The 60,948-nt window shown below is 37.2% G+C and overlaps 4 protein-coding genes and 1 long non-coding RNA gene across 5 annotated transcripts in view; all 5 read left to right on the top strand.

Moving 5' to 3' along the window:
• Positions 1–793: 793 nt before the first annotated feature.
• Positions 794–10,872, top strand: LOC142614722 (uncharacterized). The gene is made up of 3 exons (XR_012840528.1): positions 794–983; positions 2,073–2,238; positions 10,558–10,872. It is a non-coding gene; the product is annotated as an uncharacterized LOC142614722 (long non-coding RNA).
• A 3,090-nt stretch (positions 10,873–13,962) lies between these two features.
• LOC142616967 (uncharacterized) lies at positions 13,963–14,587 on the top strand. The gene is made up of 2 exons (XM_075789693.1): positions 13,963–14,298; positions 14,531–14,587. The coding sequence occupies exons 1-2, from the start codon at positions 13,963–13,965 to the stop codon at positions 14,585–14,587; spliced, it is 393 nt and encodes a 130-aa protein (XP_075645808.1).
• A 13,233-nt stretch (positions 14,588–27,820) lies between these two features.
• On the top strand, positions 27,821–41,252 carry LOC142617321 (putative disease resistance protein RGA1). The gene is made up of 5 exons (XM_075790112.1): positions 27,821–31,803; positions 34,337–34,466; positions 36,451–36,582; positions 37,398–37,451; positions 40,691–41,252. The coding sequence occupies exon 1, from the start codon at positions 28,228–28,230 to the stop codon at positions 31,687–31,689; it is 3,462 nt and encodes a 1,153-aa protein (XP_075646227.1). The 5' UTR covers positions 27,821–28,227; the 3' UTR covers positions 31,690–31,803; positions 34,337–34,466; positions 36,451–36,582; positions 37,398–37,451; positions 40,691–41,252.
• LOC142616966 (uncharacterized) lies at positions 38,070–40,021 on the top strand. The gene is made up of 4 exons (XM_075789692.1): positions 38,070–38,787; positions 39,304–39,449; positions 39,549–39,780; positions 39,867–40,021. The coding sequence occupies exons 1-4, from the start codon at positions 38,070–38,072 to the stop codon at positions 40,019–40,021; spliced, it is 1,251 nt and encodes a 416-aa protein (XP_075645807.1).
• An 18,491-nt stretch (positions 41,253–59,743) lies between the features above and the next one.
• Positions 59,744–60,948, top strand: part of LOC142617319 (putative disease resistance protein RGA1) — a 3,874-nt gene continuing 2,669 nt past the window's right edge. The window contains exon 1 of the mRNA XM_075790111.1: positions 59,744–60,948. This exon is cut by the window's right edge and continues 2,669 nt beyond it. Within this exon, the coding sequence (XP_075646226.1) occupies positions 60,170–60,948 (779 nt within the window). The 5' untranslated portion in view covers positions 59,744–60,169.

The following is a 60,948-nucleotide window of genomic DNA, read 5'->3' as shown; positions in this document are numbered from 1 at the left end:
TGATAAGACATTAATTCCGGGACTGGCTGTTGCAACTTCACTTGCTAGACCTTTGGCAGGTATATATTCCTTTTTGCATCTTCACCTCTCATAAAATTCTTAGTGATTTTATATCATGATCATGTTATTTGGTTTGTTTTACGCTTTACCAATATGTTTTTTCACATCTTTTTGAAACTACCTCTGAAAACAGCACACATTGTTTAGCATGGCAGCTATAATCTGCATTCGGGATAGTCTTAAGAAATTTGATTCCTGCATGTAATTTTTATATACAAAGTCCAAGTCATAGGAAATGCATGGTATCGAAGTTCCTAATACTTGACTGTTAAGGTCTGGCATATCTTGCCACGGTAGGTAGCAATTATGCACAGCCTCAAATTAGTAGTGCTCAATGAGACCTGCTAGATTAATCATTGCAACAACCAAAAAGTTAAAAGTATTTCATTCTGGGTTTGAAGTGTAATCTGATTAATTTAGGTCCCTAATCAATATATATCTATATCTATATATATATAATAGACGAAGCTGAGAGAAAGTTGATTCCTACATTTAAGGACGTGTTGACAAATAGGATAATTGCCTATTTAAAATTTAGACACATATACAGCTTTTAAAAAATACAGCCGCACGTTATAACGCTTGGCCTTTTAAACCCTGCCACGTGTGCAATTAAAAAGCGATACAGTGTATTGTTTAGCAAAGCTATAACACCGTTTAAAAACCTTTTGTATAAAAGGAAAACTAACCGGTTAAAATACAAATGAAAGGGCTTACAATCCTCCCCAAAAAAATTTGCGATGCTGAGAACGGAGAAGGAGAGAGAGATTGGGAGATCAAAAACTGAAACCCAAATCAGACACCAATCAAGATGAAGAAGATCCGTACAGTCTCTTCCAATATCCCCAAACTCTCTCTCTCTCTTCTCACGAACCCTAATCTTTTTCTTCAAGAATATTCAATCCCTTCAATCCAGGCTACAGGTTTGTTCTTTAATTCAATCTTTTTCCAATTCAAGATTCACGTATTTGTTTCTTGCTCTCTATATTATTGTGTTCCTCAAATTTTTAAAGTTTTTTGAAAAATCAGATTTGAATCGATCTTTGGTTTTTCTTTTCTTTCTTTTTACTTTTTTTTCTTGGTCTGCAACCATTTTATGGCAGTTTTTGTTGAAAGGTAGAACCGCGATTCTTTGTTAAAAGCGTTTCGGTATCAAACAGGAAAAATTTGGGGCTTTTAGAATAATGACTTAGAGATTTGAGATTTTAAAGTAGAGAGAAAAATCAGAGTCTTCACACACAGTCAGATTGCCGAAATAGTTACCTGTAAAGTTCTGTTTTTAATTTTAAAATCTTTGAAATACTTTGGTTTGATAGGAGCACATTGCATTAGAAGAAATTTTTGAAGAACGAAGTGGATTTTTAACAGAAAATGCTGAAGCCCAACTGGAGATTTTTGGCAAAAACAAGTTTGAAGACAAGCCAGGAAGCACCACAATTTTGAAATTTTCTAATTTGAATTTTTTTATAGAATAATGTTCATAAGTTCATGATTTTTTTTTTAAGCAATTTGAAGATTTAATTGCGCTAACTAGCTTGGCTCTTGATTAAAATTTATCTTTATACTATTATAAGCAACAACATGTACTAATTAAATAGCAAGTGTTGGGTGTTTTGTTATTTGATGAATTGCCTTGAATGTGTTTGATTATGGTTGTCAATCGGCCTTAAATGCATTAAAAATTATTTAAAACATTGTCTTATACTATTATAGATTAGAGAAATTACTAAAAAAGATTCACCCTAAAGTGTTCAAAATAGAAAATCTTAAAGATATCTTTTGGATCAAATAAGCTTTCTTTCAAAATTTTATTTTAGTTTTTCTTTTTGGTTATGTTATACATCTTTAATTATTGGTTTTTTTGTTTCTGTAATGGACTGTGTTGAGGTTTCTGTACAAAGTGTTGCATTCTCTTAATTAATTTGGAATCTGTTGTGGTTTTCTTAATTAATTTCGATCGTGTTGGGGTTTTCTTAAAATTGTATATTTCTCACAAAAGCCACTGTTTTCAGTGATATCCAGTTTCCATGAAGAAGAAGGAGATAGAAGTGGTGAAAGTAGAGTTAGTGTTGCCAACCCACCTTCATTTCAAGCAAATCCAAAGGTAGGCACTAGAAACATCTAAAGCAAATCTTTCAGGCCGAGAATTAGAAGAATTTCCCTCCTTAAGAACCACCTGTAAGTTCTTGGAATGAAAGAAAATGAGGGGAATCTTTTTTTTCATTGGCTTTCCTTCATTTTCGAAAAAACATATATATTAATTATTAGAAGGAATGATGAGAATGCACTATGGTAAACTTTTTATTACTCATGGTAGAAAGTGGTATTTGCTAAACGAACTGACTATGGCTTTATATATTATATTAAATAGCTCAGGATTTATATTTAAATTATATTATTTTACTGTGGAAGTTGTCTACTGATTCAAGTACTCAAATTCTCTATTTTACCAATGTCAATTAGAGAAAACAGAACAGCCTCTCAAATGTAGACCACTCTTAGTGCTGCAAACAGGATTTTCAAGCGAGGCCCGGCTACCTCAAATTAGTCAGAAATTTTGTTTCCGTTTAATGTTTCTTGTCTAGTTTGGATTGATATGGGTGGATTTCGCAGTTTTTTTATTGAATCGAAGTTGTTTCAGTTGGTGGTTGAGGAAGGGGGGAAATTCTTCTCCCTTAAGATTTTTGAAAGAGGGAAGTATTTCATGCACTCAGTTTTTATGGGTAGGAACGCAGCACGTTGGTTAATGCAGAGCTTGGAACAAACGGTGATTGGGGTTAACCCCAAACACTTTTTCACGCTCAGGGATGGTGACACCGCCTACACAGTGCAACGGGGTTCTAACCTGTTTGGACAATTTATTCTAGTAACAGAATTAAAAGTTGGCGGGATGAGAAGATCGATCATTATTCCTGCAGGCAAGGCACAACAAGGTTGGAGGGCTTTTGGAATTGAATTACGGAGAATGTTGGAACCTTCTCATTATGCGTTGGGTTCAAAAGCTTTACCGTACAAGGCTAAGTCGGGTTCAATGAGTCACCCTTCTCGGTTCTTTGCTGAAACGGTAAAAGCGTCTGTGCAAGTAAGGAAGCATTTGCATCAGCCCCCCATTAGGGAGATAGGGAAGTTTCATGTAGTGGAGAACACAATGCAGCCTCCGAGAGACGATGTTGGGAGTCAGGTGGTGGTTGTTGAAGTTCCGGCGGATAATGGTTTACCGATTGCCGTGGGTGGTGTGGAGGGGAGTCTCCGTGGTAGTAATGGTGATGCTAGGTCCAAGGAGAAAATCCTGGAACATAATAAATTCAGATTGCATAATTTGAATTTGAATGAGGTTGTTTTTGGTAAGGAGCGTCAAAGTAGGAGGGCTGGCTGGTTAGGGAAAGGTTTGACTGTGGAAATAAATGAATTTGGTAAGAGGCGGGTGTCTTGGCAACGTTACAGGGGTGATAAGCAAGCTGTAAAGTGGGTGGCACGTAAGGATCACTCTGCCCAGGCTGTGAATAAAGGAATGGAAAATGGGCCTTCTGAAGCCCATGCAGCTAAGAGTTATTCTGGCCCATTATTGAATAGCCCATTTGTTTTTGAGGCAGGGGCTTGCTCCAAGCAGCCTGAAAACAATTCCAGCCCAGGTATTACGGGCCCATTTGTTGGGGATGGTAAGTTAGAGTCCAGCGCTTCAGGCCAGAGTTCATTCGCGATGGGTGCGAGTGCTAAGGTGCTCCTAGCAAGTCCGGCGATTGACTCTTTACCACAAAGTAGGCCGACGGTGGCTCCGATGGTCAATATGGGCTCGAATTCTTCCTCATCGGCACCGGAAAGTACTGGCGGAAGTGGGTCGAGCATGCCGGTGAGCTCGAGCTGGCTTACCCAGTGCCCCGCCGTGCCGTTATTGACAGCGGAAGGGGTCCATGTTGACGGTGAAGTGGTTTCAGCACCACTAGCTACGAATTGTCCTTCGGTGGAGCTGCCGGAGACGGAGGTGTTGTCTGCAGGGGACCTGTTAGAAAAGATGGTGGAGAGGTCGTCATCTCCGGCGACGACGAAGGATGTGGATGATGAATTATTTGGTCAGGAGGTAAGAGTGACGGAGCAGGAGGCTTCTGATGGTAAGGTGGTACTTCATCCTTCTCCCACTATTAGGGATTGGGTCAGTGAGTTGGACAAATCATGGGGTAATTCCAAAGAGTGGATGCTCCAGTTGCGGGATGGTCGACAAGTAGTGATTCCGTTATCTCTATATCTTTCTCCAGAAAGTGTGTCGGAGTGCTCATTCACTGATGTAGAGACTGTAACAAGCGATGATTCTTTTATCAATGATGGTCAGATGGTTAGTTGGGCAGAGGACTGTGATGGGTTAGTTGATACTTGGTCTATTGTTAAGGAGGCAGAGGAGGAGATGGGGGATTTTAATGAGAGGCCGATGAATCGGGAGTGTAGTGGCAAGCCTCTAGTTGTGGTACCTCTGGCCACAGAAGTTCCTTTGGAATTTGAGTGTAGTTCTGAGCCGGGGGGTAGGTGTATGGAGTCGATTGATGGTGATAATTTATCACAATGGGTAACAAATCGGATTAAGGCTTTTAGAAAATCAGTGGGCACTTCGTTGGAAGGTTTTGAGGAGCAAATTACGGGTTTATTGCTGGCTATAGAGGCCAGGAAAAAGGATAAAAAGCTTAAGGCAGTAAATGATCAAATGAAACATGGCAGGTCAGGGCAGAAAGGTCAGAGGGAGTTGAAGAATTTATTGACATCTATGAATGTCGAGGTTGGTTCATCGAAACAGAGGAATGTAAGTAAGGAGAGGGCTGTGGTGGTTCACCAATGAATTTGAAGATTATTTCTTGGAATGTTAGAGGGTTGAATGATCGGGATAAAAGGCTTCGGGTTCGTAATTTGGTCAGGAGATGGAAGCCGGATGTTATTTGCCTTCAAGAAACTAAAATGGAGTTGATAACTAGAGCTGTGACTCATAGTTTGTGGAGGGGTCAACATGTTGATTGGTCCTATCTAGGCTCTCGTGGAGCTTCTGGGGGGGTGTTACTGATGTGGGATACACGGGTTGTGAATAAAGAGGAGGAAGCTGTGGGGCGTTTTTCAGTTTCTTGTAGATTTACAAGTGTGTCAGATCAATTTGTTTGGGCTTTTTCTGGCATTTATGGTCCTAATTCTGTGAGAGAAAGAAGATTCTTGTGGGAAGAATTATGTGGTTTGAATAGTTGGTGGAATGTCCCATGGTGTGTGGGTGGTGACTTTAATGTGGTAAGGTTTCCTTCTGAGCGTTCTGGTGTAACCTCTTTTACTGCGGCTATGCGGGAGTTTTCCCAGTTTATTTCTGAGCAAGGCCTCATAGATACCCCGCTTCAAGGGGGATCTTTCACTTGGTCTAATGCTCGTGAGGTTGCTTCGAAGGCTAGGCTGGACAGGTTTTTGTTTTCTGCAGATTGGGAGGATAAGTTTCCATCTGTCTCTCAACAACGCTTGCCTAGGTTGTTATCTGATCATTTCCCGATTGTGCTTGAGGGTGGTTCTTTTCAGAGAGGTAGGAGGCCGTTTCGATTTGAGAATATGTGGCTTAATGAGGAGGGTTTCGTGGAGAGGGTGCGCGCTTGGTGGGAATCTTATAATGTCCAAGGAGCGCCGAGTTTTGTGTTGGCCACTAAATTGAAGCTTTTGAAAAATGACTTGAATAAATGGAATGTGGAGGAGTTTGGAAATGTTGAGGATCGGGTGAGAAAATTGTGGCAAGAGCTTAATGACTTAGAGATGATTGAGGATAGTCGAGATTTAGTTGTGGAGGAAAGGCTGGAGTTGGAGAGAGTTCGAGGTGAATTAGAAAAAGTTACTTTGATGGAGGAAATCTGTTGGAGGCAGAAGTCTAGAGTCCTTTGTATTAGAGAAGGAGACAGGAATACCAGATTATTTCATCGTATAGCTAACTCTCACAGAAGAGTTAATTCCATTGATAGGCTTATGGTGGATGGAGAATTGTCCTCAGATTAGGAGGCTATAGTAGGTGGTATTTCTCATTTTTATAGGCAGCAATATGCTGAAACTGTGGCTCATAGACCTTTATTAGATGATGTGGAGTTCTCTTGTATCTCGGAGGAGGATGCAAGTTGGCTAGATAGGCCATTTGATGAGGAAGAGGTGTTTGGGGTGATTAGTGACTTTAAGGGTGATAAGGCTCCTGGCCCGGATGGTTTTTCTATGGCGTTCTTTCAGTCTTGTTGGTGTATTTTGAAAACTGAAATTATGGCAGTGTTCCAAAATTTTTATACTCAGACTGTGTTTGAGAAGAGCCTTAATGCTTCTTTCCTTGTTCTTATTCCTAAAAAGGTGGATGCTGTGGAGATCAAGGATTTTTGGCCTATTAACTTAGTTGGTAGGATTTATAAGATTATTTCTAAAGTGTTGGCCAATCGGCTCAGAAGGGTGGCACATGGGCTTATCTCAAATTCTCAAAATGCATTTGTGAAAGGTAGACAGATTTTGGACTCCTTTTTTATTGCTTCAGAATGTATTGATAGTAGATTGAAGTCAGGTGTTCCAGGAGTGTTGTGTAAGTTGGATGTGGAGAAGGCATATGACCATGTGAGTTGGGGTTTCTTAATGTATATGCTTCAGCGATGTGGGTTTTCAGAGAAATGGAGAAAATGGATAATGTGTTGCATTTCTACTGTTAAATTCTCCATCCTGCTCAATGGTAGTCTTTCTGATTTTTTTGGTAGTACTAGGGGGATTCGGCAAGGGGACCCCTTGTCTCCGTTGCTATTTGATATTGTTATGGAGGGTTTGAGTCGTATGTTGGAAGTGGCTATTATGACTGGTCAGTTTTCAAGCTTCTCTGTAGGTAATACAACTGGTAACTCGGTGATGGTGTCTCATCTTTTGTTTGCTGATGACACTCTTATTTTTTGTGATGCTGATCCCTTGCATATAGCGTGTTTGAGAGCAATCCTGGCTAGATTTGAGGAGGTCTCAGGTTTAAGGATTAATTTGGGGAAATCTGAGTTGGTCCCTATAGGGGTGGTTTACAATATGGATGTTTTGGTGGGGATGTTGGGTTGTAGGCAATCCTCTCTTCCATTGAGGTACTTGGGGCTACCATTAGGAGCTAAGTTTAAGGAGTTGTCAATTTGGAACCCTATTCTAGAGAAGATGGAAAGGAGATTAGCAGGGTGGAAGAGGTTGTATCTATCTAAGGGGGGTAAGGTAACTCTTATTAAAAGTACTCTCTCCTCCTTACCTACATATTTCCTTTCCCTTCTGCCTTTACCTGGGAAGGTGGCAAATCGTATGGAGAAGCTACAACGAGATTTTTTGTGGAGTGGTATTAATGGTGAATCTAAATTACACTTCGTCAGTTGGGCTCAGCTTTGTAAACCGATGCAGGTTGGAGGGTTGGGTATTCGATGTTTGAGGAGTTTTAATGCTGCCTTGTTAGGGAAATGGTTATGGAGGTATGGTTTGGAGACCGATGCTCTTTGGAGGAGGGTTATAGAAGTGAAATATGGGAATGATTGGGGTGGTTGGTGCACAAAAAAGGTGATCAGTGCTTATGGCGTTAGTTTGTGGAGACATATTAGGAGTGGTTGGATGAGTTTTTCTAAACTAATTCGGTATGATGTAGGGGATGGTACTCGAGTGAAGTTTTGGAAGCATGTATGGTGCGGAGATCGTACTCTCCAAGAGGCTTTTCCGGAGCTATATTGTATTTGTCGAACAAAGGATTCTTCAGTAGCGGAGATTATGTGTTGGTCTGGTGGGAGGATTCATTGGGATGCTAAATTTCATCGTCCTCCACAAGATTGGGAACAAGAATCTTTTGATTGTTTCATGGATATGGTTTACTCTTCGACGGTAAGGGGATTGGGTCCGGATCGGTTGTGTTGAAAGCCAGCAAGGAGTAGAGGTTTTGAGGTTCGTGGATTCTATCTTTCTTTATACCCTTATAGCATCTTATCATTCCCTTGGAAGTTGATTTGGAAATCGAAGGTTCCTCCAAGGGTAGCTTTCTTTTCGTGGGCTGCTTCTTTAGGTAAGATTTTAACAACAGATAATCTTCGTAAACGCCGCGTGATTGTTCTTAATTGGTGCTACATGTGTAAGAATTGTGGGGAGTCGGTGGATCATCTTCTTCTTCATTGACCCATTGCTTGTGAGTTGTGGTCGTTGGTGTTTTGCTTGTTTGGAATTCATTGGGTTATGCCTCTGAAGGTTATTGAGTTGTTTGAGTCGTGGCAAGGTAAGTTTGGAAGACATAGAAATATAGAGTTGTGGAGAATTGTGCCTCATTGCGTGTTATGGTGTATTTGGCGCGAAAGGAATGCGAGATGCTTTGAGGGCTGTGAACGCTCTATTTTAGAGATTAAGTCTTCTTTCTTACACACTCTACTAGATTGGAGTGTGGTTTTTTGTCATTTTTCTTGTTCTTCCATTCCTGTTTTACTTGATCGTTGTAATCTTGGTTTTTGATTTATGCCCCCCATAGTACATTCCCAATGTACTCGGGTTGGCTATTCTTCATTTTTTAATAAAATTTTGTCGTTACTTATCAAAAAAAAATTAGAGAAAACAGAATTGATGGAAACCGTCTTCTTCTTTTACTTCAAGTTAGCAGTTAGGACTTCTAACGCTACAATGTTGTTTTGATTTTTTTAATATGTTTTTAGTATGTAATGAACAATTGAAGTTTTATCATCATGGGTTTTATTTGGATGCCACAGTATTGATTGTAAATTTGTGACTATTAAGACTTGATTTTACACAAATCTTTGAGTTTTTCCTGTTGGGTGATTCCATAAATGTTAGAATTGAAAAGAGTTGAAAAATAAGGATATAGAAAATTTGGATTTGGGAGAAACCTGAAACAAGAATGACAGGCCTAAAAGGAAGCAACTGAAGCACATATCGTGATTTCATTAACAATTAATTGATGATGTAAATTATTGCCTTAGAAATTTTATCCTTTTCCATATTTACCAATAATAGTTGTTTTCCTAATTTTTCAGTTAAGAGTACTCTTGCAACAGTGGTTGGAATCTACAAACAAACACTTACACTTCTTAAAAATGTAACAACCAAAAGTCTTGATTGATTCTGCAGTTATAAGTGTCAAGAACCTGGATGATAGCAACTAATATGGTCCCATTAAGTACTTGGAAGATTCATTAGTATCACATGTTCCCTCTCTCTTTTTCTCTCTAAAAAAATTGGTTAATTCAGTTTAAATTCATATAATTTCCTACTAATATAGATTGTGCTTTAAAATTGCAGAATTTGTAGCAATGTATAGATCTTCTAAAGTAAGATATGCGACTATTATGTACCTCTCTACAAGGCAATATATTTACTTCATTAAAATTTTACATGATTAATGATGTTTTTTTAATGGATTGTGGCAACATGGTTGAGATATCTATGCGAACTATAGATGAAGTAAATGCTAAAAGAAAGTTAGAGATAATGGATGCAACCAAAGTATTTGATTTTGTGTTTGTAAAATAGAGAAAAAAGAAAGTTTATTAATGGCATAGTATGTGGAGGTTGCCAAGCATTAGAAACCTCAGTGCAAGTATATATAATTTGTTGGTGTTACTTATTCATTTGTGCATCTAGGTTTGTTTCTATTTCAGTTTCTAGAAATCAGGTTGTTATTTGGTGGATTATTTTTGTGTTTTGGGGGAGTGATGGTGTGAATATGTAGCTGATGATTTTTGTCTGAAATGCGTTTGTGGATTTGGTTGTGTGTGAATTTAAGGTAATGGGTTGTTGTTGGTAGTGATGGTGGTTGTGGCCTTACCCTTCATGAATGTGTTTTTCTATTTATTGTGTTTCTGTTATTTTGTGTTTCCATCTACGTTTCACTGTTTTTTTTTTGGGCAGATAAGCTTTGGCTTTGGGAAAATTTTTGTCTATTAATTTAGTTATCCAACCTGGTAAATGCTATGCTTATGTCTTTTGGAGATTAATATATGCTTTTTGGGGATATTAGATTTGCTTAAGAATTCTAAATCATGGGAACTATTTGCCTATGTCATAACATGCATGCCACCAATTAATTAATTCACAAATTTAGAAGAATAATACTTTATTCACAGTGATGTGATCTTTTGCCCTTATTTGTTAAAGAAGTGATTGTGTTCTAATTCTTAACCAAATTATTTGACCCATCAAAATTAAGGCTATTTTAGTTCTGTGTGTTTCAGATCTGCATGAAGCTACAAGAAAGTTGATTTGAAAGGCATTATATGACTAGGAATTGCATCGACTACGTTTATAGATTTGGTCTTTTTCATATTTCAATTTTCTTTGATTGATATGGATTAAAATTCAAATTGAAATTGGTTTAAATTAAACAGAGCCTCAAAGTTCAGTTTTTATTTTATTGTTTCATTGTTTGTTCTGTTTTGAATTGAGTTCATTTTTGTTTCATATGTGATTTTCTTAGAATTGGGATTTTAAACTCAGATATTACCTCTCTCCAATTTTATATAGTATTTGGAGAATGCGGAATGGATTGAATAGCCGTAGCTGATAACCAAGATCATTGTTGTGGCAGAGATTATTTGGACGGCAAGATCTGTGCATCCTAAAACCATGCTCAAAAAATTAATCTTGCATAGTTAGCTTGCTTTGCACTTATGGTAGTGTGTATATATATTGCGTTTTTAGCTTCCTTGGCAGTGCATATATATTGCACATTTTTATACCAAATTGTTGCTTTGTAAAAGGCTCTGAATCAAAAATTGTGTCACTTCCTATTTTGGTGAGCCTCTATTGAAAAAAATAAGAATTTTATTAAATGCAAAAGGTACCTATGAGCGTATCTTTAAGTACTTCAACGCTAATGGCAATGAAAAAAGTCTCATTAGCATCATTACCAGACCGCACCCAAAAGCCACAAACCGTGGTTGTGATAGAAAATAGGAGAGAACGGTCGCCGGCGGCAGATATCAGAAGGGAGAGGCCTGTGGTACCAACAACTAGAGATCGGTTGGCTGTTTGCCCATTGAAACCAGCGGTCACCAGCGGGATTTTCGACGAAACAAAGCACAGAGAGACACCAAAGGAGACTGATGTGACAGCAGCAGTAAAGCAAGTGGGACTGTCAGATATGGCAGCGACTGAAAACGTGGGGCTGTTTCCTCGGAACACGCAGATGGTAGATTTTGAGGAAAGATTACTGGAAATCAACCAGGAATTGGCTGAGGAGAAAAAAGCTAGTGTAATACTTACCCTTGAAAAGCTGGTTTCCTCAAGCCCAAGGGCAGAGTTGGCTGAGGAATCGAAAGGAGATAAGCTTAAATTGATGGGAGACACCAGTCAACAGGAAAAGAAGAACAATAGTGGGCCAAACGTGGGAGGCTTTACTAGTGGGCTTGACGTTAAGGAAAATAAAGTGTTGGGCCTGGACCTAACAAACAAAATGGAAAATAAGTTTTTTTTCCATTGGGCCTCCCCCTCCACAAATAAAGGGTAAAGGGGCCAGCCCAAAGGCCCGAGTAAGTTCAGTGAAGAAAATTAAGCAGGGACGTAGGCCATGCAACAAGGAGAACGTGGTTTGCATGGAAACTGAAGGGGTATGCTCAGCAAAGATTGAGAACAATATGGAGGTGGTGGTGGATTCTGTGGACGTTGGGGAGAAATGAAAGGAGCGTAATCCGTTGGGAGAGATAACTATGGTTGGAAAGGAAAATAAAAAAGCAAAGCATGAAGTAGAGGTAATGGCACTGGGGAAGGTAATGAAGCAACAATTGGGATCGGCGGCGACTGTTTGGCAGTCCCGCCAGGAGCAATGAGTGCCTTAGCTTGGAAATGTCGGGGGCTTGGGAACCCCTGTATAGTTACCCAACTCCAGAAAGTTGTGCTGGAGGAAGATCCCAGCTTAGTTTTCTTAATGGAAACTAAGTTCGACGTGGAGGAAATGGCTCGTATAAAAAGAAAGTTGGAAAGGCAACAGGGTTTGGTTGTACCGTGTGTCAACCGAGGGGATGGCCTAGCCCTGTTGTGGAAATCGTCCCTGAAGGTAGATATGCAAACTTACTCTCCCCGTCATGTTGATGCTATTATCACCGATGCTGAGGGTCCACTGCAATGGAGATTCACTGGGTTTTATAGGGAGCCGGTGACAGGAAAGAGAGGGGAATCTTGGAGACTACTAGAACATTTGAGTGGCTGCCTAAATTTGCCATGGGTGGTAATGGGAGATTTTAACGAGATTATGTTTGTTGGAGAGAATCTGGGAGGTAACCCGAGACCAGAGTGGCAAATGCACCAGTTCCGTGAGGTGCTGAACAAGTGCCACCTCCGTGACCTTGGTTATATTGGCTCTGACTTTACATGGAATAGAAGATGGGGGTCACAGGGTTGGATTAGAGACTGTCTCGACAAAGCTTTCGTCTCAACCAGTTGGGTTTCAGTTTTTCCCCAACTGAGGCTTCACCATGTTGCTGCCTTTACATCAGACCATTGCATGCTTCTTCTCAAATGCCCTCAAACCAGCTGGAGGAGGAAATGCAAACCGAAGCTATTCAGGTTTGAATCTATGTGGTTGAGAGATAATCAATGTGATGACCTAGTCATTGAGTCGTGGGAACATGGGGAGTGCATGGGGGGGCCATACCCTCTTGATACATGCCTGAGTAAGTGTAGGGCTGCACTCACTCACTGGAATAAATCGACTTTTGGCCATGTGGGGTGGAAGATCTCCACTCTAAGGAAAAATCTACAAGTATTAGAGAATATTGGTGGCCTTGGGGTAGACATGGAGGAAGTTCATGAGACAAAGTTGGAGCTGAACAAAATGCTGTTGATCGAGGAGGAAATGTGGAATCAACAGTCCAGGAACTGCTGGTTGAAGGCGGGTGATAAGAATACTTCCTTTTTTCACACAAAGGCTTCTAACAGGCACCAACGCAACACAATCCAGAAAGTTATGTCCAGGGAGGGTGTTTGGCAGGAGGATGAGGAGCTCATTGGCAGAACTTTTGTTGAATACTATGAGAATTTGTTCACTTCCTCAAGGCCCGTGGTGAGTGGGGAGCTGCTTGACGCCATCCACACCAAGGTGACGGACAGAATGAATGATATCCTACTACAGGATTTTCGTGCACCCAAGGTGGAGAGAGCTCTGAAACAAATGCACCCGTCAAAAGCTCCGGGGCCAGATGGTATGCCTCCTTTGTTTTATCAGCACTTTTGGCCTAATGTTAGTCCTGTTGTTATTCAAACTGTCTTAGAATTTCTTAACAATGGTGTAGCTCCGCCAAAATTCCATGAAACTCATATAGTGTTAATTCCGAAAAGAAGGAGCCCTGAGACAGTTTCAGACTATAGACCAATCAGCTTATGTAATGTTGCTTATAAACTTGCTTCAAAAACAATTGCCAACCACCTAAAGGGGGTGCTCAGAGAGGTAGTTGGGGAAACCCAAAGTGCTTTTGTCTCGGAAAGGCTTATCACTGACAATGTCTTAGTGGCTCATGAGCTTATGAATCATATCCACAGAAAAAAGAAAGGAAAGTATGGGGAGATGGCACTGAAGCTGGATATGAGCAAAGCATACGACCGAGTGGAATGGGAATGCCTCCAACTTATCATGTGGAAACTTGGCTTTCATGAGCGGTGGATTCAGCTTGTCATGAGGTGTGTGTCGCCGGTCACCTTTGCTATTCGGGTTAATGGGGTTCCCTGTGGTGCGATTAGGCCGACTAGGGGCTGCGTCAAGGCGACCCTTTGTCACCTTATCTTTTCATCCTGGTGGCAGAAGAATTGTTAGCTTTAATCCATAGGGCAATCCAAAACAGAACCTTAAAGGGGCTGGCGGCATCAGCAAGGGGCCTAAAAGTGTCACACTTGTTTTTCGCAGACGACAGCTTGATTTTCAGCTGGGCCACCACTATGGAATGTCAGGAAATTCAAAGAATCTTGCACGTCTATGAAGCCTCATCGGGTCAGCAATTAAACCGTAGCAAAACCTCCATGTTCTTCAGCCGGAACACTGATAGCGCCACAAAAGAGTCAATCAAAACAATGTTTGGAGCCCAACTCATTAAGCCACACGAGTCCTACTTGGGTTTTCCGTCCTTGGCAAACAAGCTGGCTGGGTGGAAGGAGAAGCTGCTCTCTAATGCCGGAAAGGAGATTTTAATTAAAGCAGTAGCGCAAGCAGTATTGTCATATACTATGAGTTGCTTTTTGCTACCAAAGGCTCTGTGTAAGGAGCTTACAGGGATGGTGAGACAATTTTGGTGGGGTTAGAAGAAAGATGAAAGGAGAATGGCATGGGTGAGTTGGGAGAGGATGTGCCTCCCGAAAGACCAAAGAGGCATGAGATTTAAGGACCTTGAGAAATTTAACCTGGCGTTGTTAGCAAAGCAGGGGTGGCGACTACAGACCAATTCTTCTTCTCTTTTCTATAGAGTCTACAAGGCAAAGTATTTTCCGGGGTGTGACTTTATGGATGCAGAAATGGGCAAAAATCCATCTTACGGGTGGAGAAGCATTATGGTTGCGCAAAACTTGATAAAAAAGGGAGTGAGGTGGCAGGTGGGAGATGGAGAGAAAATAAATATCTGGCGTGACAAGTGGCTACCCAGGCCATGCACATACACGGCCATCTCCCCAATGGGTGCTTTTCCATGTGGGTCGAGAGTGTTTGCACTAATTAATAGTGCAACCAAAGAGTGGAAGGTGGACCTTATAAAATAGTGGTTTATACGACAAGACGTGGAAGCCATTCTTAGCATCCCTCTGAGTGCACACGAAGCACGGGATAGGCTTATCTAGACAGGTTCAAGGAATGGCAAGTTCTCGGTTCGTAGTGCTTACCGCCTAGCTCAAACAATGCAGAAAGGAGGTGGCCAAGCGACTAGCTCAGATCAGTCTATGGTGCGAAAAATTTGGAGAGGTATTTGGAGCTTGAAGGTCCCTAACAAGGTGAAGCACTTCACGTGGAAGGCATGTCGAAACATCCTAGCCACAAAGGAAAATTTATGGAGAAAGAAGGTCACCCAAGATGGACTGTGTGAGGAGTGTGGAGATACGATGGAATCGGCACTCCATATCTTGTGGTTTTGCAAACAAGCGCAGGCTGTATGGACTCATAGTAAGCTTGTCCTTCCTTTCACCATTTCACAGTCATGGGAGTTTATTGATTTGGAGGACCAACTGTTGCAGTGGAAGGATGCTTACCTAGATATTATGGAAAGAGCCATGATGATATGCTGGGGGATTTGGAGGAACAGAAATGAAGTGAAGCATGGAGGGAAAAGAAAAACTGGTGAGGCGGTGGTAAAGTGTTCGTGCTACCTACTCGAGGAGTTCCAAACGGCGAATGAGGTCTAGAGCAAGCGAAAGACTCAGACTCGAGAGGTGGTACGATGGACAGCCCCGAAGCAAGGCTAATATAAGGTGAATTGCGATGCGGCAGTGTTTGCCAAGAGCAGGGAGGTGGGCTTTGGCGTAATCATCCGAGACTGTGCTGGCTTGGTCGTTGCTTCTTTGAGTAAGAAAGGTCTTGGTCTTACCGGAGTGGTGGAAGTGGAGGCAAAGGCGATGGAAGTGGCTGTCCAGTTTGCGAAGGATGTGGGGATAAGGGAAGCGACCTTCGAAGGTGACTCTCTAATCGTGAGCAGAGCGATCCAAGGCGCTGGTGACATTCCTGCCTCAATCCAAAACATTATCTGCGACATTACACAGGAATTTCAATGCTTTAGAACTGCAGAAGTGTCACATGTTAAAAGGTAGGGGAATGCCCCTGCCCATTTACTTGCCTAACATGCTGTGCATGTGGTGGACTTTTTCACATGGCTAGAGGAATGCCCTAGCTTTATCGAGCATGCGTGTGCCCACGATGTAATCCGAATTTCTTCTGTTTAATTGAAGTGCAATTTTCCTATCCAAAAAAAAAAGAAAGGCAGAGCAGGAGATGGTGATAATGTTATGATAACTTATATAACAAGTTCGAGGCGAAGGAGAGAGAGAATCATATTTATAAACTAGAAAAGATAAGGGAAATAAAAACAAGAGATTTGAATGGTGTTCAGTGCATTAAAGATGAAGATCAAAGAGGTGATGAAAGCCTCATGGCTTAGTGGTTGGTGTGACAATAATGACATTGGTCGATATGCCAGAATGCCAAGGCTTGTTTACTAAAATCATCATAGATTATTAATGCTGCCAAAAATTGCAAAGGAAGTGTTAGGAAAATAAGAGGAAATTAAAGAGAATTGGAAAAGTTATTTTGATAAAATTTGTTATGGAAACAACATAAAAGATTAAAGCCATTTAGGTAGCCCATTAGCTCAATGGAGGATAGAAACCATAGATTTGTCCAAAGAATTAGGATGACTGACATAAAAAAAATGCATTAAAAAGGATAAATATGGGAATAGCTGTAGGATTGGAATTTCCATTGAGGTTTGGAAGTGCTAGGGTGATGTGGGTGTATGCTGGTTAATAGACCTTTTCAATATGATTTTAAGTGTCAACATAATACCTAATTACAAGAACAAGGGGGATATACAAAACTATACAAACTACTGTGAAATTAAACTTATTAGTAACACTATAAACTTTGGGAAAGAGTGAATGAACATAGGTTAAGACATGAAACAATAGTATTAGAGAATCAATTTGGTTCTATATCGGGACGAACTACCATGGGAGCTATTTACTTAGACGTCTAACAGGAAAATATAGAGAGGCATGTGTAAATATCTTCATATGGTTTTCATTGATCTTGAAAAAGCATATGATAAGGTCCCTAGAGAGGTTATGTGGTGGGTTTTGGAGATGAAAGAAGTTCCTCTAAAGAATATTGAGTTGATTAAGGATATTTATGACGGGGCTGTAACAAGTGTAAGAACAAGCAGAGAAATTACAAGTGAGTTTCCTATCACTATAGATTTGCATTGAGAATTAGCATTAAGCCTACATCTCTTTGCACTAGTAATGAATGAAATCCCTAAATCAATTCAAGTGGAAGTCCCTTGGTGTATGCTTTTTACAAATGATATAGTTTTAGTGGATGAAACTAGAAGTAAAGTGAATGCAACTTAGAAATTTGGCCGGTATCTAAAAGATTTTTGTTTAAGTAGGACTAAAATAGAGTACATGTAATGTAAGTTTAGTAGAAGTAGAAACAAAGATGAAGGAGGTATAAAACTTGATGGCTAAGAGATACTGAAGAGGGTAAAATGGATGTAGACAGTCTCATTCCACTGAATCAGTCACAAGCGATGGTGCTTTTAGCTCGTAATCAAGATGATGGAAGAAGAAGGGGGGCGCATGCATGAGAAGACAGACTCCCCATGGAGGACGGATAAGAAAGTGGACGGATATAAAGTGGATGGTGGCAAGGTCACGTGGCATCCACATGGTTTAAGTAGTCCTCAAGAAACTTCAAAAGGAAATATCTTGCGCCTCACGATTAACCCTAATTAGCAAAATCTTTATATGGAAAGGATCCCGTAAAATACGTACTTTTATGAAGATCTTTCTTATAAGGAAAAGTTCATCTTCCCCAAGAAACGAAGGTCAGTTCCACACTACTATAAAAACCCCAAATCCCTCAGAAAACAAGGTAGCATAATTTACTCCAGCTTTGGCCTGGCACTCTAGAGTTGTGAGAAGTTCTCTAACTTAACTTTCGGAAGATCTTTGGCCGGTACCACACCAGTACTCTCCTAAGGTCTTCTTGTTATGTGTTGTACAGGTGTTGTCTTGAGCACGTGAGGACTATGTGACTTATTGACGATTTTCGGCATCATTAGATACTAAAGAGAGAGAGATTTGGATATCTTGGATCAACAATTCATAAAGATTGAGAGATTAAATAGGATATGAATCATAAAATAAGAGTAGGGTGGATGAAGTGGAGAAGTGCATCAGGCTTATTGTGTGACAATAGAATACCAATTAAGTTAAAGAGAAAATTTTATAACACTGCTATACAACTAGCTATTCTCTATGGTACCGAATGTTGGGCTGTTAAAAAACAACATATCCATGGAATGGGTGTAACCGCTATAGCGAAAACGAAAATGTTTAATGGATAAATGAGAATACACGGAAAGATAAAATTCAAAATGAGAAAATCTGTTTAAAGATAGAGGTAGATCCTATTGATGAAAAGATGATGGAGTTATTTGAAATTATTTGGTCATGTTCAAAGGAGGGCGAGTAATGAACCGATAGGAAAGAGTGAATCGATAACTTCACGTAGGATAGAATAGAGAAAAAGAATTTATGTGGCCGATCCAATCTAATTTGTCAAGGATTCATAGACAACTCCAAATTTTAAGATTAAGGCTTTGTCGTTGTTGTTTGTTCAAGCGATGCCTTGTAAACATATTGGTCATTTTGTCCACTTCACTATTATATTAAGGCTAAAGGAAGCAAGATTTGTCCAAGTACAAAACTTTCTTTCGCCACATATTGAAAGACTAGAAATATATATATATATATATATATATATATATATATATATATAGGTGAAAATAGCCAAATATCACGTTTTGGCAAAATTTGTGGCAAACTAATACTGTTTCGAAAATATTTAGCAATTTACCACTTTTTTAGTACTCGAGTTTCACAAAATCGTGTTCTAAATAGTACTCGAGTTCCTAAGGGCACTACTATCCTGGAAGTTGTGTAATTAAAAAAAGTAATATGGTACTTGATATTACGGAAATCGAGTACTTCTTTATAATGCTCAATCTTATTGAAGTCGAGTACTTTTTTTTTTTTTTTCCTTTTTCTATTTTTTGTTTCGTACAAACCTTTTAAAAGTACAAAAAACTGAATTTGAAAGTTTTATTTTGGGCCTAAACAACTGGCGTTTATATCCATTCCCACAACTTATCCATCAATTCAGACACTCCTATTCCAACTTCCAAAGCACCATAAACCAAAAACAGTACTCTAATAAAAAAATAAAAAAATACCATGACTATGTTACCTTTTTTTTTTTTTTTTTTGGAGAATTGACTGTTACTTTAAGCTAATAAAGTGTAACTTTTTTTTTTTTTTTTGTCTATGCCTTAAAACAAGTTGCACCGACATTGAGATAGACGTTCATAGGATTTTTCTTTTTGGGAAAGTTGGAAAGATAAAATAGGGCATACCTAGAGGGTGTTTGATAATTGTTTTTAAACAACAATTTTTAATTTTTAATCAACATTATATGTATTTTCATACACTTTTTCACCCACACGTATTTCCACACATGTTTTCAAATAACAATTTTCAGTTTTTAAGTATATGTACCAAACACCCCCTAATTTGCTCCTTTTGTCTCGAGGCAATGTGATAAATATATATATATATATATATATATATATTTTTTTTTTTTTTGTGATAAGATACTATATATTTATATCAATTAAGAGGAGCATTCTCATTAACATATCTTTATAGGTAGCAAATGTGAATTCAAAGGAATTCAAAACATTTTTCATTAAGTAGTAACACAAATGACATAGCAATCAGTTTTAAAAATTTTCTGCACTAAACCATGTAAGTGTTTCGGTTTTTCTAAAAATATATATATTATTATAACTATTATATAAAATAATGAATTTAATTTAATATTGTTAAAAAATATAAAATAAAGTGGGATTAAAAAAATATTTATTTATAAATTTTCTAGAAATAAAATTCACATTTTTGGATAATTATAAATGGATACAATAAATGTGAAAGTTAAAATCACTTATTGCATAATGTTACACAAAATTTTGAACAATCAACAACCAACAATGTTACTGCTTATGAATCCTTATTGCATGCACAATATTATGAATGGCAATAATTGTGTGGCTTTCAAGTTTTAAGCAAATTAAATTAAGAAATAAAAAACAAAACCCCAAAAAGTTCACTACCACATGTTCACTTCACAGGCACCCACGCGAATGAGCTTTCAAATCTCACATTTATTAAGTTTTTTCTCCTCTCTCATCATTCAGAGTTTCAGACATCACAATCTTCTCAAATCTCACATTTCTCTCTTGAAATTTGAAACACCAAAGTCAGACATCACAATCTTCTCAAATCTCACCTTTCAGACAACACAATAATAGTGTGGAGAACAGGTCAGCATTTCCTAAGTAAAAGTTTTGTCGAAAAAAAAAAAAATACTTGACTGTACGAAGCTCTAGTACTATAAAGAAGTACTCAATTTCAAGAATATCGAGTACCACATTATTTTTTTTATTGCCCAAATTTCAGGCCAACAATGTGAGGCTGGCGACTCACTAAGAACTCGAGTTCACTGAACTTGAGTACCATTTAGAACTCGATTTTGTGAAACTCGAGTACTAAAAACGCTAACCAAAAGGCCCAAAATAATCCAGTTATGATTTGAAAGTTGACACATAAAGAAATTAACATTATTGTAAGGACAATCTAGTGGCAGCTCTTAGAATTTTTTTTAGGGTGTTCCTCAATAAGCATAAATTACACAATTTAATATAAAGAAAAAACTTTATATTGACAACAACAATAACAATAATAAAAAATAAAAAAAAAACACGCAAATACATAAAGTTTTATAATATAAAGCTTGTGGAGTTCAGTTGTGGTTGTTGTTAGTGTTGCTGAACATGGATGGATAGCGATGGCTGGAGAGAGTAAATGAATTTCTTATTTCTTTTTAGCCTTTAGGTTTGATTTAGGCTGCGTTTGTTTTAGTGTAAAATATTTTTCGAGTGTAAAATAATTTCAAGTGAAAATATTTTCAGGGAAAGGAAAATAATTTCTAGTGTTTAGTTGTATTTTAAAAATTATATTAGAAAATAATTTCAAGTGTTTGGTAACAATTTGAAAATGCAAATTTTTTACTAGTTTCTCGCATTTTCTCAGCTTCCAAACAAATTTTAACTTTTATATCAGAATATCCACCACCATGAACACCCCAGCATCCACAGAAAATCCACCACCATCCACACAAAACCCACCACCACACAACACAAAAACCACCAAAACACCACCACCCACACCACCACAAAAGAAAAAAAAATCAGACATCAAAGAGAGAAAGTAGCGGGCGAGTGGCGGACGACGAGATCGAGAGGAGATGATTTGACCCAGAGGAGGACGAGGCAATCTTGAGGGCGGCAGTTTGAGCTTGGGGCTTTGGGCGACGAGATCGGTGGTTCGATCTAGAGGTGGTGGCGACGACAGGGGTGGGTGGTGGGTTGTAGATCGGTGACATGTGATCTCGCCAGCGCGATCTCGCCGCTCGATCTCGCCTGTGCGAGCTCGCCGGCACGTCTAGGCTTGGGGCGATGGTCTTAGCTTGATGGTGCGAGCTCGATCTCACTCTCTCTTCGTGCTCTCTCTCTTACTTTGTTTTTAGTCCGTAAAATGAGATTTGAAGATAAAATAAAAGCTGAAATGGTTTTCCGAGTGAGGAGGCTTATTTTACAGTCAACGCGTAAAATAATTTTCATTGACCCAATTTTTAGAGCATACCAAACACGGCGTCTAGTGTAAAATGATTTCCTGAAATGCTTTTTAGCCAAAACAAACACAGCCTTAGTTTTAGTTTGAATTGTTTAATAACTTGTGAATCCACGTGACACTGAGGCAATGAGGATTTTTTTATTTATAATATTTGTTGAATTAAAAACGTAATCCTGTTGGTGTTGGAGTAGTGATAGTCTTAGGGTCTGTTTGGAATTCGCTTATTTTGTTGAAACTAAAAATTTTTTGCTGAAAATACTATCGATAAATGTAAAAGTTAGTTGAAATATCACAGTGAGATCCATGAATAGTACAAAAAGTGCAGTGAAGCCCATAAATAGTAACAAACATAACTTGAATAATAAAATAAGCTAGTTTTTCTTTTAATTTGGAGCCAAACTCACACTTAGTCTGAGATGAGATTGATTTTGTACTGAGCTTTTCTATTGGCATTTGGTTTGGGCCTTGTTAGTGGTTTTATTATAATTTTTTTTTCCAAATTTTCATTCAAGTTTTTTTTTGGGGGGGGGGGGGGGGGGTTTACATGGTTTTATAAACCAGTAACGTGAAAGAACTGGAGAAGGGACTGGTTATTGGTTTTTTGGTCAGACTGAGATCCGATTGATGGTCAAACTGGTGATGTCATAAATAATATAATTAATAAAATTTTAAATTATATAAATAAAAATATAATAAGTTTATTACTAATAATATGATAGTAAAATGTAAAAAAATAATATTTAGTGACACTTTTCGGGTAAATTTGATCAAATTTCTTTAGAATGAACAATCACATATTTAATTATAATCATAAAAATAAAAATTTTATTAAATATATATATATATATAATAAATGAATTGATGTTATATAAAAATTAAGTAACTTTTTAAGTTTATTCACTTAATTAACTAAAACTACTATTTTTTTTAATCAAAATTATCGAAAAAAGAAAAGTAGTTGTACAATGAAAAAAAGCTGAATTTACGTGATTTTGACCCTAAATTTACGTGATTTTGACCAATTAGTTGTATAATATATATTATAATGTTTTTGAATAAAAGTAGTCGTACAATGACAATATGTCAAGTAAAGCAAAAACTAAAAGTAAAGCCGTAGTATAGGCCTAAAAGAATATAAAAACATGTGGTTCTTTTTACTTGAAAGACCTTAATATATTGTTAAGTTGGTCAAATTATGGACCAAAATTTAATTTTATTGGCGTAAAAAAAAATTCAGGGTGTTCCCAAAAATATTAATCAACCACTTCAATGATCAATAATTAGAGGAAAAAATATGCATACACAAGCAAGGTATTGATGCAATGTGGAATTAAATATTTTCACTAACTTCTTATCTTCCATATTAATTTCCACATCTACATTTTATAGTCATATAAATTGATTTTAATTAATTAATATTAAAATGTTCCAAACACAAGGCATATCACACTGTATTTATTTTTTGTAACTGGTAAAAATAATTAAAATAGCTGACATTAATGTGCAAATATGTTTTTCTACCTAATGTTATTAGAGGCTTGCTTAACTTTATGAAAATCATAAATTAGGTGTAAATTCCTATATGCTACCATAATGTACCATGCATCTTATTCTTGATGGGATAATTGGAGGGGTACAGTAACAGAAGCATTTATAGCTAAAATTTCCCCGAAACATTTGTGGATACATGCTGGGCATGAGTGTTAGCAGTTAGAAAAGCAGATGCAAGTGACGTTTATCACTCTATATCCTCAATATAAGTAGTATACATTTCTCGATGCTCGCTAATTTTGCTCTTAATCATCTAGCTAGGCATGCAAATACATTACTAGAAGCAAATGAAAATACTAGAATGCAACTTCCTTAAACCAAAAGAATGAAATAAAGTAGACAAACATGTTTAGATACGCTCCAGAAACATGGCTCCCCTCGTTGGTTTGTTTCTACTCTCAATAATATTTCTCTGAAGGTGACCAAAAAACAAGAAGAAAGAAGAAGAAAAAAAAGTGCAAGTCGTACTAGCCGGTTCCATTAAAGCAGAACTGATCTTTTTGTCTTCTAAAAATCTAAAATATATCTGCTCCAAACCCAAAAAATAATGTTGACAATCAGATATCAGACAAGATTTGATCTCATACAAGGTTTGATATGCATGGTAGAAGTGGGGATTGGGATTGGTGCAATAGTTAGAGGTATACCTCACGGTGAAAACAGCCAAATATTATGTTTTGACAAAATTTGTGGTAAATTAATAATATTTGTATCACTTTTTTAGTATTTGAGTTCCACATAATCAAGTTTTAAATGGTAATTCGAGTTCATAGTGAGCTGCTAGCGACACTGACCTGAATTGGAAAATAAAAAAAAATGTAGTACTCAATATTCTTAAAATCGAGTACTTCTTATAGTGCTCGAACTTCCTATAGTCTTTTACTTTTTTTTTTTTAATAGAACTTTTATTTAGGAAATGCTGACCTGTTTTCCACACTACTGCTGTGTTGTCTGAAATGTTAGATTTGAGAAGATTGTGATGTCTGACTTTGGTGTTTCAATTTTCAAGAGAGAAAGGTGAGATTTGAGAAGAATGTGATGTTTGAAACTTTGAATGATGAGAGAGGAGATAAAACTTAATAAATGTGAGATTTGAAAGCTCATTCACGTGGCTACTTGTGAAGTAAACATGTGGTTGTGAACCTTTTGGGGTTTTGTTTTTTATTTCTTTATTTAATTTGCTTGCACGCCTAACACTTATTGCCATTCATAATATTGTGCACGCAATAAGGATTCATAAGCAATAACATTGTTGGCTGTTGATTGTTCATAATATTGTGTAACATTATGCAATAAGGGATTTTTAACTTTCACATTTATTGTATTTGTTTATAATTATCCAAAATGTAAATTTTATTTTTAGAAAAATTACAAATAAATATTTTTTTAATCCCACTTTATTTTAGATTTTTTAACAATATTAAATTAAATTCATTATTTTATATAATAGTAATAATAATAGATATATATTTTTAGAAAATCAGAAACTCTTATATGGTTTAGTGCAGAAAATTTTCAAAACTGATTGCTATGTCATATGTGTTACTGCTTAATGAAAAATGTTTTGAATTCCTTTGAATTCACATTTATTACCTGTAAAGATATGTTAATGAGAATGCTCCTCTTAACTGATATAAATATATATTATCTTATCACAAAAAAAAAAAATATATTATTATTACTATTTAGCGAGTACATTTCTATTGATGTATCATGTCAATAACTATGTCAATAAATAATTTCTATTCACTTGTTTTGATTAGGGTAAATTGCAAATTATACCCTTAAAGTTAGAAATTGTTTAGATTTTACACCCCAAAATTTTAGAAATTTGATTTTACAATCTGAAATTTGATTCCGTTAGCAATTCACACCCTCTAGTTAGTTTCTACCGTCAATTGACACATCACCGTATTGACATGTGTTATTTTGCCAAATCAGCCCAAAAATTGTGAAAAATAATGGCAGACTTGGCACAATAAAAACGGTGTAGTTTTGCCCAAATTTAAAACACAAAACTTAAAGCCTAAACTACACCGTTTCACGAAGGCAGATCCCTCCCAAATCGCAGAGCAGAGGTCCATCGTGAATCAGGTCCACAGTGGTGGCACTGTGGTGTTTGATTGTGAAAAGTTAAGATAAGACGTGGGCAGCATATTGCATTGTGTTGTGCTTTGCGGCTTGCGCACGTGATACCTACCAGGCTGTGGTGTTTGGGATGAGCCTCCGCTCTGCCAGAGTAGCTTCTTTGCTTTTGTCCATTTTTTGGTATTTTGGTGGTTACGGATATCTTGTATTCTTTATATGATTTGGTAAATTTGTTTTCTTCGGGCCATACCAATACAACAGTTAATATATGCAAAACTTAACTCAGCAATTATTTCGAAGAGATTTTAGATGTGTAACAAATACAAACATTGCATTAGTTTCATGTATTCCATTTGCAGCAGCTAGCAGATAAACCATATGACAACTTGGCATTGGCCGGTTTTGTCATATGAAACGAGAATGTAAATAGTTTAGTGTCAATGGTCTTGCGTTTTTTTTTGCTTAGAATTATTGTAGTTTTGAATTGTATATAAGCTGTTAATTTTTATACTCTCTTGTGTGTATAAACTTGCTAAAGGCTAATGGATAAATGGAAAATGGTTGTCTTTGTCTGCAGAAAATACAGATAGCTTTAGATGCCATGTTTTGAAGGCAGCTGAGAGAAGATACAAAAATATTGAAAGAAACTATGGAAACCCAATCACATCTATGAATCCCCAACAAAGCCAATCCAATAATGGCAAGAAAAAGCGAAACCCAAAACAAGAGAGAAATAGAGTTGGAGAGAAGAGAAGAGTTCTCACTATCGCTGCCGCTGTGGACCACTAGACCTGATCTGGTTGAGCCCATGGTTTTGAGGTTTGGGTTCACGATGGTTCTCTGCTGTGGATTGGGAAGGAGCTGCCTTCGTGAAACGGTGTAGTTTAGGCTTTAAGTTTTGCGTTTTAAATTTGGGCAAAACTGCACCGTTTTTATTGTGCCAAGTCTGCCATTATTTTTTCACAATTTTTGGGCTGATTTGGCAAAATTAAATATGTCAACATGGTGATGTGTTAATTAATGGCAAAAACTAACTGAGGGGTGTGAATTGCTAATGGAACCAAACTTCAATGTGTAAAATCAAATTTCTGAAATTTTAAGGTATAAAATCTAAACAATCCCAAACTTCAGGGGTGTAATTTGCAATTTACCCTTTTAATTATCTAAAGGTGACTTTTCCAATAACTCTCTAATAAATATTAAATACGATTAATATCTCTGTAATAGATTAAAGATGGATTAGGATGACTTCTTGGGTTAACTTCATAATAAAATTCTTGAAATTTTATCTATCTATTTTGAAATGAGTAAATTGAGTTTTTCCATAACGTCAATAATTTAAATCAATACTAAAATTGTGATAGTCAATATTTTTTAAAATGTTGAAAAAGTGGTACACTCATAGTCGCTCCAGAAGCTTATAAACCATGAGTGATTACAAGGCCAGCCCTTGGTCCGAGGTGAAAATCCTAAGTGCCTACACTCGGGGACGAGGACAAAACCGTGAGGGACTGGCTCCCCAAAGCGGACAAATTACCGATTAATTGGGGAAGTGTCCTCACATTAAAAGTGTAGTGATGGTACACTCATGGTCGCTCCAGAAGCTTATAAACCATGAGTGGGAGGGTTCTCTAACTGATGTGGGACACAAAGGTGTCAAGCCTTCGAGATTACAAGGCCAGCCCTTGGTCCGAGGTGAAAATCCTAAGTGCCTACACTCGGGGACGAGGACAAAACCGTGAGGGACTGGCTCCCCAAAGTGGACAAATTACCGATTAATTGGGGAAGTGTCCTCACACTATAAAAATACTTAGCATTTAAAAAAAAAATTACATCTAAGTTTTATTTATTTATTTATTTTTAACAATCCAACCAATGAAAAAGGTCTTTTATTATTGGCCTGATAAGACGAAGGAAAATAAAAACATAATTGATTTACTTCAACGTGAAGTCAAGTTAGACAAATTTCTGTTTTTTATTAAAAAAAATGCAATGGGTGATGTGTTAAAATTTCTTGCAAAAATTGGAAACTGAATTTACAATTAACTGGATACTGAACACGTGGTTGTTAGTCTCACTTAAGGCCAATTTCATTAGCTGTTCAAATTTAGACTACTGGTACAAGGTTTCTCCCCCAAAAAATGAAAAAAAGAAAAGAGAGAGAGTACTGATACAAGATGTAGGAATAAAAATTTTGCCGAAAAAGAATAAAACATTTGTTTAAGGGATAAAGTTTAATTATAAAACTAATTGAAATATAAGTCTATAACCTTATTCAATGAAATAAATATTAATATATATTTTAAAATTTTAAATTACATTTTTTTTACACTTTTAATACATATATTAAATTTTATGTCAATTAAATATTATTTATTATATAATTTATAAACTTATATATTATACATAATTTTAAATTATAAAAATTTACCATTTAAACAAAATATAAAGTACAGACTCCGTATAGAAAGATATCAAGCATTGTCTTTGCATAATAATTAGAGTTAAAAGATTTTTTTTTTCCTTTTCTTTTCTGGAGAAAGAAGAATCTAGGGTTAAATCTAACAAGACGTTGACAGATCTAATCAGATTAAGACCAAATTCAGCAAAATCTTAGCCAGATTCGGCCAAATCTTCTGCCTTTATCACACACGTGATGAACCTGACATTTGCTCTGGTGGAGGACCCACCTTTACTTTGACATGTACCATTGGATTCATTGTATATTGGTGATTTGTTCTGTCTATTGGCTGGCCAACTGTACCGTAACAACGACCTAGACATTAGCTTCAATAATGCAAGGGGAACACCTTCCTCCACAGCCCACGGTTTTTTCTTTGCAGTGGGCCAATTACTACCATGATGGTTCTTGTTATTTTCCTATGCATGATAACGATTCTTCGAAGAAAATATAAAGGAAAACTAATAATGTTAACACTTCCACTTTAAAACTTGATTCTTCTTCACAGCACCATTACCTTCACTGACATCAGAGCACTTCAAGCCCATCCTCTAGCTTTCGTCTCGATCTTCTAATTTCCTTTTCCACGTTACAAAGAAATGGCCGAAGGAATGCTCCTTGCCGTTGCAGAAAAAATCATTGAAGATTTGGGCTCTTGGGCTTTCAAAGAGGTCGCATCGCTTTGGGAAGTCGAAGCTGAACTTGAAAACATCAAGAACTCTGTTTCCACTATTCAAGCTGTACTTCAGGATGCAGCAGATCAGCAGAGTCATAACCATCAAGTTAAGGACTGGCTCGATAAGCTCAAGGACGCCGTTTATGAAGCAGATGACTTGTTGGGTGAGTTCTACACTAAAGCTTTACGAAGAAGAGCGATGAGTGGGAATATTACAAAAGAGGTACGCGATTTCTTTTCAACTTCAAACCCACTTGTTTTTCGTCGAAAGATGAGTCGTAAAATAATTGCAATGAAGCAGAAACTAAATGCAATAGCGGAAGATAGGAAAAAATTTCACTTGAAAGAATACCATGTTGGGCCACCCGTGAGTATGGAAAGGGAAGAGACTCACTCATTTGTAGCTGATGAAAAAGTTATTGGGAGAGAGGATGATAAAGAGGCCGTCATAAAACTGTTGTTGGAGCCTAATAATGAAGAGAATGTTTCAATTATTTCTATATTGGGGATTGGTGGGTTAGGAAAAACCACACTTGCTCAATTTGTATACAATGACAAGAGCATCAAAGAACATTTTGAACTAAAAATGTGGATATGTATATCTGATGTCTTTGACGTGAAAATGATTATTCGAAAAATAATATCTGCTACAGGTGAGAAACTTGAAGACCATAGCATGGATAAATTACAAGATCAACTTCGTAAAATAATTAATCAAAAGAAGTACTTACTTGTCTTGGATGATGTGTGGAATGAGGATCCTCACAAATGGGAACGCTTGAAAAATCTTTTAGTGGGTGGTGCTAAGGGAAGTAAAATTGTAACAACTACGCGTGGGAGATTGGTAGCAGAGATTGCACACTCAGTTTCAATACACACTCTTAAAGGTCTCTCTGAGGAACAATCTTGGTTGTTATTCAAGCAAATAGCATTTAGAGAAAGGCAAGGGCAAGAGACCAATAATCGTAGACTAGAAGAAATTGGAAGGGAAATTGTGCACAAATGTCAAGGGGTACCCCTTGCCATAAAGTCTATAGGAAATGTATTGCTCTTGGAGAGAACAGAGTATAAATGGTCATATGTCAAGAAAAATATACTAGAAAGTGCATCTCAACAAAAAAATGACATATTTCCAATTTTAAAGTTGAGTTATGATTATCTTCCATCACATTTGAAAAATTGTTTTGCCTTTTGTTCCTTGTTTCCTAAAGATTATGAGATCGATAAGGTGACACTCATACAACTATGGATAGCGCAAGGTTTTATCCGACCATCAAACAAAAACCAAGAATTAGAAGATGTTGCAGATGAGTATTTCAAGGATTTGCTTTGGAGGTCCTTCTTTGAAGAAGTGACAAATGCATGGGGAGGAGAATTAAAATACAAGATGCATGATTTAATTCATGATCTTGCACAATTAGTTGCAGGGGCAGAGTGCAAAATAATTACTTTGGATGGAAACAATTTTGATGAAAAAACTCGTCATGTGTCACTTCCATTTTATACGAACTCATCTTTTACTGAAACTTCTTGGCTAGTTAGAGCAGAGAAGTTACGTACATATCTTCTAAGAATGGAAACTAATGGGTGGGCATCGGTCCAGGACCGAGACAAATCAGAGTTTTTGAATAAACTTATTTTGAGTTGCAGAAGATTGCGTGCATTGGGTTTATGTGGAGTGCATATTAAGAGAGTGCCAGATTCTATTGAAAAGTTAATACATCTTACTTACCTTGATTTTTCTGGAAATAGTGGTATTGAAACTCTCCCTAATGCTATTTCTAGACTTTGGAAATTGCAAACACTAAAAGTCAATGATTGTTGGAATCTTAAAGAATTACCTAGAGACGTTAGATTTTTGGTTGGCCTCAGGCATCTTGAGAATAGCGATTGTGAGCATTTGAGTCATATGCCTGATGGATTAGGGCAAATGACATGCCTTCAAACGTTATCATTATTTGTTGTGAGAGACAACCAAGCTTCTACCTCTGGGCCCATTGGTAGTGGGTTAGACGAATTGAATTCGCTAAACTCCCTGAGAGGAAAACTACAAATCTCAAATTTGAGATGCTTGGAAGATGTTTATTCAGAACCCATTGCTGCCAATTTAAGGGCAAAACAATATCTTGAACGGTTGACATTATTATGGCATGCAAATGATCTTGATTTTTGTTCTGACGATGACAACGATAGTGATGAGAAGTTATTAGAAGGCCTCCAACCACACCAAAACCTTAAATTTTTGTCTGTGAGAGGGTATGGGGGTGTGAGATTTTCAAGTTGGCTTTCTTTGCTCACAAATCTGGTTGATTTATCTATAACTAATTGTAAGAGATGTCAACAACTTCCACGATTGTCTCAACTCCACTCCCTGGAACGTCTATCGCTTACAAATATGAAAGTTTTGGAGTACATATCAGATGGTGATATAAATGAGGAGGTTCCTACTACATCCTTCTTCCCATCGCTAAAGACAATTCATATTACCGACTGCCCTAGTCTGAAGGGATGGTGGAGGAGCACATCAACAACAGATCACCAACAACATCCGCATCACCAGTCACTGCCTTCATTCCATCATCTTTCTGTTTTAGATATTCAGTTTTGCCCTAATCTAACTTCCTTGCCTCCATTTCCGTATCTTGAAGAAAGTCTATTTTTGTATGAAGTCAGTTTGAAAGCTTTACAACCGACAATAGCGATGACTTCTTCGCTTCCTTCTTCCTCCTCTTTCCTGTCCTCTCCTTTCTCCAAATTAAAGTCTATGACTTTATATGATATAAAGGATGCAAAGGATCTACCAGATGATTGGATGTCAAACCTGAGTTCTCTCAAGCAACTACATATACAAGGAGGCCCTAAGCTGAAATCTCTATCTCTAGCCGTGCCCCATCTCACCTCACTCGAGGACTTGGAGATATTTGATTGTGAGCTGTTTGATTCGATTAGTGACATGAGTGATGATGGCATCGAATGGCAGCATCTTAAATGCCTCAGTTCTCTGCTTTACGTAAGGGTTCCGAATTTGAAGTCTATTCCTTCCGGGCTTCAACATGTTACTGCTCTGCGAAGGCTTCTGATTTCTGATTGTCCCAATTTGACGATTTTCCCAGAGCTCACCTCAGTTGTATACCTTGAAATTTCACACAGCCCCGACCTAACATCAATTCCCGGTGGAATTAGTAATCTCACGTCCCTTGAAGAACTTCGCATTTCCCATTGTCCAAATCTCAAATCACTTCCTGATGAGATGGTTTCTCTCAAGTCTTTACAAAATCTATCAATTGACGGATGTCCTGACTTAGCGAAAAGATGTGAAAAGGAAATTGGGGAAGACTGGTTCAAAATCGCTCACGTCCCTGTTTTGAAAATTCGGAATTGGTGATTTTATATGCTGAAAAAATGTGAACCAGTCCATTTTTCAGTCAATTCCTCTTGGGCTACCTCAAGAACACTAGCCCTCTCAGCTTCGACCATGCCACTTGCAACATAACTTCTGGTATGTCTTCTGCAATAGCTGAGCTTGGTAGCTCTTCACTTTTTACTTTTTTTTTTTCATTTCTTAATAATCTTATATAATTTATGTATGGTTGCTGAGAAAACATAGTAAATTTTTGGGAATTCTATTCTTTATATTTTGTTGATTTCCAAAAAATAAAGAAATTTTTAATTATCTTTTTTTTTTTTTTTTGTGGATTTCCAAAATATTAGAACAATAAATATACTCAACCATGGTATATAATTGTATTGGGTTCACTTTAGTGAAACTTTTGGTTTTTCATGTTTTCTAACAATGAAAAATCCAAGATTGTTTTGAAAGAAACCAAACTGTTGGACATTGTTTAAAAGTTTTGCTTTTGGTTATTTTTTCAACAAGAAAGATTTGGCCAACCCCAATATCATCCATGAACAACTGCTCTTAACAGTTGTTCGCTCTCTTCTTCTTTTTTTCTTCATTTTTCTTTTTTGGAATGCAACTCTCTTTCTTAGTTTATTGGGTTTTAATTTAAGCCTTTTGCAAAAACTGATTTGTTATTTTGATTCATACAATGAGGATTCCATTGTTATATAATGGCCATACTAAGAGTTTTGTTAAGAAAGGTTAAAGTGTGATTCTCTGTTTTGTTGTGAAGAAATTTTGCCTCAAAATTAAAGCTCTATTAGATTCGCATTGCATTTCTAGGATGCCAATAGTGATGCACTGAAACAGAATTAATGTTTTTTATTTTTCATTGTTATTGAAATATTGTTATCCTTTCTGTCATTGCATAATCCTACTCCTTTGTAATCTGTTTACATGAATGGCCTTAAAATAAATATGCCTTTTGTTTATCAACAAATTTAATGGGATTAATCATCGATGAGTGTGGATCATCTAAGGAGTTTGAAGATTTTTGTGGAAAATATGGCAAAGGATCTATTCCTTGGATACTTTGAGGATTTCGGAAACTGATCTAGGTCAGGTACTTGGTTAGAGTCACCAGTTATCAAAGGTTATTGAGTAATTTGAAGTAGTGTTCCAATGGGATCTCTGATTTTTGGCATTTAACACTATGGCGATATTGAGTTAATCAATTTTCTTCCAAATAAAAGAAAAAAAGCTTAATAAATATCACAAAGTCACTAATGGGGAAGAGGGGATGGTCCACCTAAAAAAGTTCATGTCCTATAGCTGATAGGGCCTGAACTTGGTTCATCTTCTATGTTTCTAGATAAATGTAGATTAATTATGAATCCTAATCTTTTGTAGTGATTCAAATGCTACGTTCTTAACCCTTTTTCTTTGTTCTCTTTGTGTTTTTTGATGATCTCCCAGTTTATTTGATCTTAGATGGAAAACAAATTAGAAGCATGAAACAAAACTAGGGATAAATATCTGAGCCTATAGAGAACCTGTTGGGCAAGTGCAGCAAGTGAACAGCTCGGCTAATTATCTTGTTTTTGTGTTCCTTTTTCCTTCAAGGGGAAAAAAGGGGGGTGTGGGAGACGCGTAAATCCTTCACTTGTTTCTTTGTTCTAAGCATCTGTATCTTGGTATAAATGATAAGACTGCACTTTTAGGTTTGCAGTGTTGATTTTAAATAAACAAATTGAAATTTGGCACTTGGAGATGTTGGAATAGATTTATGGTGAATAATCATTATTCATTAGGATGATCTAGTCCAACCCAACAATAAATCCTTAGTCCTAAAATTTTTGGGGTCGGCTATGTTATATTGGATTAATATTAAATGCATTTCAGAAATATGATCTGCTCCCAAACTTATCAGCAAAAAACATCACTACTTGGTGTTAACTCCCCTGTTTCTTTATATTCATGCATCTCCTTTCTAAGTTCCCTGTGATTGTTAGATACTACTCTCTCCCTTTTCATTCCTCATTTTCGGTTTAGGTATGGTGATTTTCTCAGTTATAGGAGTCTGTATGCCAGAGCTTTGAATACTTAAACAGACAACATTTCAGTAGTTTATATATCTTCCAACCATGCTGGTAAAAACAAATATGCAGCAACTAGCAAAAAGTTAATTGATAAGTATCTCATTCTCATCTTTATTATATCTTACCACATAGATTAGGCTAAAAGGTTCACTTGTTGGAAATTTAATTGTAAGATGGTAAAAACACTTATTTTCCTCTCTTTTCCTTTTTTTTTTTTTTTTAAAATTTTTAATTTATTAGTTGAATTTAATTTTGATAGGCTGGAATGGATGAAGATAATGGTTTGGTGGTAGCAATCCGATTACTACATAGTTGTAGATATGGCTTAATATCTCATTCCTTGTGAAGCATTAGTTTATGTTCATGTCAAAATATTGGAAATGTTTACTCTTTCCTATGTACACAAGCAGGACTCAGAAAGCATCCCTTTGAAATGGGAGGTAGAGTGGAGATAGGATTCAAACTTAAGAACACATATTTTGATGCCATGATAAACTACCAATTGTCTTAAAAGCTTAAATTGATAGGAAAATTTTTCTATGTTAACCATTATTGTAACAATTATAATGTAGAGTTTGTCCTGACTAAACCAGGTAACTCAACTTTTACAAGTTAAATGACAAAAGCCACCAATATTTTCTCTTAAAGCTATGAAGTTGCTGCATCAACACTCAACAATCAGTGCAGGGCTTGTGTTTTTGTGTAGTAGAGTGGAAAAAAAAGGTAAGATTAGATATTGATTAAAGTATTATGTCTACTTTTGGCTTTTTTTAGGACGAACGCTTTGACATAAGGGAAATTGTTGTTGCACACCATGGAGTGCACACTCCATACACACAACACTTTGGAAATCATGTGTTCAAAACACAATTTCTCACTTAAATTGTGAAATCATGTTTTGAATCCACGATTTCAGTTGACGTGACACGCGCACACCATATACACCGGTGTGTAATTAACAACGCTCGACATAACATGCAACTTGTCATTACTACTTTTACAATCCGGGATGATACTAACTTTTAGGTCACGCATTGGAACAGATGATGCCAACAGGTTCTTTGACTTCTGTATTACTGACCCACTGGAGTTTTCCTTGGCTATTAATGGTCTTGCAATTCCCTGACTTAGAATTAATGTGAATTACCAAAGAAAGAAAGTGTAGCACTAAGACGGAGGAAACTTCTGAAGTTAGTTTGGATGCACTAGCAACAAAGGGAAATCAAATTACAAAATGATGTATGCAATCTTTTTCCGACTGGGAATGTCACCAACAGCAATCCTCTACTGTTGATTTTTGTCATTTCATGATGAACTGAACTGCATTCCAGTATTGCAATTCCATGTTTCAAGGTCCCGTAAGGTAGATCATGAATATTTCACAGGTTGCTTTTGGTATTTTTGGGTAAATTCACTAGGATTATGTCTTGGTACTTGAATTAATGATAAGGAAGATTTGGCCAGTGAGCTCTAACTCAACAGGCACCTCTTCCCCTTATAAGTGCTAGGTGGAGGGATGGGTCTTGGGTTCAAGACCCATCAGGTGGGTGTGTAACTTACTAGTGAAAAATATGAGGAAGAAAATTTGGAAGCTCAATACATAGATGCCAATTTTTGTGATTCAATTTCCATTGCAAGGGATTTTTTTTTGGATATACTTATTAGAATTTGACATTTTTTTTAAATGCAATTCATAGCCACTTCTCCTGGCTGCATGTGAAAAATTTTCTATTCTGTGGTACTGTGTTCTGTCCACTTACCTTTTACCATTTAGCTGCACCTATTGAACCAATTCCCTACCTGCCTTTGACATTCCAATGTCTCCATATGATTAAAAGTCTCTAAACTATTTTTGCATTGTCTTTATAGTGGGTATATATATCTATTTTTATGCAAAATTTGTGTTTCTTTGCATTATTGAAATGAAAATAGCATATAAAAATTTCCCAATAACTTTCATTTTATTCATCCTTTAGAGTTTGGTCATCTTATGACACTTTTTTTTCCAGAAGAAGGCACAGTTTAGGGCACTGCTTGAATGAATTCAGTCTTTTGCCTTGCCAATGACCATCTGTTGTGGCTTCCAGAATTCCAGATCTTGTTGATAATTAATGATATATAATTGTTAGATAATAGTCTTTATAAAGAGTATAGCTACTATCATCATCATTTGAATGTGCCATGGATGCTTGACCTAACTGATAACTAGTGTGTGTGTGTGTGTGTGTGTGTGTTTTAGTATAATGTGAATCCAAAAATATCCTCAGTTCTCATATGCCACCACATCAAAGAATACTAAAATTTTTGTAAGGACAATGTTGTGATACTTTACTAGCTATTCTCAACTTTGTGACATGGTCTTCTCTTGAATCATGGCATGTTTTTGTTTTCCAACCCTTGGAAGACATTCACATTCATTCTTCCTTTTGTTTCGAGTAGGATGATTTTATCAGAAATTTGATTCTATATACTAGGAAGCAAGAGCCAGTTAGCCACAGGAGCATTGAATACTAGGTGGACATGTTTGAGAGTGTGTTTCTTCTTGCTACACTAGTAATAAAAATATTTAGAGACTAGCAAAAAGCCGTATCTCATTTCTTCTTACTTCATGTGTTTTGAAATTGTTTTTGCCAGTTGGTAGAAATATTACTGCTTTGGTGTTTCCTCTCTTCTTTTCTAATTTATTTCGCAAACTTATGTTTGATAGGATGGAATGGATGAAGATTGTAACTTGGTGTTAGCAATTAGAGAGCTGCCTAGTTTCAGTGTTGCTTAATTTATGAAGACTGATCGTTTGACTTTTCAATGACTCCTTGTGAAGCATCAGCTTTATGTTCATGTAAAAATATTACTGATGATTTTTACGAATGCTATTTATATGCTTTTCAAATTGTCACTATTTTGTACATATCAGTACTCAAAAAGACAAAAACCATCCTTTAGAAATTACATAACAAAAGAACTATCAAGGGATATATTTTAGTGGGTCAAAAATTGTCAATTACAACAGGATTGGATGTTCCAGTGCTTGTAGCCTTTTCTTCTTCATAAGTCTAGAAATGGATCTGCTTAAGTTGGTGAGAACGTCCTCAGTTCATGCACTAACAGTATGAGTGAGTAGTACAACTTACAAAAAAAATTAAGTGATTATTGTTTTCATGATTTACATTAGACTTAGCTGTTGGAGCAGGAAAAAAATAGAATGTTTTCCTAAGAGATAATGGTTTTTTTCTTCAGTAGTTTTTCTTAGTAAGCATTTAATGCCTTCTTTCTCTTAAGCAGCCTCACATTCTTAGGGGAACTTAGCATAACATATAAGTTTTTTTTTTTTCCCCCCTGTTTTTTTGGGTGATTAGTACTTAGCATACCATATAGTTATAATTCCACCCAAGGAAAATTTAATTAAATAAAATCTCTGAAATATTATATGAATCCAACATCTTCTGTTATGAAGCATACAAATTTGCAAGTTGTTAATAAACTTTCTGATTGAATGCTAAAAAACCAATAACTATAGAATGGAGAAAATTATGATATTTTTTTCAAATTATTTATGCTGCAAAGAAAATATTAAATGAATTCATGATACTTATTAGACCTTTTCATCTAAAAATAATTAGTGACTCATATTGGACTGACTAGTTGTTGCTGCAGGGCAAAAAATGTGACTTTCCATATCAGAGGACTCCTAAGACTTCCATGATAAAGGTTCGTTTCTTAGATATGCATTTGAACTTTCACTTTGAAGTAGCCTAACATTCTTGGAGTTAATTAGCATATTATAAAGTTATAATCAAGCGATGGACAACTGACTACATGAAATATTTAAAATAACATATGAATTGAGAATCCTCTGTTCTCAAGGATAGAAATTCATTAGTTGTCAACAATCTTTTAAATTGAGTCCAATGTAACAGTAGCAATTGAATAGAGGAAAAAATGACCGCTTTTATAACAATTTGGGTCCCAAAGAGAGAATTTATTTTCAATGTCCAAATGCTAATTAGACCTGCTGCAATATCTTTGTATTAATTTTACGATTATGTCAACTTTTGCTGTTAGTGGAGCTCGTTTTCTTGGTGACTTTGGATGTGAACACAAATCCCCTGTAGTTTTATTCCATTTAACAACTAACTAACATGAATACTTTTTGATGCAGAAATTTTCTTTTAAGGTGAAGTGAGGCCCATTCTCAATTCCAATGTATGAAATTCCTAGTTTTCTACCTGAACTATTGCATCAATAATTCTTCATTGTAGATAATACGGAATATTACTTTGGTTGCTCTCTCAAAATTCTAGGATTGAGAACATGTTAAATCAATCCATGCACTCACTAACATTAGGGAATGCAAGCTTTGTGTGCAAGTCATGTGCAATTGCTAATGAGACTCAGAATTCGTTTGTTGGCGGAAGGCAGATTCTGGATTCTGTGCTTATTGCTAATGAATATTTGGATAGCAGGTTGAAGAGCAGAATTCCGGGTGTGGTTTGCAAGCTGGATATTGAGAAAGCTTATGATCACGTAAACTGGGAGGCCTTGTTTTATTTGTTGGGCCGGATGGGTTTTGGGGAGAAATGGAGGAGATGGATTATAACTTGCGTTACGTCTGTTCGATTCTCAGTCCTTGTAAATGGTTCCCCTGAGGGTTTTTTTGGTAGCTCTCGTGGGTTGAGACAAGGGGATCCGCTATCTCCATTGTTATTTCTTTTGATAATGGAGGTTTTAAGTAGGCTGCTGCAGAAGACAGAGGAGTGTAATCTTATTCGGGGTTTCCAGGTGGGAGCTGTGAATTCTGCTGGGGTGAGTATTTCCCATCTGTTATTTGCGGATGACACCATCATATTTTGTGAGGCCTCTATGGAGCAGCTTCTGTCTATTAGGCTGGTGTTGTCTTGTTTTCAGGCGTTCACGGGTTTGAAGGTCAATGTGGGGAAAAGCGAGATTGTCCCCGTGGGGGAGGTGAATAATCTTGATGCTTTGGCTAATGTGCTGCAATGTAGAGTAGGCAAATTGCCTATGAAGTATTTGGGGATGCCATTGGGTTCTTCTTTTAAGTCCCCCTTGATCTGGAATCCTATTTTGGAAAAGATGGAGAAGAGGCTCGCTGGGTGGAAGCGTCTCTATTTATCTAAGGGTGGGAGGCTCATGTTAATTAAGAGTACTCTCTCATGTCTCCCGACTTACTTTATATCTCTCTTTACTATTCCTAAAGCTGTGGCGGCTAGATTGGAATATATTCAGAGGAAGTTCCTTTGGGGGTCTTCGGAGGGGGGATTCAAATATCCTTTGGTGGCCTAGGATAAGGTGTGTATTCCCGTCGAGAAGGGTGGTTTGGGGTTAAGAAAGGTGGTGTCGTTTAATCAGGCTTTATTAGGGAAGTGGTTGTGGAGATATGGCCACGAAGATACCCACTTGTGGCGTCGTGTTATTTCTTCTAAATATGGCGAGGGGCTAGGGGGGTGGAGGACTAGGGCTTGCAGGAGGTCCCATGGGTGCGGCCTTTGGAGAAGCATTAACGAAGGTTGGGAGAACTTTTCTAAGCATCTTTCATTTGTAGTGGGGGAAGGCACTCGTATCCGTTTTTGGCATGACAGGTGGGTTGGTGACGCTACTCTAAAAGTTCTCTATCCTGAGCTTTATGAGTGTTCATCGGTCAAGGATGCCTATATCTCAGAAGTTTTGTGGATTCCAGAAGGGGGTACTGTTAGAGTGTGGAATATAACGTTTTATAGAGCTTTTGAGGATTGAGAGTTGGTGGCTTCGTATTCTCTTCTCCGGCTTATCCAAGCTCGTATCCCTCAGGGTAGTAGGAGAGACATCCTCTATTGGAGGCTTAAAGGGGATGGTATGTTTGATGCTCGGTCTTATTACCTCGCGATCCGGGGTGCTTCAGATTCTTGGCTTCCTTGGAAGGGGGTTTGGAAACCTAAGATCCCTAAGCGGGTGGCGTTCTTTCTGTGGTCTGCTGCTCATAGCCGGATTCTCACCTTGGATAACCTCATGCTTAAGGGTAGGCCTTTGGTTAATAGGTGTTGTATGTGTCGCATGGATGGGGAGTCGGTTAACCACCTTCTCCTGCACTGTCCTGTTACCCACTCTCTATGGTCTTCGATGCTTCAGGCCTTTGGGATTCCTTGGGTTATGTCATGATCAGTGGCGGATTTGATCTCTTGCTGGCATCAGTGGCATGGAAAGGACAAGTCGGACATATGGAATTTGATTCCAGGGTGCTTAATGTGGACTGTGTGGTTGGAGTGGAATCGCCGTTCCTTTGAGGACAAAGAGAAGACCTTGTTTGAGCTAAATCTTTTATGCCAGCGTAGTCTATTAGAGTGGTCTCGGTGTTGGGGGTTTACTTATTGTTCTTCTCTCTCAGTGTTTATGTCCTCTCTTAGCTTTGTTCCCTAGTAGTTTTTCTTATTCTCTTGATTGTTCATCATCATGAACTTCTTGTATGACTTTCTTTATCTCATTTATATAAGCTTTCTGATTACTTATCAAAAAAAAAAAAAAAAATGTTTTTCATTGTTGTTGCTCTTGCTCATATGGTTTTTAAAATTTTTGTTAAGAACATATCATTTGAAGTGTTTATGTTAACTTCAATTCATTTGGTTTAATGTCTCCTGGGTGATTGAAACATTCTATTCTAAATCCCATAATAGCAAAAATGTCTTTACACATGTAACAAGGAAACCTTAAAATCTGCACACATTATATAATTAATGGAACATTTCAGTCCATTTTCTTGTTTCATAATTCATTTTATCTCTTGACCTTACTGAATAGGTTTTTTCAGTTATACACTTATTACGTCAAGATGGCAACATATACAATACGGATTTGTTCAAACAAACAATTTCATTTGTCATTGATCAAGAAACTATAAGGACAGATTATAATGTGGAATTTTGTCCTAACTAAGCCAGGTGACTCACTTTTCACAGGTTACAGGACAAATGAAACCAATATTATCTCTTAAAAATGTGAAGTTGATTAAATAACTGTCTTTTTTTTTTTCCCGATAATAACTGTCTACTTTTGGTTTCATTTAGGATGACTGTTGTGCTATAATATGCACCCTATCTCATGACTACTTTTATTTCCAATAGTCCAAGAATGCAGACATCACATGTTGGAGCAGATGATGCAACCAGTTGCTCTGACTTCATTATTACTAGCTCAGAGGAATTTCATTTGTTATTAGGGTCCTGCAATTCCCTCCCTGCTTTATAAGAACTGTGGATTACCAAAGATACAAAGTGTTACACGGGTTGAATTAGTTCCATTTATATACGTTCAACACCAAACCAAATTTGGTGATTGCTTATTAATAGGATGAGAAGATATCAATGGCAACAAATAAATAGGCTTTGCACCTGTATATATAGCCAGTCATGCTTAGGATACAAAGTGTTTGCTAGTTGTGGTGAGAGAGTGAGCTTTGGGTGTACTTGGGGCTTGGGTTTTGTGAGTGTTTTTGTGTCACTTTTGTAATCTTCTTATTTTTTTAGTGAAACTTTCTTTGGCGCTGCCCGTGGATGTAGGCCTAAGGCTGAACCACGTAAATCTGTGTGTTCTCTTTGTGATTGTTTCTCCTATTTTTCTACTTTTATTTCAAACAAACCCACTTTTTCTTTTGCTTCACTCATAACCAAAAAAAATAAAAATAAATCAAGGCTTCTGCTATCTCAACATAAAGTATAATACTAAGACAGGAATGGAACTTCAAAATTTAGTTTGGAATCTATGCACTAGAGATAAATGGAATTTAAGATGACAATGATTTATGGTAGGGGTGTCAATGTTTGACGCAAGTTGTGAACACGACACGGGTTTTTTTGGGTTAGGGTTGGGCCTTAATGAGTTTGGGTCATAAACGGGTCGACCCGAAAGTGACACGATAAGAAACGTGTCATAAGCGGGTCAACCCGTGTAACCCGCAATAGACACGTTTGACACGTTAATTTATTTGTGTCAACCTGAAATGATCCATTTAACACAACCCGTTTAACTCGTATAACAAATAAATATTCATTTTATTTTAGATTTGTCAAATACCTTTTATATCCAACATATATTTTAAATTTAAAAAGAAAAGTAATTACAAAAATTAACAAGAGATATAATTGAAAATTGAAACTTTACAAACCCTAGATCTCTAAACCCTACAAACCCTAAATCTCTAAACCTTCTTATAAATATTTTTTTTTTCAGTTATACTACTCTTCTCATGCCTAATTCTCAAACTCAAAGTGTCAACTCTCAAACCGGTTATTGCTCTCTCTTTCTCTCTCTGAAGTGTACGTACTTCTTTTGGAGTGTAAAGAACTTATTTCTAGATGAATGTTATATTTTTGTTGAGTTATATTATTTTGAATGTGGGTGGAAGACTTGAAGTGTATGCACTACTTTTGGGATGTAAAAAAAATTATTTCTAGATGGATATTATATTTAATATTATGCAAGTTGAAATGAGTTGTATTACATTCGTGTCAACCTAACACGACTCGTTTAGTCTGATTATAAAGAGTTATTCTCAGAAGCAGATGCCATAGGTTAAAACTTTCTTAAAAAGAAAGAAAAATCTTACAATGTTTGAATTTATAAAATTTGGTCCAGATAACGTTAATGACGGTGTAATATCTTAAAGGATCCCACTTACTACAAGTCGTGTTTCCTATAGTGTACCCCTTGGAGCCAATTACATATTGAATCTTAGCATTAGTTTTCTATTTGAGTTTCACTATGCACAGAAAAATTAGGATGAGAAGCTGAATGAATTAGTGTTTGTAGGAAAATACCATGACAATGAGTTGGGGGTTAAAGTAGCCCTTCAACTGCAGTTCAAAAAGAAAGGAGGCCTAAGGCCTGACATTCACGTAGTGTTTAGTATGCTTTTGATGCAAGTTGGAGGAATAAAACATATAGATTCCTTCTAGTGGCTATAACTTTCATGCTTTCTCTTTTGGTTTGGTTATTTGAATATGGCTATAAAACACAAAAGCCTAGTGATCTTGCTTTTGTTTTTGGAGAAAGAATTATAAAATATAAAAACTCTATGAGTAAATTCTTGATGATTTAAGATTGCTTTTTCTTTGCATGATTATACAAAGAAAATAAGGAAAAGTAATAATGGTAACTTAGGAGACTGAGAAGCCTGCCACACAAAACAAAAAAGTTTGTGGGGGTGGAGCATATATAATTTACCAAGTTTTACATAAACATACCTTTCTATCACAATTTTCTCAAATTACATTACTTCATTCATCTTAATTGCAAAATTGAATATGAATCCATGTTTTATCTCTGTTCTTTTATTTTTTTCTAAGCCAAGTTTCCCATTTGCAATTTAAGTGACAAGGAAAAAGAAGATATGCTGCATTCTAACAATTCCAACATAGGAAGCATACAATGAAATGGGTTGTCTTTGATGATTTTGAAAGCAGTCTGATGCATTTCTTTCTTTTTAATTTTTTTTAATTTAAAAAACACTAATTATTTGCACTAAAGAACCAATGTGATGTTAGAAATTTAAGATTTAAGGTGACGGATAAGTACCATTTAGCTTATAAAAAGGTTTAATTTCTTCAGCATCCCTCTTCACAAACATTTTTTTTTATAAGTTGCTTCCAGTTCAACATTTGCAGCTATGCCATCTTATTGACAACTTCAGATTTCTAGCCAAGAAAATAGGTAAAAACACATTTGAAAAGGATTCCTGACCATCCAGTGGTATTTATGACATTGTACATTACACTATCCTAATTATCAAACAACCCAATAGCTTCATATTATGGTAAAAAAAAAATGTAAGAGCTAAAGAGAAGCAAATATTCAGCATAAATGCAATTATAAAAAACAAAGACATTAACCTTCAAATGAGTAACAGTTACACACATAGATACGAATAAAATTCATTGAAAGATACTCAGATAAATTCAAATAAAATCATCACCATCAGCTTTTCATTTTTATTGAGATATTGTGAAGTATGATTTTAGATGACTGCTATCAGCCTTCCAATCCAAAATTAAGAGTAGTGGGTTTGTAGTCAATCACCATGCACTTCTCCACATGAGGCAGGAGCGCCTTTGCGTATTCAACATGAGCAGGATAAGCAATATACTCTGCAACACCCTCCATACTCTCAAAGGGGGATTCTAAGACATGAGTGAAACCTTGATTTTTGTTCCCAGCACTCACATCCTTGCCCCTGTTAATCACATAACATGACCAAAAATCATTTACCTAAATGAAGTCTCTTAAACCAGTGTTTCAGTCACCGAAGTCCACTAAGAAAAATTTCTTGGTGCTGAAGACTTTTCAGCATCATTTCACCAACAGAATGAATCAGCTTTTGGCTACAAATACTCAAAAACATATTATTCCCGTGATAAGCTAAAAAGCCATTTTAGAATTTGAAAGATGTGCACAAAAATTTCTGAGTCTTTCTTGTTTTTTAATTGGGGTATACAACAACAATATGAGAAGTCATTGGAACTCTTTCAGGAGATTCTTTATACTGTAGCATTCTTACAGTATTTTCCTTCCTTTCGAATGAAAATGCCAGTCTGATTCTTGCTTAAAAAGCATAAAGACTTTCAAAATGATTGGAAACAAATTCTCAATCCTAGAAATGACCAATACTAAGCACTAATTAGGACGTGCAAAGAAAGCTTTCACCTAAATGACCATTTACCTTTAGCAACAGATATGGAAAATGACTTGAATAGACTGGTAAAGGAGAGAGATTTAAAATAAAAAATAATCTGTAGTTTAAGATGTGTGTATACTAGATCATTTGACAAGGTAGTATATCAAATTTGGCTTCACTCTAAAACTGTTCTCTTTCTTCTGCTTTTTTTTTTTTTTTAACCCGAGTAAAAATGCTTCTGAACTAATTTAGATAGCGAATTTAAATCATGTATTGATAAAATGGAGGATTAAATATTTGAACATTGTTCCCCTAGGCTTTAATGTGGAAAATTTGGACAAAGAGGAATTCTAGGAACCTTGATGGGTTGTGCATCCTTGGCTTGAAATTATGTTCTCGTTTTTGAAATCTTTTTATGACTGGATGAAAATTTTAGGCAATTTGCAGTCTATGTTTTTCTTTGGTTTTTCTAGATCTTCTAAATTTGAGAATATAATTCTTTTGAGTAACTTCAATACACCCCATAAGTGTATGAGTTGTATATCTTTTGTATGTAAAAAAAAAAATTGGGAATATTTTTTAATAAGAAAAAAATTTTGAGGATTAAATTGAAACATTGTCAACTTCAAATATTCGGCATGAAACATTAATTCAATTGAAAAAAATCTTTAGTTTAGTTTCTACTTATTGCATTTTACCATTTAGCAACATAGCCAAACTTCGTTTTTGAATATTATAAATTGTGGTAAAAAGGTGTGGTCAGAATGAGAGAAGTCTGGTCAATTGGATTGGGCCTAAGGCCTTAATTTCATGCCCACAAAAATAAAAGCCTAACAATTGTTTACTGACACCTTTTATTGCCGTTTGGGCGTAAGAAACTAATGCACTCCAAGAGGTCAATGAGTACGACCCAAGACCAAGTGTTGATCAAAATTCAGACGCTTAAACTATAGATTTTTTGTCCAAACCCTTAAGGGATTTAATATTTGTATACATCATCGAGTAATAATGCTAATTATTGTTGCAAGCGCATTGATTTTTTTTTTTTTTTTTTGATTTAGATATATGTTTGATATTTATAGTACATCCATTGGATGGTTGATTCACAAGAATATTGTGGCCTCCAAGCATGATTCTCAGTTTGATGCTTTCTGCTCTATAACCATGTTAATTATAGAATTAGTAATCATGGGACAATATAATTATAATAATTTATTTACTTTTATAACTCATTATTCACTTCGGAGTATGCTTCACAATACTTTTATTCACTTTCTTATTATTCCTGAAACACTCAGGAAAAAGTGTCATTTACTGAAATTTTAAGGGAGGTTGCTGCAATTTGCACTTAAAAAGTTGTACTCTAGAATTGTTTTGTTACAATGAGTAATCATATATTTGGGAAGCACATTTTTTGTGCTATTTGCATCATCAAAATGGGAAAAGCATATAAACATCTTTCAATTACTTGTTAAATAATTTGAAGCAAATAGAAAAAAAGATGCAGGAAGTGAGACAAGAAAGAGAGAACATAAAGAATTATGCGCTTAGGCGTGATGGCCTACATCTACAGTGTAAGCCCAATGGGTAGCTATGACTATTTTATTTTGTTAAGTTTGTCTAAATTTTTATTTTTATGCAGTTAATATAATATATTTGTCATTGTTTTTATAAAAATATTTAAACTAAATGACTAAACTCAACTCATTGACTCTATATTAATTATTGACACACACAACCACACTCATTCATACGTAAAATAATTAACTACGTATTTACTTAACCAATCAAATGCTTGAATAATCACTAACTTTGCAAATTTTTTTTTGAATTTTTCTAATTTTATGACAAAAAGTTATTATAACATGATAACTATACACACTCACGTAACAAATCCTCTCTATTTCCTAATTATTAAATTATATAAAGTTATATTATATTTATATTCTACACACAAACATTCACGTACATGTCATTATTCACACAAATGACATTATAAAAAAAAAGTAATGCACACAATTAATATTAGACACACTCATATACATAATTAATAAAAAATTTATAATAAATAATGACACTTACAATTCACAAACACTTAAGAGTAAAAAATACTTGTAATAAGAGTGCATAAAATTTAAGTCAGAGTGTGCCAAAATATTTTTAAGAAAAATTTAATATATTAAATTAACAAAAAAAATATTAAATATATATAATTCTTTTCCTTTTTCTTTTTTTGAAGTCAGGGGTTCATTTGAACCCCCTGACCAAAGAGTAATGCCGCCCCTGTATGTATGTGTGTGTCTCATCATGGTTTTCAAAAGGGATTCAAACCACTTCTAGCATTAGACAACCCTTTCCCAATGGAGCTTTTTGAGAATCTTTTTGGTGAAAAATGAGCTTTTCCCAATTACCAATTTCAGGTACATGCACAGAAACTTTTACTTTCAATGATAATAATGATAGACAAATGCTACAAACCCAGGATTTGAACTTAGAGAGCCCGAACTAAAAGTGTCATTTCATACTAAAGTCATTTAAGTTTAGTGAAGAAAAAAAAGATATATTTTGATACCAATCAATTCTAATATATCCTTTTGAGTTATCACTATATATTATATTTAATATGAAAAACAAAAGAGATAAAAGGTAGGAAAAGGAAAATTGTGGAGAAGTGAATCCCACGTGTAGAGTAGATGGCCAAATGGTTAAAAGTAGATATAGGGAAAGTAAAAAAATCTCTGATACAAAGTCAAAGTCATAAGAAAAGCATGGTATTTAAGTTCTTAATTAATACTTGACTAACAATGTTTGGCAAATTGATGCGGGAGACACGGGGGATTTTTATTTTAATTTAGTCTTATTAATCTTTGCGTGTCAATTGTATTTTTTTTTGTTAGGTCTCCGTAATTTATTAGGCTATTAGTATTTTAATATTTAGAATTAAAGTTATTTTTATAATAAGACAATTAGAGTGTTTTGTGCCAATTAGAATTAGGGTTTAATTTTACCTATACTAGTTGCAAATCCACACAATGCATGTGGATAAATAATTATTTTGTAACTGTAATATAATGTATAATTTATTTTCTAAATTTTTTTGAAAAATAATTTGTTCTTCCTAAAAATTAAACATTAATTAGATCTTAAACTGATTCTTTTGTATGTTACCTTTTAAGTTTAGCTCAAAAATTCATTTTTTTCCGTAATTTTTGGGTTGAAAAGTATGAAATTTTATTATATTTGGGCAAAACTCTTTAGTTTTGAGTTAAAAAATACAAAAAAGACATTAGAAATTAGATATATGAGCCCTGAAGATGCAATAAAAAAGATAAATATTCAAAAGAGCTATTTGGTCCACTTTGGTTCTATTCAGTCAACTTTGGTCATTTTCGGTCCAGTTAGTCCATTTGGTACTATTCTATCCACTTCAATCCTATTCAGTCAACATTGGTTCTATTCAGTCCATTCTATCTACTTTGGTTTACTTTAGTCCTATTTAGGCTATTCAGTCCACTATGGTCTTATTCAGCCCATTCTATCCACTTTGTTTCTATTCAGTGCACATTTGTCCTATTCAATCCATTATGTCCACTTTAGTCCTAATCTGTTCTGTTTGGTCTTACTTGGTCCTCTTTGTTCCTATTCTGTCTATTACATCCACTTTGGTCCTAATCTATCCATTCGTACTTATTCAGTCAACTTCAGTCCTATTTGGTCCATTTTGGTCCAATTTAGTCCTTTTGGGTCCACTTTAGTTCATTTTTGTGCACTTACATATAGGGAAAATACATGTTAAGATCACTTTCAATTGAAAAGATGGAAAAAAATGAGTGGCTTTATTTTATTTTTTTCTAGAATGTATCTAGACTAATGCGACACATGTTATTTGGAGTTTTTAATACATTTAATGTAGGAGTTGTAATTTGTGTTAGCTGATTGTGTTTATGTCCGATCAAGATATAGGAATTTGAAGACATGGCTCAACATTAACTCAACTTATTTAAAAATCTTATCAAACCCCTTAACCCTAACACAACCCATTAATTAAACGGGTTGACAAGACACAATCTAAAATAGCATCTCTCTTCTTTTCTTTTGTTTTGGATAAAAGGGTTAGGAACTTTAGAGTTCAACAAATAATTTATCAATATTATTATATTAAAATTTTTTGGATTACTTGATTATATTCTTAGAATTCAAATTAATTTTAGAGAAAAATTACATTTATTTATAGTAGTCAGTTCATTTTAGGTTGGTTACAGATTAAATAGGTCAACATAGAATCAATTAACCCATTTAATAATCATATTAAGCGCATTGACCCATTTTTTATACTAAACACTAACCTGCAAAAAAATCATGTCATGTTCATGCTATATTAACGAATCGCGTTGAATATTACAAACAAAACTAATTTCTCAACCTTTTTTTTTTTAAAAAAAAAAAGATAAATTTCATTAACATATGTACTCTGAGATTTTGCCTATGTCAACCAGGTCCAAGACTTTTTAAAATTGGCCAATTTGATTTCTAAAGCCAACTTAGTCCCTAAACACTATTGAAAGAAAAAAAAAAAAAAAAAAAAAAAACTAACTTGCTTAACAATATTTAGGGATTAAGTTGGTTTTAGGGACCAAATTAGTTAGTTTTGAAAAACATTTGGACTTGGTTAGTGTGGGGGTAGAATGATTAAAACACGTGTTTGGGCTTTGGGCTTGATATTGGTGATGGAAGCCTGTCCGAGAAGATTCTGTGAGGCCCACGAGGTTGTCCTTGTTGGAGACGGAGATGGGCCTGTCCGAGGAGAATCATCTTCTCGGCTGAGTTCAGCGCAAATTGTCTGACATGTCATGGTGTATAGGGAGAGGATTCTGGAATGTTTGGTGGGTAAAGATATGTTCCATATGGATACAGGGAGGAAGAACATGAGAGAAATATCAAGGGAAAAGGCTACTACCACCGCATTAAAGGCCCTATACCTACCTCTCTAGCCGCATTAATGGGGAAATGACGCCTGAACAATATCAATCAGCCTTACAGCTAATATTTGAGGACTTACAGAGGGCGGTGGAAAAGGAAGGATCTGGGTCGTTGATATGTGCTACACGTGGAAGGTGAAGGGGAGAGAAATAGTGATATAAAAGAAGGAAGGAAGCGTTAGAAAGAGGGGGGGGGGGGGGGAAGAAAAAAAGAGGGAATGCCCATCTTCTTCAAGTGTAATTTACTAGTCAAGGAAAGAAAAGCAATATAAGACTTCCTCGGCTTACGTTTGAGGAGGATTTCACATTGTTTTTAGCCCTTGATTTTGTATGTAGTGGCGATCTAGCCTTCCATTTGTCGTCCAATATTCATAAAGCCTAAGTTTCAAACCCACACTCTATAAATTTTATTGTACGAGGCCTTTTGGGCCTAAGTCTATCTAGTGAGTGGGCCGGGTACAATTGTGCTCCTACAGTTAGCATTAACCCAAATATCAGGATATGTTAATGAAATTTACCCTTGAAAAAAATTATCTATTATGTTTATGTTGTAGGTACATCAACAATATAGTGTATATCAATATATGATCTTTTATAATAAAATTTGATAATACTTCTAGTTTTTCCCAAAATAATGCTAGAAAGAATAAAAGAGGATCACACTTTTCTTCGGTGTTTAAATTGCTATTAATGCAAGATGGGAAATAAAACATTGTGTATTTGGCAAACTGTATAACTATTTTAATTTAAATCTAAACCAATTCTTAAAAAATGTATTTTAATTTTTACTAAGTTTTTATTTATACTCAGCTTGTTTAAACCAGCAAAATTTGGTAAATAGTACGATTTCTGGAAAAATATCAGTGAGTGGCATGCGGCTCAAAGTAATTAGTTAGTTGGACTGATTTTGGAACTCGAGTTTGCTAAACTTGAGTTCCACATCAGTTTTTTTTTTTTTAAAAATTTTAATTCCACATCAGATTGCTGTTAGTCAGACCTTGAGTATAGCAAAATCAATTTTAAGGTGGAACTCGAGTTTGCAATCTGTTAGTCAGACCTTGAGTATAGCAAAATCAATTTTAAGGTGGAACTCGAGTTTAGCAAACTCGAGTTCCAAAATCAGTCCAACTAACTAATTACTTTGAGCCGCATGCCACTCATTGATATTTTTCCAGAAATCGTACTATTTACCAAATTTTGCCAAACTAAACCACAAGATATCACTTTTTATAAAACTGTTTTATGAGCAAATTAATATAATATATCAAGAATTAGTTCTATATTTTAAGATTCATGCCAAACTGAATAAAAATTTAATGTCTATTATACAATATACACAGCCAACCTAATTTTGTGTGTTTTTTTTTCCTTAATTCAATTGTTAAGGGTTTGTGAATTTTGTGAATTTTTATTTATTTGTTTAGAGAATGAGGAAGGGAGTTTTGAACTATGAAAATTTATGTTTGAAAATACTAAGAGCCGCTAGACTCTTGTCTAATATTGTGTTTGTGAATTTTCTCTTAGCTTTCTTATCATTAACTAGTCATTTAGGTCAATGAGATATGTTGAGTACTTGAGTTGATACAAGTGGGAGGAATAAGACGTTAAGGTTATGTTTGGTAACACTTTTTGTTTTCTATTTTCAAAAATTTGTTTTTAGGAATATAAAGAAAAAACAATTTTCTTGTATTTTTGAAATCAAAACATGTTTGGTTAGTTAAAATTAAAAAAATAGTTTTTTGAAGAAAAAAATAGAAAATACTAAAATATTTTGTTACCAAGATTTGAATTCTAATGCTAACTCATTAAATGAAACAGATTTATTAAATTAAATGCGTACTTTCATTGACTTTTGAAAACTAGAAACTGAAAACAGCCTTTTGCATGTTTTCAGTTTCCTTCACAAATTGAGTTTTGATAATAGTTTTTGTTTTCTGTCTATTTTGGGTTGCCAAACAATTTTTTTAGTTTCAAAAATAGAAAATTATTTTTGAAAACAGAAAATAAGGAAAAAAATAGTTACCAAATATTCCCTAAGTGTGTTAATAATTTCCTTCTTTCTCTTGATAAAGTTGATGTCAATCTCTCAAGCTTCTTTCACAATTCATGGCTACATTTTTACTGATGCGTCATGTCATGACCATGTCAATAAAAATCCCATATGCCACTCTTAATATTTGTACTCCACCAATATGCGATGCATTTTATTTTATTTTTTCATTTTAAACTTTGATTACTTTAAAAAAATGACATGTGATTGTGATTGGTAAAGTATAAAGTGGAACACTTAGAATAGGGTAAATGTTTTCCATCCTTTATGTCTTGATTATTTGAAGGTAGCTTTTATAATAGTTCGTATTAAATACAATATCTCTACTTCTTTAGAGTATTTGGGGTAATAAAATAAGTCTCTTTTTTTTTTTTTTTTTTTGAATAAAAGGATCAGGAACTTTAGAGTTTCAACGAAGAATTTATTAACATGATAATTTATTTTTTTAATTACTTAATTGGTTGTATTTATTGTAAGTGCACAATTGCACCTGGCCCCTAGAACAGTTACGGGCTCAGGCCTAATGAGCCTTAAACAATATGAATTTGTAGAGTGTGTGCTTGAAACCCAGGTTAGAAGTGTTTGAGGATTAAAATGACAAGCCAAAGATTGCAAACACTTGAAAACAACAAGGAATATTGTAAGTTAACCTGCTCGGACGTAAGCCGAGAGCTGTTCTTATATTATCTCTTTCTCTTTTTTCTTTTCCTTTTAGACTACAAAAAAAAAAGTCAGTCCCCTATTCCTGTTCTAGGTTGCTCCTTAAATACTCCTCTTTTTGATACTTTGTACACGTGTTGCCCCAACTCCCCCTTAGCCTAGATATTTCTTTTCTCAGTGCCTTTGAATAGTAACCAGAAGTTTCCCTTCCACTGTTCAGGTGTCACTTCCCCATTAATGCGGCCAGGGTGGTAGGTGCAGGGTCTTTAATGTGGAGGTGGCAGCCTTTATCTTTGGTATTTCTCTAACATCGGTGCTTCTAGGACATTCAAGGGTTCACCGTCTTTAACCATTAGTCTTGACCGTGTCATTCCCTAACCTTTGCTATGAAGTCCCGGGTTCTCCGGTGTCCGTCCGAGGGGAAAATCACCCTCGGCTGGATCCTCGGATCCTCGGCGTATGGGCCGACCAGTAGTACTGACAAGTTCTAAACCCAAGAGCAGGTCGGCCTTCCTTAGCATGGCCCAACGGCCCATATTCCCATCAGGGTCTTTTTACTCCCCACAATAGCCCCTCAAAACTCTAATTTTCAACGTCCAAGGAGAAAAATAGGGTTTTGATCTGACGAGAACTTACTCCACACACTTTGTGAATGATTGCACTTGTGGAAATCGTTTCGCGTCCCAGAAGATGCCACTTGGCGGTTTTATTTTCAAAAACGCGCGCATTTATTGCTGTAAGCTACACTTTGTTCCCTACGTTCAACGGCGAGATGGCTATCCAACGGTCCTTGTTACTCCACGAAAATTTGGGCGGGACGAATATAATTTTGAGGCCGCTTTTCCGCACATCGTGACGCTTCGGGAACCTGCGCCTTCATTTAATTCCCCAGGGGCTAATCCCATTAAAACATCAGCAATCATACTTTACCTGCAGAAAATCGTGGAAATTTGCACACCTTCAACTTTGTAAGTTCTTGCTCTCTCTATTCTTAACCTTTTCTCCTCGGACATAGTCCTCGGCCGTCCTCGCAGATATTCTCCCCTTTAGAGTTTAGCCTTTCGTTCTTTTCTTATGGGTAGGTTTAAGTGTCTAGTTGATACCGCCGCTGGAATGGAAGGCTTCAGAGCCAAGTATCACATTCCCGACGATGTAGGGTTAAAATATTGCCCGACAGAAGCCGTGGCCGGTTCTAGAAAAGAGGGAGAGGTTATCATCCCAATGATAGCCTTTATAGAGGGTGGGATGACCCTCCCAATGAGACCTGTAACTAGGGAGTACCTTCGCAACCACCGGTTGTGTCCCGATCAGTGCCTTCCAAACGTTTTTAGAATTTTGGGTAGTGTCGATACTCTAAACGAGCAAATGGGTCTAAACCTCACCTGGCACGACGTCGTCTTTCTGTACGAGTCCCATAAACTTTCCAATGTAGGTTACTACATTAAATCTCGCTCCAGTGTCGTTAGGCTAATCTCCTGTCTGCCCAAATCCAACAAAGGCATGAAGGACGACTACCTGATCGTCTCTGAGAACTGGCACGACGGCCCCCACTGCCCAGTTGAGTGGGGAGATCCAGGTGCGACACCTTAGGATTAACCTCCCCATCTCACAACTTCCTTTAATACTCACAAACATGCGCACTAACATGTATTTATATTTGTTTAACTTTATCACTTGCTGTGTGAATCTAACCATGTTGTTTAATTTCACGTCTTTCTTTGCAGATAAGCAACACGTGCGTCCACGCTTGAGCCACTGCAGCGTTGCCGATCTAAACCGAGTGCTTCGCTTCGAGGTGTTTGTCAGCGAGGACTTACAACTTAGAGCTGCTCATTTGATTCTGGGGTACACTCCCATCTCTTCGGACTTCCAGGAGATAGAAAACGTCATAATCACGGGTGACCGAAGACGAAGGAGAATAAACGTAGCCCGGCCCAACTTTTTGGACGACTGCGATCTCCCTGACGTCCCTCACACCGTTTTGTACAACCAGCCCATAGCGGCAGTTCCCCTCGCCGTACATTCTCAGGGCATTGCCATCCCGGAGGAGCGAGTGTCCTCTTCCAACACTTTGGACGAGGAGATAGAACAATTTCAGTTCGAGGGCTCTCCACGACCTCGCGGAAACCCATTTGTTATCCTCTCCGACGAGGAGGAAGAAGAAGAAGCCGAGGCCTCAGGGATTGCAGGTCTAGTGATAGCGCGTCCAGACAATAGTTCAATCGAAGAAGAAATGGACATGCTTAAGGATCTCATGTCCGACAGAGGTGCCCGGGTGGCAAAGAAGGGTGCGAGGGGGTCCCAAGCTCATCCTGCCTTGCCACCACCTCCTCCTCCTCCAGCCGACACTAAGCCTCCCACCGACGATCCTAAGAAGAAGAGAAAGGTGGACGCCGAGGTGGCTGGTGGGGAGAAGGCAAAGAAAATAAAGCTGCAACCGTCGCTGGCCCAGCAGCAGAAGCCAGACAAAGGCAAAGGGCGCGCCCGCTCGGTTGAGAGTGGGGAGATCAGAGAAGTGGCTGAGGTGCGACGAGCGCCAGCCGTCTGGTCTCCTGACTTGAGACTGGACGGCGCCCCTATTCCCTGCCACTCTAACATTAGAGCAGTGCAACAAGGCCACACCCACCACGTGGCCGAGGTGGTGGAGCGATCTCTTCTGCTTCCCAAGGACATGGAGTCTTTGGAGAAGATGGGTTATCCGCAACTATTCCTCTCGTTAAAAAGGGGTTTAGCTCTGGTAAACTCTAATCGCACACTATTGTTTTCAACATTTACTTATAAGCATTTCATTGCCTTTAACCTCCTTAACCCTTTTTCAGTCCATCCAAGAAGTTTTTGCGGCCGAGAAGTTTGTGGAGGACTCTCGAAGGCGTGATGGGATGGAGCAGGAGTTGAGACAAGAAGCAGAAAAGTCTCTGGGCCAGGCCCTGGCAGAGAAAGGAAGGCTCACTTCACAGCTGGCCGATCTGAAGAGAGAGAGAGACGGCGACAAGGCCAGCTTGAAGACAATGGAGAGTCAGGTGGAGGCGCATCGTAAGCTCCTCCGTCAAAAGGAGGACGAGCTTGCCCAAATCCAACAGGCATGCTCCGATCTTGAAAAAGAGCTTGCGCTGGCTAAAGAGGAAGCTCACGCCCACAAGCACGCCATGGAGGCCGCGAAGAAGGCCAGTTATCAGGAAGGGGTCACCAAAACCCAAGAGGAGCTGATAGAAGCTTTCGCGGCCTTGTGCCGTGAATACTATCAGCAAGTCTGGGGGGAGGCCATGAATATGGCAGGGGTTCCTTAAGTTTCTGAACTGAGGAAGCCCGAAAATATTTGGCTTCCTCTAGACATTCAAGAAATTGAAGACCCTCCTGCCCCTGCCTCTCCTACTTTTCCTCTGGTGGTTCAAGAGCTTGTTCCTACTCCTACAGAACCTGAAGGTTCCCATAAAGAGGAGGACAAGCGTGATGATGCCGAGAAGGAGGAGACCCCAAGCCTGGAGCCCCTCATGCCTTCAACAAACAAAGGGAAACAAGCCTTATCAACCTTTGAAATGGATTTGAAGAGTACTGAGGATGGCAGCAGCTCCCATCAAGCTCCCATTCCCTAGCTTAGGGCCCAGTCTCGGAATTTTTTTTTTTTATATTTCTCTTCTTTGTATATGCTTAATGAAAAACATTTTATTCGGCCTTCATTATCACTGCCTTTACTTTACTTTATTTTCTTTATGTTTGCCATGAAAGTTTGTAATAACAAGTAGTTACAGGGAATGTCAATCCACCATGCAAACCATCATGACTTCAAAAATTATCGTATAACTTTAGATATTAAAGAGTGTCACCGTGCCAATAACTCACATAAAGATCAAAGTTTTATAATCTGAACAGATTTGATACTAAAAAATAAAGAATCGAAGATCCAATTTTAACAAATGAAGAAGTAATAATTTCCTTAACATGTGTGATAAGGGCAAGGACACCAACAAGATTTGTGATTCGAGGACTGTACTTGGACAAGTTCTTGTTTGGTTATTGATAGTCATAACTTCAAACGTTAAATTTCCCAAAGTAGGAGGTCCGAGGACCCGACATAACTGAGGTTCTGTTTAACAAATGACAAGATATCAATTTCCACAAGGTTTGTGGTCCGAGGACTGCACTTAACCAAATTTCTGTTTGATTCTTAAAGATAGTAGCTTCAAATGTTAATTTTCCTAAAGTAGGAGGTCTGAGGACCCGGCATAACTAAGGTTCTGTTTAACAAATGACAAGATATCAATTTCCACAAGGTTTGTGGTCCGAGGACTGCACTTAACGAAGTTTCTGTTTGATTCTTAAAGATAGTAGCTTCAAATGTTAATTTTCCTAAAGTAGGAGGTCTGAGGACCCGGCATAACTAAGGTTCTGTTTAACAAATGACAAGATATCAATTTCCACAAGGTTTGTGGTCCGAGGACTGCACTTAACCAAGTTTCTGTTTGATTCTTAAAGATAGTAACTTCAAATGTTAAAGATACTCATAACTTTAAAATGTTCACTGACAAAAGCACATTTTATTAATAATAATACCTTCTAAGATTGTTTACATTCCACGGGCGTGGTACAATTTTTTCATCTAGGTCAGCTAGCTGATATGACCCTATGCCTGCCACTGAAACAATACGATAGGGGCCTTCCCAGTTGGGTCCGAGCTTACCCCAAGCTGGGTTCTTAGAGGCGCCCACAACTTTTCTTAGTACGAGATCACTAGGTGCAAGTGGCCTTAGCTTCACGTGGGCATCATATCTCCGATTTAGCTTCTGTTGATAATAAGCCATTTGGACCATAGCTGCCTCGCGTCGCTCCTCAAGCAAATCCAGGCCTTTCTCCAGGAGTCCCGCATTATTATCTAGATTAAAAGAGCTCGTCTTTAGGGTAGGAAAACCAGATTCCAGAGGTATCACCGCCTCGGCTCCATAAGTCATAGAGAATGGCGTTTCTCCAGTGGACCTGCGTGGTGTGGTCCGATACGTCCACAGAATATGAGGGAGCTCTTCTACCCATCTGCCTTTCGCATCGTCCAACCTTTTCTTCAGCCCACTGACAATGACCTTGTTAACAGCCTCGGCTTGCCCATTTCCTTGAGGATAAGCTGGGGTGGAATATCTATTTATGATACCCATATCACCACAATACTTCCTAAAAGCCTTACTGTCGAACTGAACACCATTTTCTGAGATGAGTGTGTGTGGTATACCGAATCTAGTGACGATGTTTTTCCAGACAAACTTCTTGGAGTCAACATCTCTAATATTTGCTAAGGGCTCGGCCTCAACCCACTTAGTGAAATAGTCTGTTCCCACGAGAAGTCATCTTTTGTTACCTGTTGCCCTCAGAAATGGCTCAACTATGTCTAGTCCCCACTGTACGAAGGGCCAAGGACTGGAAAGGGGGTTAAGAACTCCTCCAGGTTAATGAATATTAGGGGCGAACCTCTGACACTGATCACATTTCCTGGCATAATCTTGAGCCTCCCTTTGCATATTGGGCCACTAATAACCCTGAGTCAGAGCTCTGTGGGCTAAGGATCTTCCCCCAGTGTGGCTGCCACAAATCCCTTCATGCAGTTCTTCTAGAAGCCCTTCCATTGAGTCAGGGTGTACACACAACAAGTACGGTCCTGAAAAGAATCGTTTGTACAGTTTCTGGTCCTCGGACAACCAGAAACGTGGCGCCTTTCGGCGTATCTTATCTGCTTCAGATTTGTCCTCAGGAAGGACATCATTCCTAAGAAAAGATATGACCGGATCGATCCAACTGGGTCCTGGCCTTATTAGATGGATACGAGGCGCACTAGCAATGACAAGAGAGGGTTCTAGCAAATCCTTAATGAGGATAACCCTAAGTAAACCTTGAGCCGAGGACGTTGCCAGCGTGGCTAAGGAGTCTGCATGGGTGTTTCCGCTCCGAGAGATATGAGTTAAGGCGAAGGAGTCAAATTCAGTTTTCTGGCGCTTGATCTGGGCCAAATATTCCTGCATCCTTGAATCTCTAGCCTCCATGGTCCCTGTGACCTGGCCGACCACCAGTTGAGAGTCCGAGAAGACATGGATTTCCTTTCCACCCATGCTATGCACCATTTTCATGCCTACCAAGACCGCTTCGTATTCGACCTCATTATTAGTGGCCGAAAATGCCAATCTCAAAGACTTTTCGAAAACGATTCCCTCGGGGGACATCAGGACAAGTCCAACACCTGACCCTCTCTGATTGGCTGCCCCATCCACATACACTTCCCAAATCGGAGATACTGCAGCTGTGATCACACCAACTGATTTTTCACCCATGTAGGCCTCTTTTAGAGTTTCTTCCAGCAATGGTTCGACAAATTCCGCCACCAAGTCAGCGAGGACCTGGCCCTTCACCGAGGTGCGAGGCTTGTATTTAACATCAAAAGCCCCCAGGATGGTCCCCCACTTTGCTATCCTTCCCGAGTAGTCGGCGCTACGCAGCACTGCCTTGAGGGGCAATTGGGTCAAAACAACCACTGTGTGGGACTGAAAATAATGGGGAAGCTTTCGCGTGGCATGAACCACGGCCAGGAGCGCTTTCTCTAAGGGTTGATAACGCACCTCGGCATCACCTAAAGACTTACTAACGTAATATACCGGTCTTTGCACCTCGTTATCATCTCTTATCAGGACCAGGCTGACCGCATGGACGGCCACTGCCAGATAAGCAAACAAAATCTCATGTGCCTCCGGACGAGACAAAATGGGTGGCCGAGAAAGATATTGCTTGAGCTGTTGAAAAGCTAACTCACAGTCCTCGGTCCATTGAAACCCTTTCCACTTATTCAACAGTTGGAAGAAAGGACGACACCGGTCAGCTGACCGAGATATGAACCTATTCAAGGCGACGATCATTCCCGTTAACTTTTGAATTTCTTTTGGGTTCCGAGGAGGCTGCAAGTCCTGAATAGCCTTGACCTGCACCGGATTTACCTCTATGCCTCTATGAGTAATCATGTATCCCAAGAACTTTCCAGACCCCACGCTGAAAGAACACTTTGAGGCGTTGAGGCGCAACTTATACTTTCTCAGTATCCGAAAAGTGTCGGCCAAATCTTTCACGTGTGAGGGTATTTTTTTGCTTTTCACCACCATATCGTCCACATATACTTCAATGGTTTTCCCCATTTGCTGTTTGAACATTCTGGTCATCTTTCTTTGGTAGGTAGCCCCAGCGTTCTTCAAGCCGAATGGCATGACCTTATAATGATAATTCTCCGTCGGTGTAATGAAGGCAGTCTTCTCCTGATCCTCTAATGCCAAGGGAATCTGGTGGTAACCCTGGAAGGCGTCCAAAAAACTCATCCGAGGATGTCCGACAGTGGCATCCACCAGTTGATCAATACGCGGCATTGGGAACGAATCTTTAGGACAGGCCTTGTTCAGATCAGTAAAGTCCACACATACCCTCCACGTTCCATTTTTCTTTTTAACAACAACAGTATGAGCCAATCATTCGGGGTAGAAAACTTCTTTGATAGCCCCCGCCCTTTTGAGTTTAAGATTTTTTCCTTTTCTTTTCTGGAGAAACAAGAATCTAGGGTTAAATCTAACAAGACGTTGACAGATCTAATCAGATTAAGACCAAATTCAGCAAAATCTTAGCCAGATTCGGCCAAATCTTCTGCCTTTATCACACACGTGATGAACCTGACATTTGCTCTGGTGGAGGACCCACCTTTAATTTGACATGTACCATTGGATTCATTGTATATTGGTGATTTGTTCTGTCTATTGGCTGGCCAACTGTACCGTAACAACGACCTAGACTTTAGCTTCAATAATGCAAGGGGAACACCTTGCTCCACACCACACGTTTTTTTCTTTGCAGTGGGCCAATTACTACCATGATGCTTCTTGTTATTTTCCTATGCCTGATAATGATTCTTCCAAGAAAATATAAAGGAAAACTAATAATGTTAACACTTCCACTTTAAAACTTGATTCTTCTTCACAGCACTATTACCTTCACTAACATTAGAGCACTTCAAGCCCATCCTCTAGCTTTCGTCTCGATCTTCTAATTTCCTTTTCCACGTTACAAAGAAATGGCCGAAGGAATGCTCCTTGCCGTTGCACAAAAAATCACTGAAGATTTGGGCTCTTGGGCTTTCAAAGAGGTCGCATCGCTTTGGAATGTCGAAGCTGAGCTTGAAAACATCAAGAACACCGTTTCCACTATTCAAGCTGTACTTCGGGATGCAGCAGAGCAGCAGACTCATAGCCATCAAGTCAAGGACTGGCTCGAAAAGCTCAAGGACGCAGTTTATGAAGCAGATGACTTGTTCGGTGAGTTCTACAATGAAGCTTTACGACAAGGAGGGATGAGTGGGAATATTACTAAAAAGGTACGCAATTTCCTTTCAACTTCAAACCCACTTGTTTTACGTCAAGAGATGAGTGGTAAAATAAATGCGATGAAGCAGAAACTAAATGCAATAGCGGAAGATAGAAAACTGTTTCACTTGAAAGAATACCATGTAGAGCCACCTGTGAGTATGGATAGGGAAGAGACTCACTCATTTGTACTTGATGAAAAAGTTATTGGGAGAGAAGATGATAAAGAGGCCATCATAAAACTGTTATTGGAGCCTAATGATGAAGAGAATGTTTCAATTATTTCTATAGTGGGGATTGGCGGGTTAGGGAAAACCACACTTGCTCAATTTGTATACAATGACAAGAACATCAAAGAACATTTTGAACTAAAAATGTGGATATGTATCTCTGATGTCTTTGATGTAAAAATGATTATTCAAAAAATAATATCAACTACTGGTATGGAACCTGTAGACCATAGCATGGATAAATTACAAGATCAACTTCG

This window comes from Castanea sativa, chromosome 11, assembly GCF_040712315.1.
Source record: "Castanea sativa cultivar Marrone di Chiusa Pesio chromosome 11, ASM4071231v1".
Classification (NCBI taxonomy): domain Eukaryota; kingdom Viridiplantae; phylum Streptophyta; class Magnoliopsida; order Fagales; family Fagaceae; genus Castanea; species Castanea sativa.
Note: the sequence above shows the minus strand (reverse complement) of the source record. Positions and strands in the feature narration are given on the sequence as shown.

Coding starts and splice junctions, on each gene's coding strand:
- LOC142616967 (XM_075789693.1), top strand. CDS start 13,963: ATGGAATGTCAGGAAATTCAAAGAATCTTGCACGTCTATGAAGCCTCA. Junction 14,299..14,530: donor GTAAGGAGCTTACAGGGATG/GTGAGACAATTT, acceptor TTATGGATGCAG/AAATGGGCAAAAATCCATCT.
- LOC142617321 (XM_075790112.1), top strand. CDS start 28,228: ATGGCCGAAGGAATGCTCCTTGCCGTTGCAGAAAAAATCATTGAAGAT.
- LOC142616966 (XM_075789692.1), top strand. CDS start 38,070: ATGCACTCACTAACATTAGGGAATGCAAGCTTTGTGTGCAAGTCATGT. Junction 39,450..39,548: donor GGATTCCAGAAGGGGGTACT/GTTAGAGTGTGG, acceptor CGTATCCCTCAG/GGTAGTAGGAGAGACATCCT. Junction 39,781..39,866: donor GCCTTTGGTTAATAGGTGTT/GTATGTGTCGCA, acceptor TCGATGCTTCAG/GCCTTTGGGATTCCTTGGGT.